Source organism: Homalodisca vitripennis, chromosome 3 (assembly GCF_021130785.1).
Source record: "Homalodisca vitripennis isolate AUS2020 chromosome 3, UT_GWSS_2.1, whole genome shotgun sequence".
NCBI lineage: Eukaryota > Metazoa > Arthropoda > Insecta > Hemiptera > Cicadellidae > Homalodisca > Homalodisca vitripennis.
Genome location: NC_060209.1, coordinates 32909214 through 32981302, shown reverse-complemented (window position 1 = coordinate 32981302; position 72089 = coordinate 32909214). Strand labels below are relative to the sequence as shown.

The following is a 72089-nucleotide window of genomic DNA, read 5'->3' as shown; positions in this document are numbered from 1 at the left end:
TATATAGTTTTTAGTTAAGTCTATAAATACATACGCAGCAGCAACGTTGATAATAATAATATCATAAGATCAACTTGAGCTGGCCACACCTATTCTATTCGGAACCTTAAGAATCATATTGCAGGCGGGGATAATGAGAGAGAATAGAATTTATTTGAGCTGACCTGCTTCATGGTATAGAGTCCGGAAATAGATAAACTATCCTGGAGTTATTTTTTTGGAGTCATGAGTACATACATTTTAATTTTAATAATAATAATTTATAATCAGTTAAAATATTACACTATTATATTCTTTCTAACTTGTAACCGCACGTTAAAATAATCCCATAAATATTGTACTGTGATACTCAACCGTGCAGTATTTATTTTAGTAAACTTACGTCCATATAAGCTGTAGAACAAGGTCCAAGGTCCAACTCATAGTAGGATGGTAGACGTCACATCGTGTCGATCTCGCCTAGAAATCGGTAGAAGGCAAAATATATCACATCTGTAGAGCGGGTTGCCACCTGTCATTTGCAGGAGTTAGTGAGCGGGCAAAGTTATTGGTTGAGTGAATTTTCTCATCTCTCTATCCGTAAGATGTCTTGAAAACAAATTGACCTATAGATTTTCAATTCTGTATGAGACTTCTACATAGGCAAGATCGACTTTGATGATTGTGCATATTCTTATTATTGACATTTCTCAATAGGTCTTGGCTTAACACTAGAGAAGCTTCTCTCAGCAAGGTACCTCGAAAACGGAGCTGAAGATTGAAATGTTCACTCGATAGGATGTGCCTCAACTGGCCAGAATTCTGTCAAAGAAACGTTCATGGCCTTCTTGTACAGCGTTCAGTTCAGGTAAACAGTATTATTCGTCTTTTCGGGCAATATCATGAACCAATCCCACCAGGATGCTGTTGAAAAAGCTACCATGGACTCGAAAGTATGAGAAGCCTTAAAACGCGACAGGTGGTTTGCTGTACTTCAACCTTGCGTATGTTTAACTTCACTCTTGTGCAGTTGGTGTTCATAGATTAAACATAATACCGGAGTATTAGTTTAACAATATTCAATACAGTTCAGTACAATATTTAATACTAACACACAGTTGGTATTGTGGAATGCAATGTTAGATTAATTTGGAAACCACCAATATGGATGGCTTTTGGAAAGCACCTACATGTATTTACATTACGAGAAAGGACTTACACTGCACAATAATTATCCATTTCCCCAGTGACCTTGAGTAACAGTGGAACAACTGGTACTAACCAGATCAATAATATCAGTTCACGCGTACTAGCCATATCAAATACATCGCTATAAGACTGATCAATAAGATCGCGCTACTCGTTTCTTTTTTCACTCATTCAACGTTTTGTTACAATTACGTTACGTCTCGACGGGACCAAGCCGGTAATCTGGAAGTCCGAGTAAGTATGGATCGGATAACTGGAGTCCACTGTATATTAATTCCTAATAGCCCTTATTATTTTTACCTAAATAAAATGAGATTCTTTGGTTCCCTACCACCAGATTAATGTAAACTTCCGTTGCAGTATACAATGACTTATGATTATTCCAAATTTCTAGGCGACTGAACTTCTTCGCTCCTAAAAAACCATCTCCATAACACTAAACTTGTACTTGGTGGCCCGAGATTTACTCTACTTTTAGGGCAACACATGTGTAGCTTCAAAAGCCCACCCAAAACTTCGAAGCCTTTACTCCCAGGACAATTTGGGTATGATATTATCAACTGTCTAATCAATGTCTAAAAACTGATAATCTCTCCTCTGAGAAGACTGGCCAGCAATACTTTGTAGCTTTATAGACGTTTGAAAGGGACATTTACGAGGACTCAAGCTCATAACAAAACAAATTAATATTAACTTCTAGAATAAACTCCGATGAGATTATATATGTGTGTGTATATATACATTGAGCAGAATAGATCAAAAGATAGCATATCTGAAAAAAATTAGAGCCTGGACTCTCTAAATACTCAAAAGAGCTATACACGTAAGATATTGGGCAAAGAGTGATAGAATTTTGATTGATCAGGGTATAGATATTCTTATAGAACACTTCAAAAAATACAATCGCAGCAGCAACAACTATCTGTTGCTGTGATTGTTCTATAAGAATATCTATACCCTGATCAATCAAAATTTTATCACTCTTTTCCAAATACCTTACGTGTATAGCCATTGTGAGTATTCAGAGAGTCCAGGCTCTATTTTTTCAGATAAGCAAACTTTTGAGATATTCTGCTCAGACAGATTTTGATATATAGGATTGTCAATTACACTGGCTCCTGGAATCTCCAGAATATTAAAACTTCTAACCCTTACATACATTTTACAAGGACAACTATCACTTCTGGGAATCCGCAGTCCCTAAAGAAATCTAAGCTCTTGATCCCTTGGTATCTTCAAGCTATTTATTTATAAAACATCAATTCTATGTTTGGATTGTTTTATGATGGAAGGATTGTGAAGGAAACATTATTTTTTCTTGACACTTGCCATCGTCCATCGATACAAAAATCATGTAACAATGCTTTTTGAGATCTGCAATCTGTTCTCTTTCTCAGATTAGTGACTAACCTAACACATAAATAAAATCTAGGTTAAACTAAGCAAATCATGTCAGAGCGTTTTTACACGTAAATTAAGGAATTACAACCCCCAATTTGTGTCAAATCCAATAACTCTAAAACATACACTTAATAAATACAAAACACAATACTAATTATCAATATAGAACACAGTTATATATGACCTAGATTGTAGTTATCTTGAGATTAGTTACTCACTTGAGGAGGAATCGAATTGTAGATCTCGAAACGTATCCCTAAAAGGTGAAAAAATATCTGGAAATATGATGTTTCCTTCTCAAGACATCCATAGTAGCTCTGATTGAAACCGCGTATGCCCTAAAGCTCTACCCCATTATATTAAAGAAATTTGTTCACTTTCACTGAGTTAACACAATTATTGTGCATAATATTTATGTTCATTCTGATTGATCCAAACCTTACGATAAGATTAACACAGCAATTGTTGCATATAAAATGTTTTTAGGCTTGAAGATTCGTTTTTTGCTGTAGCTTATTGAATACCTATATTTTTTATGTTCAACCTGTGTCATCCCATTAGTGCAACAGGCTCGTACAATGAACTATTCATTTTTATTTACTTGTACAGCTATTTCGTAAATATCAGTTGTGAATTTCTGCACGGTTGAGATATATTAATATGTATATAAATATTTGTTTATCAAATTTCGTATGTTTACTAAAACTAAGGTTTTTTTATTTTACTGACACCACGTACATAAAACATACGTGATAGCTGGAGCGTAACAGTAACAAGGAATCCAAGTGAAAAAATTGTAACTGCATATATTGTAACAGAGATATTATGTGACCGAGTATTTGTTTGGCGTGGAAACATTTCCGTTGTCAATAGCTGGACGTGGACCTCATGCATCAGTTTCCTGCAAACTCGTTGTGGTGACAAACCACGAACAGTACAACCCCATGTTTACATATATTTGCATGTGGCTGGCATAACTGAGCTGGGAAACGTCACCACGCTCACCTCAGTGAAACATTTCTCTGAGATTTGTGTTTCTTGTTTACACCTTCACATTTTAAATTGAGACTTTATAGTACTTGAGTACCGTCAAGGATTACACAAGTTGTCTCTATTGTGTTATCTGTATTTGTACTATCTTTCTTACCCATAAATTTAGTTTATGTAAACATTTCCAGCATGTTCATAATGCACATTTAATTAATAATCCAAAATCTTTGTCATATTTTACTTAGAAATTATATGTTTGGATTTTTGTTGTTTAATACTGTACGGAGAGTTCACTGCACGTCCTCCTTTTTCCCCAAATTTTCAATTTTTAGTGTATTGAAATCCAATAAATTGTACAAATTCAACTTTTTGATTTAATAATTACTCCGGATGGTGAATTGCAATATAACATGTATCGCTGTAGTTATAGCATACCTTCTCAAAATCTTTTGAGGTGTAAATACAATTAAGAACTATGTTTTTGTGAATGACATGAATTTGCATTCTTATCATGAAGATTTTCGAGTCTATGATTTATGAACGTGTAAATGCAACACATGACCAGGAAACTCTACGATATAGATTGGTATTCTATGAAACCTAGGTTTGTTTCACATTAATATATATAAAAACGTACAAAACGTACGTTGGTATATATATAAAAACATACAAAAACAAATTGTTTTGTTTGTCAAACGCGTTAACCTCCTAGAGTATTTTACTATGTTAAGTATAACGAAGAGTATGTGCTATAGTCAGTAGGGTTCTACTTGGGTTGGAAATCCGCTGTATCAATCAGTCGACGGCTACCATTAAACATGTCCGTGGCTTTAGCGGTTGCTCTCCTTCATGGTATACAGCAGGGGTTGTTTACAAACCCGGTAAAATCCTTTATCATTTTACTACATTCTGATTTGTTTACCACTAATACTTTTAATAATATTAAATCCTCACTTGTCCTTATTTATATTTAGATACATATCAAACTTCATTTCCTCTATCGATTTCGAGAAGCAATAGGCGTTTGTGCTTATGGAATTCAAATTGGCTCTCTCGACGCCAACGCGCCTTGGTAAACGAGGTCTTGAATTAGTAAAATAATAAATGGAACGAGAATAAATGTTGTGAGTGACAAGCTCAGGGCCCTGATTTTGAATCTTTTGAAAACAACGACGTAATTGATGTGGTTGATTATACTAATGCATATTCTGTTTTCAGTTACGGTTCTTATTATTCGATATAAAAGTCCAGAAACAAATAAAACCTTCTACTGTATTTGTAGACTTTACAGCTGTGTATGACACCGTATGGAATCTAAGTTAACAAAATGCAAAAGTTATTCTGTGCTCAAAAATGTTACAATAAATCTTGAAATCATGAGTAATAAGTCTATTCAGGTGTGCCTTGGAGTAAGGAAGAGCGGTACAAGTGTACCGTTAATTATTTAACTATATTTCATATAATGTAAATTTCACAACCTAGTCAGCCAGTATAATTTAATATTATTTTTATCCAATGTTCTGGAACTAATTATTGGGCGGAGTAACTACCTAATTGGCACGCGCGTATGAATATTTTCTTCTAACCCTTTGTAGCAGCCCAACTACGTGACCGATCAGACCTCGTGCGCTTTGTCCGTAAGTAAAATTTATCTTTTCGTATTATTAAATTAGCCCTTTGATGCCAAACATATAAAAATGAATGTAACGTAAAGTAAAGTTGTAAATAGTAATGTAACTTACCCTTGAAGATCTTTTATTTGCTTGATTGAAATAGATACAAGTTGTGGCGTCGTTCTTCGGGCGAACACGTTGTTGTAATGGAATTTTGTATCATTAAATGGCTAATACCGTCGCGAATTTGTTTTAGGCGAGTTCACGTAGCTCGCGTAGCTGATGTATCTCACGTGTTGTTTGAGTAGATGGCTACCAGTTTCCTAACTTCTACTCCTCTTCTAGAAATAACCGTTCTTAGACTACAGCTTCAATATCTCGTGCCAAGACGCCGACACCCGGGTTGTGAGTCTACATATTGCGAAGGGAAGTGAAATCTTATTGTTTTACGAAGTAAAACATCGTAGGCATATTTCCAGAGAACATTGGATATTTTAGGCCCACCTATAAGATATACGTTTTTAGTTCTTGTATTCTAAATGGCAACAACGTGGCATTACATACATTTCCTTTACCATCTAAAAGTGGTGCTTGCAAGTTTTCATAATTTCATTGAACTTATAAGTAAACTTTGCAATTCGAGTATTTATTACTACGACCTCAGAAGTCACCACCCCCATGTGTTATCGTCATACGGCACATGAGAAGGCTGAGAAAAGGCGTACTGCAGGGCTCATCCTCGCAGCCACACTGTTAAATTTCTACAATACGGACCTGCTTGGGACGGTTTTACAGAAATTCATCTACGCAGACAAAAACGTCCTGGACGTTGCATAGATGCCTCCAGACAACGGAGGAAGTTTCGACGTCTGACCTCCGGACCTTTGAATCGTGCTTTATGGACTGGGACCTCCAGCCAAGAATTAAAAAGACACTGACAACCCCTTCCATTTGAACACGAGAACGGCTAGGACAATGATCACAACTAAATATCGTGACCAATAAATTCGGTTTAATTCAACACCTACGTATCACCTTGGATAGAACACTCTCATTCAAAAATCACCTGAATATGTGCGCTTTTAAAGTTCAATCTCGAACACCATTCATAAGCTGGCAGGCACAAGTTAGGGAGCGTGTACGTAGGTTTTAAAAACCTAACCATTTGTCTTTGTTTACTCGAGAGCTGGAGATGGCTCTCCGGTGTGGCTCAACAGCTACCATACTGAAGTCTCAGGTGTGAAACTGAAAAGATCAATTTTTCAACCATCAACCATTTATCCCGTAAAAATAAAGGTTTGTTAAGGAAATAACGTTTATTTTTGGTTTATGGAAAATAATTATTTGATACACATACATTTATTCTAATGATGTTTATATATTCATGATATACAATAAATTATTGACTAAAGAAATCATTAATTTATGTTAAAAACGAAGTTAGCCTAAACAATGTAAAAATTATTTAACGTGCTTCTAAATTATCTCCGCTCTTTTTACAATTACTTGTTGAAAATGGGATTTCGATTCAAAGAATTTCTTTCATCCCTTTGATTAATTTTTTGCATCCTCAACTGTGCCAATAAAAAATAATAATACCAACTATGAAAAGATTCTTCACAAAGATGACTAACGCCGAGTTGGAATTATACGTATTCCTGTACACCTAGTCACATATTCGCTGGTAGAGATTAAATCCAGGTCACCCACACCCTGATTAACTGTCTCAATAACAGCACACATGAAGATAATAGCAGCACTTAGTATAATGCAGAAATAGCTGACTGGATAGGACTTTATATCTTCAAAGTTGGCACAAATTTTTTAGCAATTGATTGAGTATCAGAGCCCGTTTTAGGGTTGGGCGCCCCTCTTTGATGGTTGGTAAACTCTGAAGCAGGTAAAGGTATTATCCCAGAACAAAGCAGCAGTGTCTCGTTCAGGATAGTTAGGGAGGTCAAAGTCATCGATTTTGGCAAAGTTTTGACCATGTTCACTTTGACCATTGATCTATGTACGGTTCCATGATGTGACGAAGCAGTGACGGGATTAGTTTCTCCTACACAAGTTGAGCTCGCCACAGTAATACTATCCTGAACTATATAATGTTACTACCAACCTGAACTCTATGACGCTACTAAACCAGAGATAATAATAGGGAGAAACTTCCTTAAACTCACTTGCTCCGTTGCGCAATGTTGGGGTAGAACAACATTACGTACCCGTAAGATAATATTATATTAAAGTCGTTAATTAAAGTTGTAGGAGAGTTTGTTTAAACACGGCATTATGAACTTTTTTACAAATTGATAATGTAAATTCCTTTTAAAGTGTAATAAAACACACATATGTTGAGTGTCAATTTTAGAATTACAAAGTGCGGAATGATTGGGTTACTTACAAAATGTCTTATTTACTCATCTCCCTTGCGAAACTCATGTTTGTAAATTAAAGCAGCTTAGCCTCCACAACATGAAAATACGGAGTAATTTTTTCGTTGTCTTTTTATAGAATTAAATATATGTAAATTTACAATAATAGAACATGTTTTTGTTAAAATAAGCCTTTCTATCACACATTTGTCAAACATTTTGTACAGTCCCAGTTCAAAATGCAACCATGTTTTCTGTAAAATAAAAATCAAGATAAAATTACGAGAATAATTTAACTCATAAAAGTTTTATTGGGATAATAACAGTAGCTGTGACCTTAGGAGCATTGTATTATAACTTAAATAATTTTGAATATTTGTTGTATGATTTAATGACTGACTAGTATTTAACAGAATTTCCAGTCATTGAGATGGCCTGGTAGAAAAAAATCGTCTACCCACAACCTTTCTTGCCGCTGGACTGTGTAAGGATTTTCTTTTAATATAAGGAGGATAGTCGATGCCGTACAAAGGAGATGGTGCTGATGAAAAGTGTTATGGTCACAGACAGAGGATGTGCACCTGCGCTATCTCTAACTCAGATCCATAGTCCAATGTTTCAGGCCATGCGTTTACCAGCTCTCTCGTGCATTTATCTTCGTCGTGCATGAATTTGGTTCAAAAAATGCCGATAGTTTTTCTATACCTGTTTATTGAGTCGCCTTGGGTTTAAAGAAGGAGATTATGGTGGAAAATCTGCTAAAAGTAACACATGAAATATAATACTTGATAAATTACCAGTGGTGCCCCAGGAATTTTACTCGAACAATGGATTCCTACTGTACATACTGTACTGCTCGATATTCATCGCTTCCACAGTCAAAGCGAATATCTGCATGGCTTTAACATTTACATAACTAAATAACCGCAATTGGTTCACTAAAAAGATCACATTTTATCGGTTACTTCGCTTAAGGTTCTCTATTCAACATCTTTTGTTTGTGAACTTTAAACATCTGTATTATATGTATTCCCTTCATTCCATAATCTTTAAAATTATTAACTTTTAATTTTTTCAATGTTTCTTTTGAATTTTTATCGTACAATATCATCCTGAAAATATAAATATGTGATAAAAGGGAAGTAAATATTTTGTTATATTGTTCCTAAATAATTAAGACTAAATTGTTTACAATAATATTTTTTCATACCAAACCTCTTCGAACATACCTACTACACTTTGTTTTAATCAAATTATAACTTTATATAGAATTTACTTTAAAGAAGTGATCAAAAAGGGTAGTCATGCATTGATATTTTACATTTTTTTATTATGATAACATAAACAACGCGTAGTGTCTATTTCGAAAAACAAGATAAAACATAGGGAATTTTTAATATATTTATTTCTTGTGCAAGCCTTCCTCAGTACTATTGAACTAGGCATTACTTAGGTGGATGGTCGATTATGTTGTGTAATGACAAGAGACGATAGAGCAATCCTACTACATAATACGACTGTCAGTAATGCTAAATTTGGTGGTAGTCAAAATTGTAATTATCGAAAAGGCAATATCAGATCATACTACCATTCTGCACTTATGAACGATTGTGCTTCATTTTATAATCCAATGCCTGAAAATAACCATTTTCTGTACGTTTTGTATGCTCTCAAAATTAACACTGGGTGTGCTGACGTTTTGGAGAGTAATTGGCACCTGATAAAACAAAGTAGAAGGAATTTTTAGAAGGGTGCACCTCAATAAAGTCTACAACAATTAGAAAACGAGGTACTCTTAATTATTTAATTACATAGTTCCTTGGACAATTCCCCAAAAAGATAAAAAAAACCATTAAAATTCAGTACATTGAACAAGAAAAGTTATTTAGTAATAAAATATCAGAATTTACAAAAAACCACTGGAATTTGTTTTTAAAAATTTATGATCACGAAAACATAAATAGATAAATGTTAAAATTAATATAAAATATTTGAAAAACTAATGATGAGTTAAAAATAGAACTGTAATTTGAAGTCTCAGTTCAGTTACAAACTGGGAGTATTAAACTAAACAATAGGAATAAAAATTTTCAAATTAAAAGAGTTGCTGCAAAAAACGAGAATAGATGGCAGATATTGCAAATGTGATTTCCGGAGTAATTTATGAGCCTCTTGTGTTTGGTTCAGATATCCAAGTCATGCACAGAGTTCCTAGCAAGTGATCTGGTGTTCTAAAGCCGATTATAATCCAATTTACAAACAGAAAAAACGTGATGCTTTTCTTTAACGAAATCCAACATCGAATCCCCAAATTTCTTAGCATCCGCTCCCAAAGAAAGAGTATTTATTGATGAGCATCTCACACTCTTCAACAAAACTTTTCTTTTTCATGCAAAGAAACTGAGGATTTTGCTTATAAATTTAGCCGGTGCTGTAAGTCTGAAGAAGAAAATAAAGTGCAGATATTAACTGCAATTGGTGTGAAAAAGTATATGTAAAAAATCCGATTACAATTTCTCTTCATTATTTCATTGTAATTGCATTGAACTTTAATTGACGATATGATGGTGATTGGGATGGTTTTTTTTTACATTTTTGCATTAATATAAGAACCATGAGGATAGATTTTGATGAACTTGTTATGCAATTTCATAGCTTAAACGTAGTTTAAAAAGTTATCTTACAGAGATATTGATGACTATCAGCTGTCTGGTTACAATATGATCGTACAGGACAGGTAGGACAACCAAGCTGGAGAAGTGGTTATCTACTTGGACTCTGATCTCCGATACTTGTATAACCTGATGCGTTTGTGCGAATGTAGTTTAGATATTATCTATAGCGTTTTAAATCCAATCATGTCTAATATTGGAATTAATCGTCTCGCTAAATGTCCATATAATTTCTTTAACAATTATTTAAAAAGTATTTTAAAAATAACTAATGGTCCTACTGTAATTATAGAATATGAATATACGTTAGTACAAAATAATAGTATCAAGATTGATTATATTAATTACATTGCTTCAAACGAAGAAGTAAGAAATTCCACAAATATCATTTATCAATGTGATATGGATGTATAAGATATACCGATCAATATGCTCTAAACATCGTTGTATCTGACGTTCTTCGTGGCTAAAATATACTGAAATTTATAAAAGTAACAGATAATAAGTTTTTCTCGAAAGAGTGAATGCCTTTGACCTTTGGTCGCCAAAACATAATGGAGTTCGTAAATCGAACAGAGTTACCGGTCAAAACGACTAATACCCTGATAAATGTAACACTACGTGAGCAAGGACAACCTTATCATTACAAAATATTTCGTACCCTATTAAATATTTTTAGCCTGTTATTACACAAATTTAAAACCATTTATAGTACTAATCGAAAAATATGTTTTAACCATTTTTAAACTTATATCTCAATATTTTAATATTATATTGAAAATGAATAAAAAATTGCTAGAAATAAAAACTATGAAGAAAGTTTAAAAGTACGGAAACTTCAAGAAGTTCAAAATAATTGAAAGAATTAATAGACACTAGTTGTGCTGTGTCTTAGTCTTATTTAAACCTCGGTATTCATTTTAAAAATCTCCTCAGAATATGAAAAGGTCTTTCATACTTTCCTTGTTAGTTTAATAGGCTAAATATAAGCATTCACTCTAAGGATTTCCAAATGATTTAATTATGTGTCTTTACCCAGTTACTTATCATACTAAGTAATAATACGCCGCACCTAATCCAATAATATATTCATCCGTAATTGCTGTCATTTCAAAAAGATTATTACTTCCAAAACATTAAACAGGAAATAATTTTCTTTCCTCTCTTGTGTCATTCCATTGGCTGTAAATTAACACGTTTAAAAATTTCAGAACGCACCCAACGTAAACTGCCGAGTTTATTAGTTATTTTTATATTCAAATCTTTTAGTTCCATTAATTCAAATCAATTTACAGAATTTATAACGATGTTTGGAAATGTATTTTAGTTTGATTTAATTAAATCAAAATAAGCTACACTATTCCTCTAACACTCTATTTCACTTTGTTTAGAATACTTCAGTACATCCGTTATCAATTAAATATTACAACTCGATATAATATAATATATAATAATATGACAAGCGCGCGTGGTCCCTTCACACACTGCTGTATGACACAGGGTTCTCACGCAATGTAAAGTTCTTTCAAAGAAAAATTTATGTACGGTTACAAGATGTAAAAGGAATTAATAAAAAGCAAAAATACAATTTGTTTCATATATTAAATAGTTATAGACAGTAAACAACATTATACATGGTTCCATAACACTAATACAAAATAATTCTGTTGCTTAGCAGTTAATCACAAAATACATATTTCACGTGGAAAATGGCCTCATCTTTGCGAATTTACAGTACTTAAATGTTTACACTACATGATACTAGTGGAACAACGAAGAGTAAGACAAGACAATATATGGAAACAGATGGAAAAACACCAAGATAAGATATTTTAGTAGTATTTTTAGGAACATATAGAAGGTATTTAATTAATAGTCATAATTGACAAGTAAGACGTACAACATACTCATTAGAGTGTGTCAAAAACATCAAATGTATAATAATCAGGTCATTAACATCATAAGGGTTCCTTTTAATTATTTGAGTATTACGTTAGTTTAAAACAACGTTAACAGTAAAAAATGTGCTCCTAATAATGTGAGAAAAATTTATAGAAAGTGTTTATTAAAAAAAGTAATTAAATATCACATTTTGAATCTTAATCACAAATCGCTTCTGGCAAAAGTTTCATTAACAGATTGTCTTATTATTTATACTTGACGTATAATATGTACAATGTATCCATGTATGTGCCTTATATAACAATACCTTAAAACTGTCAGGCAGATGAATTACTTTTAATTAAGATGTAAAATGGCATTACCTTATTTTACTTGTTTTATTCTCAAAAATACAGGTTTGACTATCAATTTCATTCTTTGATAATGTCTCCAAATTAGCATTTTAACTATTTTGAAACATAAACATCGAGTAAAGTTAAGAATCTTAAATAATAGTTGGAAGATAGATCAATAATTTTTAACTTCATTTACTGTTGTTGCAAAAAAATAAATATAGGCTATGGTAAAATAATAATTTTTACTGTAAAAATAAATATATGTATAAAAATCTTTTGGGTAATTTACATTTACATGTTATTATAATTTTGAAAGAAGATATTATATTTATCAGTTTCATTATATTTATCACACAATATATTTGTTAGTTAGGTAACTATAAATGTCATTATAATGTTTTAATTAAGAATGTTATATTATTTCGCGCCTTAATTTCAAAGTCCACCTTACAAGAATTGAATAACACTCAAGGTTGCCGAAGAATGCTTTATAATAGCTTCGTTTAAATTTCGTTTTACAAGAAATTCTCTTTATTTTTACTATTTAATTTTTAACATATCGCGTCTTATGAAATAGCTAATTAAGGAATCAATTTGAGTTTAACTGAGTTTTTACACTGTCGTTAAAATTACTAATCCAAGATTGAACGGTAAAGATACTCCAAAAACACTTTTTGATCAAATATAATTAAAAAGCAAATGAATCGTTGTTGACTGTCGTTTGTTTTCAAATAAAATGCATTCAATGCTTTATCTTGACCAAGTCGAGTTTGATTAGTGTGAAAGATAAAATATCTGTTATGTATTAAATAAAAAATATGTGGTGAACTTATACTTTTATAACTTTACTATATAGATATAAACATGCATTAGCTAACAAAAATACGTTGGTTTTGAGAGACTTATTATCTTGAAAATACTGCAATATTAAAATATTTTCAATGCAGAAATAAAATAATAGTTAACATTATACATGTTTTTGAAAACAAGAACATTAGTTCTTTTCTCTTATTTTAATGATGAAGAACTTGTACTTTTTAAAATTATTTTTAGAGTTCTCATTTATACAGGAAATAAAACTAGTAAAATATAACTTCCAATATATTGATAATTACAATGTTACAACAGTACCATTTTAAGAACATCTATTTTAATGTGTACAGTACAAGTCGTATTAAATTTAAGTCAGCGCACAAATATTTTTATAAATCAAATAACTTAAGTAATAAAATAGCTTCGAGAGGTATACATGAAAAAATATGAGGTTTATGAGGGTTGTAGAGTGATGTCAGCCATTTTCCCTGAGAGTTACAGTGTGGGTGACATGTCATCCTCAGTCTTCGTCACCTGACACCTCAGCCAGGAGGGTGCCCTTGTCTCGTTCCACATCTCTCTGTAACATTGTCAGTTGAGTTATACACCTACATTACTGTAAAGTGTTCCAATAGATCTGAGGTTGGAGGGTTGTAGGATAGAAGGTTCCAAAACTAGAATTCCTTTGTTTGGGATTCATTAAAACACAATATTTCCTCGGCTTTTACATAAATAAATAATCAACATTAAGTAATAACAAGGCCCATTAAGTAATAATTCACTCATACACCCAACCTTTCAATTGCATTCTGATAGTTTTATTCAAAGTTTTAGTTCTAGAAATTCAAGCAGCAAGGCTTGGAGCCTTTTTAAAATTCGTTGTCAAACTGTAGCCTTTCCGAAACATCAGTTATGAAAATAATCTATTTAGTTTTATGTATATAAAGAAGTTCTTCACTGCCACTATGGCGTTATATAACCTTATATTTGCTTGTCACTATAATGATTCCTAACGACAGTCTGTATAACAACTGATAACTTTTTATATTTTTTTATGTTTATCTCATCTACTATTACAACCTATAATTATAATCATTTATTTACAACTTATTATATACTTCTATATTCATGAACATTTTAACATATTATAAAATACACCGAAATACAAATTCTATGGCTATTGGTACACACTTGATCATCTATTTCACAATGGTCCACAAGACTATCTTGGCTCCCAGTGCTGAGCAATATAGCACCGCCTGAGATTAGACGCAAAGAGGCTCTTCTGAGAGAGTTCAATAAGATCGTGTCCAATCCCGAATTGCCCGTTACGCGCGACCTTCCTCAGCAAGATAGCCGGCTCAAATCACGCAAGCCATCACTACGAACAGCATCCCAGTTGATAGAGGAGAACTTTACGCCTAATGCTAACTGGGCGTCATCCTGGGAATCATTCGATGGACGGAACAAGTTCTTGATATCCGATCCTACGAAAAGCAGCGGGTGGCTTGGAAATTCCTCGAAAGGAATGGGTTTTATTGATTCATTTTTGAACTGGGGGTTGGGAGAAGCAATCACTGGAAATTTAAGTGGGGTATTACTGACGACCAGACGTGTGATTGTGGCGCAAACTCTCAGACAATGGAGCACATTGTAAACGACTGCCCTTTGCGATTGTTTTCTGGTGGTCTGGCTGGTCTAAGTGGTTTAGAGGATGGGTCTCTAAACTGGCTCAGTAATTTGGATTTAGCTTTGTGACGGGAGATCTTAATATTATTTTTAATTTATGACTCAAGAACTTTGTTCTTACGTACTTTTTTAATAATTGTAATTTTTAATTTATTTATTTATGGATAGCTGCCTTTGTCCCCCATACGATATATATATATACAAGACTATCAACATTAAAAGTAATTAATTATTCGTTTGCTCGTTAATTATTTGAAAGTTAAATACTTTTGCGCGTTTTATAGTTAACCACCTAATACATAGTGCTTTCTAAAGTAAAAGTTTTTAAATTAAATAAATCTAGAATAGCAATATACCACTTCAGATAGTAGCAAACAAGCTTTAGTTGAAACTACGAGTATTTTACGTAAACAGCTTAGTTTAGGTTCAATTGTGGAAGTTACTGATAGAAATAAAACTGGTGTCAAGTTGATGCAAATTACTGATAGAGTTGACCTGAATCCAGCTCAATCTGGGAACACTCCGGCTGGGCATGAATTTCTGTTGATATATTTCATTTAAGTTACGTTCTATTGATCAGCACTTCTGATAGAATTGTATTACCTCTGTCATTTTAACTTGGCTTCCTAGTGCCTTACATGCACTTATTAACATACGGTTATCCTTATCCCAATAAATCCGATTGATATATGCTATATATATACAGTATATATATATATATATATTTATATATATATATATATATATATATATCTCGCTGTTCATTTACCCTATTTGCGTGTACGAGAGTTAATATATACGAGACTCCGTAGGAGTTTTATGGAACACTAGGGTTTTAATTACATTTTAATCGCTTGGATTTTAGAAATCAAATTTGTGGTAATATTTATGTTTCTACACATATCGTATAAGATTAATAACTCCAAAACTATTTCATATCTTTATTTGCATTTGCTGGTATTTATATAAATTATAATTTTCAAAGGTTTTGGAATATAGAAATTTCGTGATAGTGTTTCCAGAAACAACATTTTTTGCAATTTTTATTTCGAGTATGTTTTTAGGTCTTAATTTTGCTCTTTTTACTCGTAACTAAAACTTATGAACCATTTTTGGAAACAAGTTACAATATCATGTAAATATGAACAAGTAATAAAAACTTTCACGTCATAAAAAAGTTTATTACGTACCCCGATTATGGTTGAATACCAAAAAACATAGGTGAAAAAGTTTTAAAAATGGTTTTAGTTGACCTTTTATTCTACTAGTATAATAAAAACATGTTTATATATATTTTTGAAAAAGTAATGGAAAATATTAGTCCGACGAGGAAATCCAAGAAAATACAGCTATATGAGAGAATTCATTACATATTATGATACAAGAACTCAAAGAAATAAATTCAATATATATAAAATGTTTTATTACTAAGGATCGTTATCTGAAAATACATTATAGCCAAATATTACTATTTCAAACTGTTAACAGTATTAATAAAATAATAATAGCTCAATTGGTTATTGTTAATTTATTCTATTTCTTATATCACATGGCAACTGACTAGGTTAACAACAAAGCTAGTGTGGTATCACACCATCTTGAAAGTGATGAGTAATCAAAGTGCATGAACGAAGCGGTTGTACCTATTTACCGTTTGACACTCATAAAACAGGCATGCCTGGGAAAGAAGGCATTACATTCTTTACATCGACCTAAATAAAACTGTCAGCCATATTTGGTATCAAACGAAGCATTATTCGGCTTGAAAATGCTGTATCAGACATGGTTGTCTACGAATACTGAGTTATAGTTAACAAAAAGAAAAATATTCCTTAAAGATCTAAACTGATAACCAAACATGGTTGTATACGAAACATTAATTTTGCTGCTAAGTGACTAAGATGAGCAGGATATTCTCAGTTTTCTAGTAAAATAGGGTATATAATATTTAAATATAAGTGAAACAGATGCAAAAAATTAGTTTTTTACATAGTGTACGGTATGTAAAAACGGTGAGTACAAAAATAGTTACTGATACGTACCCTTGTGTTGAACGCCCGTCGCCGGAGGTAAAGGCACAACCCTAAAGTAGCGGTAGCTAGCAGCATTACCAGAGCCACCCCCAAACTTAACATCAGGGCGCCGCCCTTGTGTTCCTGGAACATTGGAACACATTTGAACATATTACAGTTCAAAAAGTACTCCCTTACATTTTCCTTGAACTTTATGCTCATTGCGTCACCAATTAATTCTAAGAGATGGTGCAATAATATTGTAAGAGTTTTATCTTTGGTATTTTGGAAAGTATTTTTTTTAGACAAAACTTAGAACAATAATTAAAACTAAGACGAAAATTTTTACTCATTTCATTTTCCTGAAGTTTGTACGTGATGAACTTGAACAGTTTATTTTTAAGTACAGCATCATTTAAACACGTCTGAAATTTTAATTCTTGAAAATACTATAGTACTCTTATATTCAATCATTTATAATATTTTAACTACATTGAACATTTTGTTTTCTCTAAAAGGTTCTAAATCTGTAAAACATTTACCTTCGAAATACACACTTGTCATCATGTATCGTATCTTTGCACTAGTTTATTTTTTAACACAAAAACCGTTTTATTTTTATGTTCCTATAAGAGGAACAGAGGAACTGAAATGGAAATTTTTTATCAGTTATGGATGTACACTCTTTATACGTGCAATTTACCAAACGGAAACCTTTAATGTCTCCAGATAAGTGAGATAATGACACAACGAATTCAGAGAATTAATAATTTCAATTAAGAAACAACCAATTTAGTTCCATCCGAAATAACATCCAACTATGGTCAACTAAGAGCTGAGATTGTTAAGAGTTTTGCCTTTAGTCTATAATATAGGACTCAGCAAAGTATGAACTGCAATGGAAGCTATTTTGCTGAGAATAAATTTGAATAGACTACTAGGAGAGAAGACGGATGCAGCACAAATGGATCCTAATGAGATTCCGGTTCCAGGTGAATCCACGCCTCCTTCGATATCACAAAAATGTCTTATATGCTCTGAGAGAAAAGCATTCTTGATTGAAAATGAAACCTTATTTTATTATATAAAATACAAACAATATAATTGTATAGTAGAATATAATAACGGTAAAAACATTTTGTTTTGTTTTAATACAAGCTTATCTCATGCAAATTTGATGTGAATTAATGCGTTAATGTCAGAGCCTCATTTTCCATCGCAATAGGTGTAATAAGGAACTGTAAGGGATTCCAATTTATTCTACTCTTTAAGTAACATATAGGTAATAATAATGTGTAAACAAAGGTAAATAATCCCATAAACTTATACATATACAGTAAACCTTATCGATCAAAGCAGATTTAGAAAATATTAGTGTATATCAAGAATAAACACTGTTTTAGTCTTGGTGAGAAGAGGCAATTGCATTGCATAAGAATCTAATTTTTAGTCACTCATAAGAGTATTAATAGTTGGAATCAAAATGACCCCCGAAATTCCTTTTCTAATACCAAATTAACCTAAATAGCAATTTTATTATCTTATTATATTATTATTATTTTATTATTCAACAAGATAAGAATACTATTGGGAAAGTTTATTTTCCTGTATAAATAACAAAATATCATAACTAATTATAACAACAAGTAAATATTTTAACCTAACATTTTATCATATATTTTGTGAATGTGTATTTGTTTGGAAAATAACTGAAAGCAAAAAATAGAACTCATCACAAACAAGTGCATCCTCGGCTGTGGTAAAAACAGGAGTTGTAAAATGTAAAACGTGAAAGTGCTTCTGTGCTGGAAACTGTGAGTGCTTTCTAGTGGTCTGGTGGCCTGCCAGCGCATTAATTGTTCCTCATTATTTACATGTCGACAGCTAAACTACGTCCTTCAATCCAGACAATGTACGTTTCAAAGGGACTGATGTTTTTAGAATTTTCGGCCATTGTGAATGACGATGTCAAAAAACGCAGTCTTGTTACTTTTGAATTTGATATTGCAAACACAAGCAGCAGAATGAGTCAAGTTTGTTTTTTGCAACGTACGTATCTTTAAATCATTTAATTTAATTTAATTAAAATGAAAAGCTATTAATTTTTAATATTAATTAGGGAGTTACCAAACTGCAGTTCGATAGGCTTAGTGACTTACATTATTTTCAAAGAAGAGGTTATGCCTACATCTTCATTAGAAGCATGTGGATGACTTTGACGCATAATTTCAAAACATTCAATAACACTAAAAACTATTTTGAAAACCTTACCAACAATATTAAATATTGTACTCCTAAAAATTCTAAATTTACTATCATATGTTGTATAAGATTACGCATCCACGATCTACATTAAACTGTCCCAAATTGATCCAATAAATATTAATACAGAACATTTATTAGAATCTTCAACTTCAATACCAACAATGTTATACAATATATATGATAATACTTACAAATTTTATTTTTATACATACAGTCTCTGAGACAAACATTACATATGTCAATTTTTTTCTATCATAATGTTCTTTATAATTCTGAAACTTCTGTCTCATCATCATCGTGATTAATTGTTAATACATCCAATGGAGAAAGTTTGTCTAATAATGACAAATACAACACGCTGAGTAGTAACCAACAACCTCTTTTTTAACAGTGCAAAACAACAATAGATTATCTTAGACCTCTTAGCAGTTTGGATGTATATACAACTCCGCTGTACTTTTCTCGCAGTGATTGACGTTTATATACTAATTGAGATAGGGGATCCATAGTATCATACCCCTTTCACAGCTTCAACCGATATTCATAATATCATTAGATAAGATATTTCTCTCTTAATCCTTCTTCCTAAGCCTACACGGTATTTTTATTTGCTGCGTAACTTACAAATATGCATTTTCATTCGTAAAATAATTCGTTGGAAAATAAAATACTGAAAACGAGCCATGGACTTCTACTACGAATTCTCATTCATTACAGATCCAAATAGATCACCATAATCCTAGACCATGTAAAAAGCAATTGAACAGTAAGTATGAGATTACAACATTTTTAAAAAGTTAAGGATTTTTATACAAAAGAGTGTCAAAGCCTGGTCAATTTTGAGAAAACTGCCTATTTTTCTGTCCTTTAAACTCTCCTATTCTGGTGCTTCTGGTATAGATCAATTAAAGCTCTTAAAAACCTGTTAGGCTTTCAAAACTCAGCAATATGACAAGTCTAATCATCCAGGTCTAATCTAAATATTGCCAACAGATTCCATTGGAAAATTTCAAACAATTCTTTGTGCGGAGATTGTCCTACCAGGTAGTTTCCAAGAGCATTACCTACCATATGAATTGTTTAAGAAGTTGTATTTCCTCCTTTTACTTTCCTTTAAACATTTTACTTCAGCACATTTAAATAAACACAAAAGATTTTCTATATTCTAAATGAGAAAACTTACCACCCAAGGCATGTAGGGATTTGGCATCCACCGTGGTCGATGCAGCTCCCCTCTTGATGTCAAAATGGTGCTATCGTGTGGTCTGTGAGGGTCGTTGTTCTCCGTCCTCACCCCTCGCAGACCACTCTCTTTCGTGTCTTTTATCCTGAACACCTCCGTCGTTAGAGGACTTGCAGTCGTCATGGTCGTAGTCGGCTTGGGTGTCGTGGTCGTAGTCGTGGTCGTGGTTGTCGTGGTCAGGATGGAAGGTTTGATTTGATATGCGTTAAAGTGACCGAGGGGGTCCTTGACCGGCAGCAAGGCGATGTACTGGGCGCCTTGCAGAGTGTACTTGCCGTGGGCTTTCATGTTGACGCTAGAAGCGGCTACGGCGAATGTCTGGAACCTCGCGGGGAGAGTCACCACATTAGAGGCCATCAGCACGGGGATCAGCACAGCCGCGGCGACGATGGCACATCCCAGGATCAGCGTGATCACCAGGATGAACGCGGTCCGGTGGCGTGTGGAGCGCCTGCGCTTCATCACGTGGCCAGAACCGACGTCATCCTGCGGAAGGATGTGGTACTGGAGGGAGTTCTCGCCTTGACGCACTGTCTTGTACATCCCGCACTAACTGAGGTGGCCACTCACTAACACTACGCTCCACTCACTCATTGTCTGTCTCTTGTGTTGTAGGAGTACCTTCGTCAAGCACTGCTGTTGGCTTTCTTCAGTCTGTACTCAGGGTATTCTGAAAATATACATTACTGTTTAGTTTCAGAAAAACACAAAACAATAAATGATTTAGTATATGTTAAGATTTAAAAACTAATTATTATCATTGTCATTACTATAAATACATAATACAAACTTTACAAATATTCCACAGCAATATCAGTATGTATTCTTCAAATCTGAGTAAATAAAACAAACGTTTTCCCTTAACATACAAAATAAATTTGATTTATTCTTTCTCTTCTATATGGAATACTTTCATACATTTTGATCAGTTTCATCAAAATTGTAATTTTTATTAACTTTGTTTCGTAATTTCACAACAAGGCACTATTTTTCAAAAAATAATTTCATTCCTATTTAGTAAGTTTGCTTTTGCATATATTTAAACAGTAGTTTATTGTATTAGTAATAAAAAATGAAGTTAAAGTTAAAAACACAACAGAAAATAATCACAGACTTAATTACTTGAGTCTTAAAAAAATCTCGATTCATTCATTTGACTTTTACTTTGATTATTTTAGAATTATTATTATATTATTTACGGTACGTGATTCCTTATAATTTTTTGACATGACGTAAAAATATTATTATAAACTATTCAATCATAAGTTCAAACTTTACATAATATTAACATGCAATATTCTCATCAATTGTGTCTTTAGAAATAATTAAATGCTGAGAAAATGATATTACGGTTAAAATTGCTTTATTTAAATACTGATAATAGTCAAAACGTTTCTCGTATGTATTTTTGGGAATACCATGAAAATTTATTTAAACACAAACAATTCCTAAAAAAACCCTTATAAATTTACTTTTTTATCTTAAGGGAATATTTGTTGCAGAGCGTTTACCAGACAAATCAAAGACCACATAACCTGACGAATTATTGCAAAATGTGTAACAGTATATTTGTTTATAATAAGCTTCCCCATTTTCCAAAAGTATGGCTCATTCCCTCACACTGCACTCTCCCTCACCCCACCCTCACTCAACATTTGAAGGGAACAGATCCCCAGTGGCCATCTATCCTGCACCTTGACAGAGTTTCTCTCAACTGCTGTAGTCTGAAGACTGGATACGATCCAACTGCCATTCTCGCTTGAAACTTCTTTACAGTTTGATAAATGTTACTTTTAATGCCATAGACTTTTTAAATTCTTGTCAAAATTCTGTTAAAAATACTTCATGTCCAATAAACTTTATGTCTATGTAATAGTGAGTGACATGCTTTCTAATAAGGTTTTTCTTAAGCATTTTCTATTAAAAAAACGCCCCCTCTCTTAAGTCAACTTTTATGAACACACTGTAAAAGTTCATATCGTTTTCTTCAATTTTTTTACCTCATTATGAGTTACAAAGGTCCTAGATTCTGCTTGCAAGGGCAGTGACCAACATTTTGTTTAATCATACAATATTCTCTTATACATTTATATAATTATTTCAAATCTCAGAGATAACATTGAGGCGCACTATGATTAAAAGTAGACTTACATAAGCACAAAATGTGGCGCTGCTTAAAACTTAAACCGAGCGCCTATTGAAATGACTTGACGACTTCAAATAATAATCATATCTACTCGTAAAGTAGGTCTCGCTTAATCGAAGTATTCTTGCAGGTAAAAGAATATTGAGTTAAATGCCTTGCTGCTGTACACTCTTATACGTTACCAGAAAGTGTATTGTACTTTGAATCTGAGACAACATATTTGAGTTTATTGAGAAATTGAAATTTGCGTTGTATTTGAGTAATCTGCTTCGTTTATTTTCGTTTTTTAATAGAAGTGGGTGGTGGAAAGTCGCGGGTGATTTTTAGTAATTAAAAAACATGTTTTGATCATTAATATTATATGATTCGTTTCTAAAAAAAGTTATTATAAAAAGCTTAGAGACATGATGTATTTAGGTACAAGTGTATAACATAAATTTTTAACACATTAACTAGGTACAGTTCTGCATAATATTCAAACCATTTTCGTTTAAACAATAATATTATATGTTTTGAAATTTTAAATACTGTTACCTTATAGTAACAGAAAAGGATTCATTTTTCTATTTCAAGTGGATAATATTTGCGAATAAACTTTAATACTACAGCAACGTCGGAATGCAGTCTGAAGTATGCATTGGTCGGGTCAGTACCGGTAGTCGACTCGCCTACAACATACTTGCACACATTCTTACAACATTCTTATAACAGAATTCTAGGCGAAATAATGTTGCTCACGGTTTCAATACTTTGTTGAACATTCTGTATATTGTGGGATTGTTCTTCCACATCACAGAGGAATTTTCAACCAGTCATACACCTAACTAATGATTGAGTAAACTCCGTAACTGTCGCATTAGTTTAGTGCAATTGTATTATGATAATCCCTTGCTAAAACCTTTTTGTATTAACTTGTTAAATCATTTCATGAACTTCATTTTACATTTTCTTATAGTCTCACATATTTATTTTTTCTACATATTATAAGTATGACACTCATTTAGTCTGTGTTCATTTCATGACAAAATAAACCGATACAAATCGAAGAGCCCCATAGACCCTAATGAAAACTACCGAACTGACTGTAATACTTTGCCGGTTATTACAAGCGCCTTCTACCCAGTGCCCGCAAACACCACCTGACAGTTTTAATGCGTGTAATGCATACAAACCAGGCTTATAGCCCTGTGATCTTTTTTAGTACAAACTTTGCTCTACTTCGACCTTTTGACCCCAAAAACCAATAAAGTTATTCCTAATATCAATAGGAATGTAACGCATGTACCAAGTGTTTTCCTTTTCCATCAGAGTTATTGCAATAGGCGAACAATTAATAATAAGAATTAAATTAATAATAATAATTAAGGTAATTAATTCAAACACCTCTTTCATATTGTGAAATGGAAAAGTTGCTCACAGAAAGTAAATAATTATCCTTTATGACATTATCGATTAAGACACTATATTATTAATCACAGTTTTACATACTTGTTTCATATAATCTTAACCCGAGTAATTCTCAATTTAGTCCATGTATAACGTGGGTACCTATTGTGTAAAACATAATGTATCCTTAAATAGAGAAAAATATTCAAATTTCCGCATATTTTTTAAATTTTTTTTTTCTAATTATTTAAATAATATGCAGTTTCTTTTTGCATCATATTGGTTTGATTGGTTGTTTTTTCTAGCTACCTATTTTTAATTGTTTTATTAGGTAAAAAATACAAAAATGTTAAATGTTGTATCTACTATTTTTATTTCAAAATTTTGTTTTTGGTCTGCATAAAAATAGTATAGGTGGTAAACCTGAAAGTATATCTAAAGGTTTACAATATATTATTTACTAAAAATCAGTCTAATTTCGTCTCAGTGAACGCTACGCTAAACTTATTTTTTTCAACTTGTGAAATTGTTGTAAAACAATACAAGAAACTGTGCAGATGTCCACAGAGGTTCTCACTGCCCAGATGAAGCGAGGCAACGGTCAAAGAGCCCGGTCTGCCGCTTACTTTTTTTTTTTATTTGGTCTGTACTTGCCCACTTACAGAAACGTTTCTTGCTCTTATTGCGGTAGTTATGAAAAGTGTGTCTATATCTTTGAAGTCGACTCGCAACTGGATGATGACTATTAAATACATAATGACTGTTCTAGCCTTTTCTCAAAGTACTGAATGGTGTCGTACATAGCTGTTAAAGTGTTACTGGCGCTTAAGCTATAAGTAATAAAGAACATGGGTATTGAGATGACTACATCATGAACATACATGTAAAAATACTTGTGTTCCCACGCTCCCACGTTCAATCACGTAATCATACTATAACAACTGTCTCATTTTCCATTTGTTCTTCTCTTCCTCTTTACTTCTTCAGGATAATAATCTTACATCTTACCAAAAAAAAAACACAAAAACAAAGAGGTGATTAAATGAGGCTACACAACGAATATATTATAAAATGTTTCAATCCGTATCCGTAGAGTGGTAAAGAAGAGGGCTTAATACTAAGGTTAAAAAAAGAATTCAAATAGTCTTAATAGACAGTCTTATCAGACATTAAGTAAAAACACACAAATAGTGTCACTCCTCGTGGTAAGTGAAAACAAACAAATGGAGATTGCAGATAGTCCAAATATGTTTAAAGTTAAATTCGCAGCTAAGAGAATTAATTCATCATATAACTATTAAAGTATCTTATATTATCTTGGTTCATAGCATAATTAACATGCATGTCTGAGCATCTTGTATCTTGTTGATGAAAGCGAGGGGGCGGGATATCGAATAAAAAAACTAAGAAAACCTGACAAGGAAACTTTTATAGAAAAGTGAATGTGAATTAATTAAAATCTGAAAGTGAAATCCGACAGCTTGATCGGAATTCGATTCGCTTTCAGACTTAATGTTTTTGATTGGATCTTAAGAGTTCTTAATCTTAAGTTAGGGTTAAAAACCTATTTTAGTTTACATAACGGTACCATCAGGAAAATTCAAGTTTCCAACACATGTCTAAATAAAAATTAAAACACTTAAAACTAAAATGAAAACCTATTAAAACTAAGCAAGACACCCAGTACTTTCAAAACAATTTATTAGTACATATTTTTCTGCTAAAGGCATTTTAACAATGGATTTCTTTAGTTATCACAAGGTAAAAAAAATATTAAGTTCTACCTATTAGAAAAATATTGTAACTCAGTAGTTGCGGACTATACTGTAGTAAAGTGTTAATGCTTCGTGAACGTTTTACAATTGTTCTTATATGTACGTTCTAACATATTATTTAATATATTAAATGAGATTCAGGTAAAGTTTTTATATATTATTATTTTTATATATATATCAAATTAAAGGAGCTTATAAAATTTAAAACCTTTCTTCTTTATTAACTATTTGTTTTAATACAAGGTAGAATTACGTCATTCACGTATCGTAACAGGTTTTACTGAAATTTCATAGACAATTTCAAGTCTACATCTCATGTTATTCTTTATATCTCCTGGGGACAGGTACAAAGGCAGACAGTCATACCAAAAAGTATTTGACACAACAATTACTATCGTAGAACTCATTATAGTAGGAATGAAGTCTCATGCAAAAATTTAAAGTCCACATATGAAATCTTTCTCGGCATATCTTGCCACGTGTACATTCAGATTTGTCTCATTAAATTGGGTTTCGTATCAGTGTTTAAAATAATAAAATCTTCACACCAAGTCACTATAAAATATTCTCTTATATGTTGGGATAGGAAAGCTACAAGTGTTAATAATCGTATGTCACATATTTTAATCTCTTATGGGTGTATTGACTTTGTTTAAAAATGTGGTCACTACACAGTTTTCTCGTTGCCGTCAAGATTACCATAAGACCAATGCAAAAATATTCACTAACACTGGAGTGACATGCGCCATAGTTGAACTTACTGTCCCTCATATCGAAATTTTATGAATGTCAGCTCCACGTACAAATTCAAGTGTATAAGCTAGATATTTTTCGAGATATCCTGTGGACAGACATACAGATAGATAGAATGACTGATAGACAGAAATAAAATTTTTCAGCCCTTCAGACAATGATAGGGTATGCTATAGGTCACCCAACTAGCATTGATTCTCTAAATACATTTCATTTATGTATTATTTAACACTTTACAGTATATTAGTCTGCTGTATGTGTTTTCATTAATGTCGATACAATATATATATATATATATATATTCACAACCCAATCAGTTCATTAACCCTACTAATTATTAATAACCGACTGTTGAATGTGTATTTGTCATCACGGCTACTTTTTTTCCTTACATAAGGCAACATATAGCAGTTAGGTATAAAATGAAAATTATAAGAAAATACTTTAAAACCATTTATGTTTTAATTGGAATGTTAAAATATTATCTCAAAATGATAATAAAATTTAAGTAAATATATTTAACATCTGTGTCTATAAGGTTAATTAAAAGAGTACAAGGAAAGCCCACCCAAAAATAAATGATAAAATCTACGTCTTTATGTCATGTTACTAAACAATAAAGTGCAAACGGATCTGAAAGTTATTTACTCTTTAATTTAAAGTTATTTAATTTAGTTATTCTCTTTTCACGTAATGAAAATCAATTGTACTTCTAATTACATAGAGGGACAAAGGGCCACTTTAAATGTGTATAGAGGATTTTAAAATATAACGATATACAAAAGAATTATCATGTTTAAACTAATAAGATCACTAATAACTATATATTTCTTTTTTAGAATTTTACGCATAATCAGTTAAAATAAAATATTTAATATTTAGATATATTCTAACATATTTGGTATTACTTTTATAAATCACCATACTAGAAAGCATATTAGGCTATATCAAAATTGTAAGATTACTAAAAATATTGGAATCATGTACAAATGTCCCTATATTTTTAATTTGAGTAAGGCCACAATATCCACAATGAAATAAGTAAACACAATAATTGCCGTAATTTTTAACTGATTGAAACAACATTTAGAGCGGTTGGGTTTAATTTGTTCTGGACAAGTTCGTAAACCAGCTCCACCCAATTAAAAGCCGAGGGCGTTGTTTAACTTACGGAAAACCATGTTTTCTTTAAACTCAGTGCGGGATCATATTTCACTTGCTAATGGATATTTGCATACAATCTTTTTATTATATATTTATTATATGTGAACTAAAATCCTATTATGCATAACATTTTCGTTTCCAGATACTTTTAACCACCATTGTTAAAGGCATAAAAATGTGTTCCTCTGCCGAGGTTTTTCAGGTGTAAATCAGTCCGTTTAAACTGTTATGTACCGTATGAAAGCTCCCAAAACAAAGTCATGTTTTGAAATATTTAGAATATATCGTCTTTGAAAGAAAAAAAAATTTAATTTTATGTCTTGGGGTGATTCAGAAAAAGAAACGTTTTGAAAGAATATTTATTCCGCTTGGCAATAAGAGAAGTTTATGGGTACTCAGGGACGTCAGATAGCCTATTAAAGTGGCTGTCATCCGACAAGCTATGGATTAGTTCTTCTTCCTTCTTCCTTTTTCTCATTTCAACGCATTATTTTAAACTAGATAGCATTTCTTAATGTTTCTTGTGTCGGCGTTTCCCTCTTTTAAAGTATATTTCTTCGTGTTGATGAAATAATAATGATAAGATATTAGGTCGAACTACAAAATGATAACTATGTAAAGCAAATTACTTTGTCAAAGTTAATTCTTTCCAAAAATATATGTTAATAGTACTGCCTTTGATTATTCTAGTTGCACCAACATATAAATATAACAATAACATATATTCATAACATAATAACATAGCAGTTAATAGAAATATTTTAATTCAATATTTTAAACTAGATTTTTCTTGTTCTTCTTGTTTCTTATGTCAATTACTGCCTCTTTTTAGATATTTTTCTTGTGGATAAAATAATAATTATAAGGATATAAAGTTATTATTATTAAATTAAAAAATATTAATATTAATATATGATGAACAATAACTCGTATGCTATTGTTAGTATTATCTTTGATTATCCTAGTTACACTAACAATAACACATATTCATAACGAAATTACATATTAGTTAATAGCGATATGAATTACAATACAATTACAATTACAATTGTAGTACGTGTTTCTTCTTCCTTTTTATAATTTCAACGCAATATTTCGCCTCAATAAAGAAGTGTTTCTTTCTCTTTTTATTTTTTTTTCTTTATATTTTAAACTGGATAACATTTCATACTGTTTTGTGTGACGGTGTATCCCATTTAAAAATATTGTTACTGTGGATATATTAATAATAATTTATTATTACATGATAAGTAATATATATGTAATATGTAATAAGTTATTAAATGTTATTATTAATAATAATATTAATAATAACATAATAATAAGTTGTTAGTTCCAACTATGTAAATATAACTATATAAAGGAAATTGTTTTGTTAAAGATAATTTTTTTTCATAATATATGTTATTGTTAGCCATATCTTTGATTATACTAATTTCACTAACAATAACCTATATTGATAGCATAATAACATAGTAGTTATTACTTTATCTAATATAATCCAAGGTAGTATGGATTTTCTCTCAAAACTGCATGTATAACACATCATAAATCAGGAAACAGTGATTCAAAACACATAGGTGGCAAAAAATATTATTCAACGAAAATGCATTTATAGGTATGAAACATTTCTCACAAATTAAAGGTATGGTGGACGCATTTTTCAAGAAATTCATTTAGAATGTTATTATTCAAAAAAATGTAATTCGAAAAGAAAATTTCCACCCACTTTTGCTTTTTATAAACTCAATTGACTCCTGTATGAATCCTGCCAGAGTATAAATGGACTTTTTAGAGATTTTTAAACAAGGTTTAACAATAATAAGGCGTCTGATTTTCCCTCAACAAAGCTTATACAGAAGAATATTTTATAAATTAGAAATCAGGATATTTACTATGGTAGGAAAGTTTCCCAGTAAGGGCTGTCCTACTCGATATTCACAGCTCCTATCGCCAGGGTTCACGGCTTTCCCATTTACATAACCAAATAAGCGCGATTGCTTGTCAAAAAAGATCTTTAAATTTATTACTTTGACTATTCTTAATCTAATTTTGTATTCTGTTTTGGTGCAGCATAATATTACATTTAGCCAAGCTTTCTTGTTTTATTAAATGTTTATTATTTATCAACAAAATTATTACTAAACGCTAAAAACCCTATACAATTTTATTTTCTAATTAAATAAAAATGTCATTACATAAGATTGAATTGAAATTTTTGAATCAGACTACATTCGTTACATTATATGCCTAAGCCAGTGTAAATATATTGATATGCATGTAAATCAAGATATAATATCCTATATTTATTTATATAAGACAATTATATGATTTTAAAACCATAATTTGACACAATAAATAATTTCATCAAGCAGTTTTATGTTTACAAAAAGGATCATGATTGCTATAGACTTGAAATATAATTTACAAATAATATTTAAGATCAACATATCGTATGTAATATCACATCACACATTTAATTCACGACTTTAATATAATTATCTTATGCTTACGGGAGCAAGCGAGTTTAAGGAAGTTTCTCCTTATGATTATATCTGCCTTGGTAGCATCAGAGAGTTCAGGATAGCATTACTGTGGCCAGCTAACTTGTGTGCAGGAGACACTAATCCTGATACTGTCTCATCGCACCATGGAACCGTTCATAGATCAATGATTAAAGTGGACGTGATCAAAGTGATCACATTTCGGTCAAAATCGATGACTTTGACCTCCCTAACTACCCTGAACGAGACACTGCTGCTTTGTTCTGGGATAATACCTTTACCTCTTTTGGAGTTTACCAACCATCAAAGAGGGGCGGCCAACCCTAAAACGGGCTCTGATACTCAATCAATTGCTCAAACATTAAAAATAAGGTTCGTTATAATTAATGATGATCATAATGATCAAACAATCCCAACTTATCCGAAAATATTATTCAATCAAGGTAATCCCCTCTCACATAGGGAAAAAGTAGAAAGAAGAAAATAATCGAACATTGATAAGTACTTATGCAGATCCAAAAGAGACAACACAGAATAAGGAAGAGATTAGATAAAGAACTAGCTCGATGGTATTGATTAAAATTGCTAAAGTCACTGAGGATTTGAACCTGCGCTAACTCTGACTAAGATCCAAAGTCCAATGCTTTAGGCCATGCGTTCATCAGCTCATTCGTGCATCTATCTTCGTCGTGCATGAATTTAGTTCAAAATATTACCGGTAATTGTTCTATACTTTATTATTATGTGCAATACTGAGTTTTTCTGGGTTTAATGAAGAAGATGATTGTGTACGATCTGCTAAAATTAACACATGAAATATGATATTTAATAAATTACCATTGGTGCCTCAGGAATGCAATTTTACCCGAACAATGGATTCCTACTGTACAGGCTGCACTGCTCGATATTCATCGCTTCCACAGTCAAAGCGAATATCTGCATGGCTTTAACATTTACATAACCAAATAAACGTAATTGGTTTACTGAAAAGATCACTTTTTATCGATTACTTTGTTTAAGGTTCTCTATTCATCATCTTATGTTTGTGGACTTTAAACATCTGTATTATATGAACTTCATTTTCTTTTCTTTTAGATTATTTTATTTTAATTTTTACAGTGCTCCCGATTTTTAATTTATCTCGTACAGCATTATCCTGAGACTATAAATATCTGTCATAAAAGGGATGAAAAATATTTTGTTACTTTTGTTCCTAAATAATTAATACTAAATTGTATACAACAATATATTTTTCATACAAAACCTATTCGAAAATATCTACTACACTTTGTTTTCGTCAAATTAAAACTTTATTTACAATTTAATTTAAAGTAGTGATCAAAAGAACAGCTCTATTACTACGTTGATATTTTACTTTTTTTATTATTAGAACATTAACAATGCAGTGTTCTTTTTTCAACAAACAAAATAAAACAGCTCATTTAGAGTTTATTTATTTATTGTGCAAATACTGTTCATTATTTTTAAACTAAGCATTACTTAGGCAAAATGTCGATTATGTTCGGTAATGATGAGAGACACTGTAATGAAGAGATGACATAGCTTTGATACGACGGTCTAGCTTTGTCACCTGAAGCTGGATTTGACAACTGTAAATGTTCCGTACAATGGAAATTTAATCATTATGATTTCTAGACAAGTGAAAACATTAATATACACTATAATAGTTATTTTTTACAGTGTATATTTTACAGTATATATTTTTACAGTGCGTTTTTCTCTTGCTTTCTCTTTGAGTCAATGCATGAGATGGAGACGTAAGATCAAAGAAGACTTAAACTATCGCAACCCTGTCTGAGACATTCGTATAATAGGGGATCGCCAACTATTTTAGTAGTTTAAAGTAAGATATTAATCTGTAGGCTAGGCCCTACTTAATTTTAAATAATATGTGGAAATAAATCCGACTATCAAACTTGCATTGACAGTAAACAGCCACTCGTCCTAAGCCAAAATAGTGAATGACCGTCCGGTCTAGACAATTTGCTTTGTCTATACGCATTAGAATGTACTTGTTTCTTCTAAAGTTTGAATCTTTATTTTCATATGCTACGTTAGTAATTACAATCACATCCATTGCACTGGTGTTTGACACATTTTTTAAAAGAAAAAGAAAATATGGAACTATATAAATCTCATCATTACTATAATTTTAAAGTCATAGTGTTATTTTGTTTTCAGCTGCAAAAAGAAAAATATCCAGAAATGACGCAGTGTGCGAGCAAGTCCAAACCAAAGTAATAAAGGGCAGGTCCTTTGATCTCACGTCTCCAACTGATGCAGGGACTCAAAGGGAGAACGGCAAACCTCAAACCTATATGAAACCTCAAACAAAATACTCCATATAATTTTACTTTAAAATTTTACAACTAAAAGTATAATTTTGTATTGAAATATACGAATTTTTGGCTTGTGAATGAAATCTACACAGTAATCGGGTATGTTAGTAGCTTTGATACTACAATAGGATATCTGTTTATATCATGTATATACAGTACATGGAAGAAACTTTGATATGTTTAAGAATTAGACGTTTTATTTTATGTATGGTGGTTTTAATAAGGAATATGTAGCCGTTTACCAATTAATGTTGATATGTATGCCATGCTTGACTCGAGCATTAATTCGTGAGTGTCCTTCTTCCTAATTACAGCTTACTGTCGGTCATTGGTCAGGTTAGCTTTGTCACAGGTTTACGCTTCAAATGTAAAATAATTAAACATTTGCAAGTCTAAAAGTGTTTTTGAATTGAAAAGAATATTAAAATTCTTAATTTTCTAAATACATTTACGGTAACAATTTGAACCAGACTCATTCGAGAGAAAGTTACGAGGTAGCGAACGTCAGAAGTTATTAAATTGTTAGGGGAGACTGGTAAACAAGCCAGTAACTATGTACAACAACAACTTTCCTCCGCTGCATCGGGTAAAGACAGGAAATAGTTCTTACGAGGTATGCCAAAAATTGTGTTCTACTTGTCTTTCAGTAACTTCTCTCGCATATTCGCCCTGTTTTTGCCCTTCTCTCATTCATATCCTTCCACGGTTAGCCCATTTTGGGTGCGCCCATCTCTGATACTTGCACCGAACCTTTTGAGGTCAGGTATTCTTAAAGCTGGCTTTGAGTTCGTATTATCATATTACCTACATTCTTGTCGCGGTCGGTTAATTTGGCTTTACTGCTTAACACCAGTGTTTGAACCCAGAAATGTAGATTCTGAGGCGAGTATGGGTTGTACGGCGACTTAGAACGATAGAGCACAAGTATTGTTTGTATGGATCAGTCGATCAACTCAAACAATAAGTACTCTGTAACAAATTGATGCTTGTATCATGTAAAACAATGTAATATAAAGCCGTGCCATTTTCAGTTTTATATCTAATTGATTCAGAATGATACTTCTATACTTACAAGTCTGATACATTCTTTTAGGTGTGACAAGCTAAATTTACGTTTTTGTTAAAAAAATCAACGATTTATTACCAATAAATCCTGTATTATACAGTTGTCATTTTCAACAAGATTTCATAAAGATCTTTATTAACGTTTTGGATCATAGAAACACCATTATAGGCTAGGCAAACCAATGACGTATCATCTACGCATGAGAAAATAGTGAAATTTAGTCGGATACCTAAATAATTGTGAATAAATATTAAAAAATCATAATTGGACAGAGAACACCTCCTTGAGCTTCTTTCTTTACTCCATAGTAGAGTTCCAAAACAGCACTCGTTATGCCATAGATTTTTACTACTTGTTTTCTATTCCTGGCAAAAGATTTGAATAGTAATAAAGCTTTGCCACCTATTCCATACCGCTTAAAGAGAGAAGAACGAAGCTGTGGAATAATATTAGTCAAATACTTATTAAATTCCTTAAAAACAGCTATTTCATTTCCAGAAACCAGAATCACTGGCTCATTTATCATAATTTTATTTATTCCTCTCTTCTTCCCGTATTCTTAGCTATTTGATTAATTACTTCCAATACTTCTTAGAATCACCTAAAAATATTTCAACTAAGTTCGAATAATAATGAATGTTTTCATGTTTAATGCTACAAAGAGCACCTTCTTCAATATATACCTATATTCAATCTCCCCAAATTAGATTAATGTAATTACGATAATCAATCTTAGGACTCTTATTTTGTTCTAACATATACTCACTTATATATCCTCAAATTACAGTTCAATCATTAGTTGCTTTTAAAATACTTTTTTAAATAATTGTTAAAGAATTTATATGGATATTTACACAGACGATAAATTCCAATAATAAACATGATTGGATTTAAAACGTTATAGATAATATCCCAACTACATTCGTTACTTCAGCAGAGGACAAAAAGCATCAGGTGATAAGAGTATCGAAGATCAGAGTCCAAGTAGATAACCATCCTCTACAGTCCTCCACCTTGGTTGTCCAACCTTTCCTGTACGATTATATTGAAACCGGGCAGCTGATAGTTATCTTCTTTCAATCGGTCTCAATCCATATCTCTGTAAGATTATTATAACTTTGTAATTACATTTAAGCTATAAGTTTATAAACAATTAATCAAAATCTTTTCTCAAGGTTCTTATATTAATGCAAAAAAAGTCTAAACTCCCATTCACAATCATACCGTCAATTAAAGTTTAATGCACTTACATTAAAAAGAATGAAGAGAAGTTTTAATCTGATATATTTTTACCTATAATCTTTTCACATTAATGACAGTTAATATCCGCACTTTATTTTCTTCTTCAGACTTTTACCACCGGATGAATTTATAACAAAAATTCTTCAGTTTCTTTGCATGAAAAAGAAAAGTTTTGTTGAAGAGTGTCAGATGCTCATTAATAAATACACTTTCTTTGGGAGCGGATGTTAAGAAATTTGGGGATTCGATGTTGGATTTCGTTCAAGAAAAGCATCACGTTTTTTCTTTTTGTAAATTGGATTATAATCGGCTTTAGAAAACCAGATCACTAGCTAGGAACTCTGTGCATGACTTGGATATCCGAACTAAACACAACTGGCTCATCAATTACTTCAAAAATCACATTTTCAATATCTGCCATTTGTTCTTGTTTTTCAGCAACTCAATTAGCAAATCTTGATTCCTGTTGTATTGTTCAATACTCTCAGTTTCTGGCTGAACTGAGGCTTCAAATTACAGTTCTCTCTTTCCAACTCATTATTAGTTTTTCAAATATTAAAACAAATTTCTTTTATTATAAAATTTATAATAATCATAATTAATCATAATTTTCCTTTGCAAAAAAATTTCATTGATTTTTAAATTTCTGATATTTTATTATTAATTATTTTTTCTTGTTTAGTAAATTTAATTTGAATTTTTCTTTCATCTTTTAGGAGGAATTCTCCAAGGAACTACTCTCAGTTTGTGACTGAACTGAGGCTTCAAATTACAGTTCTCTCTTTCTGTAATATAAAGCATAAATTTTGTTTTTTGATTTTTTTATGTACGGTTGTAGAAGTTTTGTTGACTTATTCCCACATACACATTAATAACTAAACATTTATTTAAAAGATGATGAGATAAAATCAATTAAAGAATTGAATTTGTATTTAGTTACCTCTGTTTTTTTATTTTGTCCATAAGTAAAGATTTTGGGAAATTTATGTACATGGAATGGACTAAGTAGTAAAATCATCTCTTCGTAAATAATACTATTTTTGTAAGTGTTTCGTGGTTCGCGATTGTCTATTTTTACAATGTACCTCATTACATATGATCAAATTTTACAAAATAATATGCTACACAAACTTTAAGTAAATTTACAGCTAATGTAATTGACATAATATATGTTTGCCCTCATAGGGGAATCTTGTTCTAATTTTTACTCTTCATCACAATAATAGTTTAGTAATAATAAATGTATTATTAATAAATCTAAATTAATATTTGTAATTCATTAATAGGTGCCAGAACTATTACCATTATAACAAGGAACATAAACATCTATCGTTGTATGTTGCTAAATGTATAACACCAGGTCTAGAGGATTGAAATCTATCCTATTTATCAGTAAGGATTGTAATCCTCGAAACGTAGTTTTTAACTTTTTTAAATGTGCCAATGGCAAATTTCGAAACTATACTATCCTTTTAAACCTTCTGTCGTCAATAACAAACTTCAAGCAAAGCAAACTCTACTTTGTTGGATTTTTTTAATGTACTTAAGATTTAAATGAAACAGTAATTGTAAGTTTATTAGTTTATAAAATTATGTCACGTTGGAAAATCGATTGTAAAAAATATTAGACCAATATTCGAAAGGAATCTAAGTGAATTTCTTAATTTTAGTACATGTCTATATAGTTTTTAGTTAATTCTATAAATACATACGCAGCAGCAACGTTGATAATAATAATATCATAAGATCAACTTGAGCTGGCCACACCTATTCTATTCGGAACCTTAAGAATCATATTGCAGGCGGGGATAATGAGAGAGAATAGAATTTATTTGAGCTGACCTGCTTCATGGTATAGAGTCCGGAAATAGATAAACTATCCTGGAGATATTTTTCTGGAGTCATGAGTACATACATTTAATTTTAATAATAATAATTTATAATAAGTTAAAATATTACACTATTATATTCCTCCTAACTTGTAACCGCACGTTGAAATAATCCCATAAATATTGTACTGTGATACTCAACTGTGCAGTATTTATTTTAGTAAACTTACGTCCATATAAGCTGTAGAACAAGGTCCAAGGTCCAACTCATAGTAGGATGGTAGACGTCACATCGTGTCGATCTCGCCTAGAAATCGGTAGAAGGCAAAATATATCACATCTGTAGAGCGGGTTGCCACCTGTCATTTGCAGGAGTTACAGCGGGCAAAGTTATTGGTTGAGTGAATTTTCTCATCTCTCTATCCGTAAGATGTCTTGAGAGCAAATTGACCTATAGATTTTCAATTCTGTATGAGACTTCTACATAGGCAAGATCGACTTTGATGAATGGGCATATTCTTATTATTGACATTTCTCAATAGGTCTTGGCTTAACACTAGCTAAGCTTCTCTCAGCAAGGTACTTCGAAAACGGAGCTGAAGATTGAAATGTTCACTCAATAGGAATAAATGTGCCTCAACTGGCCAGAATTCTGTCAAAGAAACGTTCATGACCTTCTTGTACAGCGTTCAATTCAGGTGAACAGTATTCTTTGTCTTTTCGGGCAATATCATGAACCATATCCCACCAGGCTGACTGTTGAAAAAGTTACCATGGACTCGAAAGTATGAGAAGCCTTAAACGCGACAGGTGGTTTGCTGTACTTCTACCTTGCGTATGTTTTACTTCACTCTTGTGCAGTTGGTGTCCATAGATTAAACATAATACCGGAGTATTAGTTTAACAATATACAATACAGTTCAGTACAATATTTAATATTAACACACAGTTGGTATTGTGGAATGCAATGTTAGATTAATTTGGAAACCACCAATATGGATGGCTTTTGGAAAGCACCTACATGTATTTACATTACGAGAAAGGACTTACACTGCACAATAATTATTATCCATTTCCCCAGTGACCTTGAGTAACAGTGGAACAACTGGTACTAACCAGATCAATAATATCAGTTCACGCGTACTAGCCATATCAAATACATCGCAATAAGACTGATCAATAACATCGCGCTACTCGTTCCTTTTTTCACTCATTCAACGTTTTATTACAATTACGTTACGTCTCGACGGGACCAAGCCGGATAATCTGGAAGTCCGAGTAACTATGGATCGGATAACTGGAGGTCTACTGCATATTAATTCCAAATAGCCCTTATTATTTTTACCTAAATAAAATGAGATTCTTTGGTTCCCTACCACCAAATTAATGTACATTTCCGTTGCAGTGTAATAGATTGATGATTCCAAATTCCAAAGTTCTAGGCGACTGAACTTCTTCGCTCCTGAAAAACCATCTCCATAACACTAAACTTGTCCTTGGTGACCCGAGATTTACTCTACTTTTAGGGCAACACATGTGTAGCTTCACGCAAAACTTCGAAGCCTTTACTCCCAGGACAATTTGGGTATGAGATTATCAACTGATGTCTAAGAACTGATAATCTCTCCTCTGAAAAGACTGGCCAGAAATACATTGTAGCCTCATAGACGTTTTAAAGGAGACATTTACGAGGACTCAAGTTCACAACAAAACAAATTAGTATTAACTTCTAAAATAAACTCCGAAGAGATTATATATATATATATATATATATATATATATATATATATATATATATTCCGAAGCACAGCGAACAGTTCCGGATATATGTTTAATGAATCACTTCAGAACATTTCAAAAATACAATCGCAGTAGCAAAAACTATCTGTTGCTGTGATTGTTCTATAAGAATATTTATACCCTGATCAATCAAAATTCTAGCACTCTTTGCCAAATACCTTACGTGTATAGCCATTGTGAGTATTCAGAGAGTCCAGGCTCTATTTTTTCAGATATGCAAACTTTTGAGATATTCTGCTCAGACAGATTTTGACATATAGGATTGTCAATTACACCGTCACCTGGAATTTTCAGAATATTAAAACTTCTAACCCTTACATACATTCTACAAGCGCGACTATCACTTCTGGGAATCCACAGCCCCTAAGAGATCTGAGCTCTTGATTGCAAGCTGTTTATTTATAAGACATCAATTCTATGTTTGGATTGTGTTACGATGGAAGGATTGTGAAGGAAAGAGGATTTTTCCTGAAATTTGCTATCTTCCAGTGATAAAAAAAATCAGTAACAATGCTTTTTGAGATCTACAATCTGTTCTCTTCCTCAGATTAGTAACTAACCTAACACATAATTACAATCTAGGTTAAACTAAACAAATCATGTCAGAGCGTTGTTACACGTAAAGTAAGGAATTACAACCCTCAATTTGTGTTAAATCCAATAACTCTAAAACATACACTTAATAACAACAAAACACAACACTAATTTTTAAAATAGAACATCTTTTTATTTGATCTAAATTGTAGTTATCTTGAGGTTAGTTACTCACTTGAGGAGGAATCGAATTGTAGATCTCGAAACGTATCCCTAAAAGCTAAAAAATATCTGGAAATATGATGTTTCCTTCTCAAGACACCCATAGTAGCTCTAATTGAAACCGCGTATGCCCTAAAGCTCTACCCCATTATATTAAAGAAATTTGTTCACTTTCACTGAGTTAACACAATTATTGTGCATAATATTTACGTTCATTCTGATTGATCCAAACCTTACGATAAGATTAACACAGCAATTGTTGCATATAAAATGTTTTTAGGCTTGAAGATTCGTTTTTTGCTGTAGCTTATTGAATACCTATATTTTGTATGTTCAACCTGTGTCATCCCATTAGTGCAACAGGCTCGTACAATGAACTATTCATTTTTATTTACTTGTACAGCTATTTCGTAAATATCAGTTGTGAATTTCTGCATGGTTGAGATATATGAATATGTATATAAATATTTGTTTATCAAATTTCGTATGTTTACTAAAACTAAGGTTTTTTTATTTTACTGACACCACGTACATAAAACATATGATAGCTGGAGCGTAACAGTAACAAGGAATCCAAGTGAAAAAATTGTAACTGCATATATTGTAACAGAGATATTATGTGACCGAGTATTTGTTTGGCGTGGAAACATTTCCGCTGTCAATAGCTGGACGTGGACCTCATGCATCAGTTTCCTGCAAACTCGTTGTGGTGACAAACCACGAACAGTACAACCCCATGTTTACATATATTTGCATGTGGCTGGCATAACTGAGCTGGGAAACGTCACCACGCTCACCTCAGTGAAACATTTCTCTGAGATTTGTGTTTCTTGTTTACACCTTCACATTTTAAATTGAGACTATATAGTACTTCAGTACCGTCAAGGATTACACAAGTTGTCTCTATTGTGTTATCTGTATTTGTACTATCTTTTCTTACCCATAAATTTAGTTTATGTAAACATTTCCAGCATGTTCATAATGCACATTTAATTAATAATCCAAAATGTTTGTCATATTTTACTTAGAAATTATATGTTTGGATTTTTGTTGTTTAATACTGTACGGAGAGTTCACTGCACGTCGTCCTTTTTCCCCAAATTTTCAATTTTTAGTGTATTGAAATCCAATAAATTGTACAAATTCAACTTTTTGATTTAATAATTACTCCGGATGGTGAATTGCAATATAACATGTATCGCTGTAGTTATAGCATACCTTCTCAAAATCTTTTGAGGTGTAAATACAATTAAGAACTATGTTTTTGTGAATAACATGAATTTGCATTCTTATCATGAAGATTTTCGAGTCTATGATTTATGAACGTGTAAATGCAACACATGACCAGGAAACTCTACGATATAGATTGGTATTCTATGAAACCTAGGTTTGTTTCACATTAATATATATAAAAACATACAAAAAATACGTTGGTATTTATAAAATAAAGACATCACAAATTGTTTTGTTTGTCAAACGCGTTAACCTCCTAGAGTATTTTACTATGTTAAGTATAACGAAGAGTATGTGCTATAGTAAGTAGGGTTCTAGGTGGGTTGGAAATCCGCTGTATCAATCAGTCGACGGCTACCATTAAACATGTCCGTGGCTTTAGCGGTTGCTCTCCTTCATGGTATACAGCGGGGTTGTTTATAAACCCGGTAAAATCCTTTATCATGTTACTGCATTCTGATTTGTTTACCACTAACACTTTTAATAGTCTAATATTAAATCCTCACTTGTCCTTATTTATATTTAGATACATATTAAACTTCATTTCCTCTATCGATTTCGAGAAGCAATAGGCGTTTGTGCTTATGGAATTCAAATTGGCTCTCTCGACGCCTACGCGCCTTGGTAAACGAGGTCTTGAATTAGTAAAATAATAAATGGAACGAGAATAAATGTTGTGAGTGACAAGCTCAGGGCCCTGATTTTGAATCTTTTGAAAACAACGACGTAATTGATGTGGTTGATTATACTAATAAATATTCTGTTTTCAGTTACGGTTCTTATTAATCAATATGAAAGTCCAGAAACAAATAAAACCTTCTACTATATTTGTAGACTTTACAACTGCGTATGACACCGTATCAAACCATTGTTACACAAAATAATAAAAAGTTATTCTGTGCTCGAAATGTTACAATAAATCTTGAAATGATGAGCGATAAGTCTATTCAGGTGTGCCTTGGAGTAAGGAAGAGCGGTTTGAGAAGGATGAGAAAAGGCGTCCCGCAGGGCTCCGTCCTCGCGCCCACACTGTTCAATCACTGTAATACGGACCTGCCTGGAACGGTTTCACAGAAATTCATCTACACAGATGAAAACTCTCTGGGCGTTGCATAGATCCCTCCAGACAAGGGAGGAAGTTTCGACGTCTGACCTCCGGACCTTAGAATCGTGCTTTATGGACTGGGACCTCCAGCCAAGCATTAAAAAGACACTGACAACCCCTTCCATTTGAACACGAGAACGGCTAGGACAATGAGCACAGTTAAATATCGTGACCAATATCTTCAGTTTTATTCAACACCTACGTATCTGGGTATCACCTTAGATAGAACACTCTCATTCAAAAATCACCTGAATATGTGCGCTTTTAAAGTTCAATCTCGAACACCATTCATAAGCTGGCAGGCACAAGTTAGGGAGCGTGTAAGTAGGCTTTAAAAACCTAACCATTTGTCTTTGTTTACTCGAGAGCTGGAGATGGCTCTCCGGTGTGGCTCAACAGCTACCATACTGAAGTCTCAGGTGTAAAACTGAAAAGATCAATTTTTCAACCATCAACCATTTATCCCGTAAAAATAAAGGTTTGTTAAGGAAATAACGTTTATTTTTGGTTTATGGAAAATAATTATTTGATACACATACATTTATTCTAATGATGTTTATATATTCATGATATACAATAAATTATTGACTAAAGAAATCTTTAATTTATGTTAAAAATGAAGTTAGCCTAAACAATGTAAAATTTTTTTAACGTGCTTCTAAATTATCTCCGCTCTTTTTACAGGTACTTGTTGAAAATGGGATTTCGATTCAAAGAATTTCTTTCATCCCTTTGATTAATTTTTTGCATCCTTAACTGTGCCAATAAAAAATAATAATACCAACTATGAAAAGATTCTTCACAAAGATGACTAACGCCGAGTATGAATTATACGTATTCCTGTCACACCTAGGAATACACTAGGAATACACTATCTCTACACCTAGTCACATATTCGCTGGTAGAGATTAAATCCAGGTCACCCACACCCTGATTAACTGTCTCTCAATAACAGCACACATGAAGATAATAGCAGCACTTAGTCTAATGCAGAAATAGCTGACTGGATAGGACTTTATATCTTCAAAGTTGGCACAAAACGCATGGATGTCGCATTAAGTGCCAAATTGTTGCGCAGCATGTTCCCGGTTTCTTCGATATTGATTGGCTATCCTCAAACTGGTTCAATGCTGCCAACTGGCACAGTGAGGCTGGTTAATCTGAAAGACAAAGCACGGTTTGTACGTTTCCTGTGTCATGTAAAGTGTCAACATTAAGGTCAATAGGATTGTCTCCCCGCTCTGCATAATCCCATCCGTGCAAGCTTTTACCGACTCTGAGCAGCAATTGTGCCATCTGCTGATCCGATCAATCACGACAAAAATTTACAGAAAGAGCTAGAAATCCGGTGTATTTCTACTAAACTTGGTCTGTCTTGTTTTAGTTTTCCCTCTTTTTTTCTAGCGTTGTATTGTTAAGTTGTTACTGTTTGTTGGTTAATATCTATATATATAAAAATGAATGTTTATATGTTTGTCCTTTATGGAATCGTGAACTATTGGACCGATCATGATGAAAATTTGTACGTATATGTATTTTTCCACGGAGAAGGTTTATAAGCTATGCCCATCCCTTTCCCGATTCAGGATTCCGCCCCACTGGTTACAGAAATACCCATAAGAAATGCATTGCAGCAAACATATGTTAACGTCTTTTCAAATTTTTAATCAGCTGTTCTTTGTAAACATATATTACACTTATAGTTTTAAAGCATAGAGTAAGCTTAAGAGAAACGACAAAATTTGTTTAAACTGTTTTTGCAATCACTGTTAAACATAGACTTTACTATCCAGATAATACAATTCAAATTTGACGTAAAAATTCACCTTTAACTGCAATATTTATTTAATATAAACCATGCTCATGCTTGATCAGAAGAGTAATGCAGATATCATAATTACTATCTTACGTTGGCTACAAATATAAAGAATGTTATAAAATCAACCTTAGTTGTTTTTTTTGACAGAAGTATGGTTCTCAAAACTCCGTGTGTACATATTCTCTCGATCGAGACAACAAAGCAAGCTCAATCGTGGCATCGGAGATATAACTAATTTAATCTAAAATTTATTATAGTAAAACAAAAAATTTACTAAGTAATATAAGGACTTCGGTTCTTAAGATTTGCGTGCGAAGCCGTGGGTAACAGCTAGATAGAGGCAGGAATATGGTACATACCTTCATAATACGCCCAAGAGGCTCACGATGGAACGACTATCAATTATCTCAGCAATGTTTAGAATGTGATAGAAAAAGAATAAGTGAATATAGTGTACTGTTTTCAACGGGAAATTGCGTGCGAAGCCGCGGGCAACTTTTGCAAAAAATTATTGAAATGCGCAGCAAAGCGCGCCGGGCCCTTTTCAACGGGAAATTGCGTGCGAAGCCGCGGGCAACTTTTGCAAAAAATTATTGAAATGCGCAGCAAAGCGCGCCGGGCCCGCTAGTAGTAAATAAATATGAATTGTTCCCACCAATTTAACCATAGTATATAATAATATAAATTAATTTTTATAGAGTAAGAATTCTATTGGTCGGTAGGAAATACTGCTTTTAAAAGTAACTCATTTTGAACATATAAATCTCCAGATTGTGATTATTTAATATTGGAAATAAAAAATAATTACACGTGCTCTATACAGGGTGTTCAGTAAAGGTTTTTCAATACTTTGGGATTTTGTTATACACATAACATTGAACAAAAGGAATGTCAACAAACCTATATTATATGTATATAACAAAAATTGTGAAGGTATGTCCTATAACCTTTAGTTTTCCGTCTATCTGTCTGTATGTGTTTTTTTTTATTATATTTTTTGAATGAGTTAAGAGAAAGTTATGAAACTTGAGAATTACAATAACCTTTGGTAGACCTTTTTGAAAATAAAATATCAATAAAATCCTTTAACCAGTTTAAAAATGGAGGACGTTTAAAATATTCTATCAAAACAACTCAAAATCGACTAACGTCCGCCATTTTGAAACAGGTTAAAGGGTTTTGTAAATATTTTTTTCAAAACTGTCTACCAAAGGTTAATACAATTTTCCGCTTTCATAGCTTCAGCTTAACTAGTACATAATATATACTTTTTTCGATAAAAAAACACATACAGACAGATAGATAAAAAACCAAAGGTTTTAGGACATACCTTTATGTGAACGTTTTTCTTCATTGTTATGTGTAAAACAAAATCCCAAAGTGTTGGAACACTTTTATTTAACACCCTGTACAGATCATCTCTAAAAGATTAGATGAATTTTTAGTGAAACCTATTAATTATTACTTGAGGCTATTGAAATTTAGTTTAAGTATAATCCTTTTTCTTTTATTTTTTGTATTTTATTGATTAATATACCGCCTAACTACTATTAAACTATACAAAATAGTCCAATTTCATGTTATGGATGTCTGTTCAATATTTAGTATCAATATATTTATGTTTAAAATTTCGAGGCTATTTTAATATATTATATTTTAATTGTCAGTGCTTTAATGCGTACATAACCAAAATCCCGGGAAGACACCCCACATACTGTAGCTTACTCAATAATTACGCTGAAGTTAACTGTAATTGATGTAAACCTTAACACCCATTTATTTTTGACAGGGTGACTAAAACGTGGACATTGTTAATATGCTACCCATTTTCAATGACCTTAAGATCTAGTTAGCATAAGTTTCTTTCAATATTTTTAGGAAATGGAAAAAATTTTCCTGATAAAATTTTAGACCTTACGAAAATTTACAGAAAAAACTTTATCTCCATCTGTTTCTTACAGTTTGTTATTACAGTTATAGGCTGTATGAACGTCCTGTATAACGATATTATACAAATCAACTTGAAGGTGAGGAGAATGAATTTCTAATAATAAATTCCTTTCACTTAACAGGTAGAATGGACTATAGAGTGGATCGAAAGAGGTAAGTATGATTAAGAGCTTATATCTGATAAAAACATGTTATTAAAGTTACAACCAATTGTCAACCCTATCTACTGTTACTTCGATAAATCTGTCTAAATATAACCCAACCAGAGATGCTTCCCAGATCCAGTCTGTAAATATCATCATCGCTGTCTGTCATCATTGCTAGAAGACTAGCGAGATCACTGTAAGGTAAGTTTCTTTTTAGAATACTACTTTTAAATGCCTGACATGTTACAGAAACTTTAATTTTTGTGGTTAAGCTTATTTATTTACGAATAAATTTTATCGTATTGACATTAAATACGAATTATAGTGTAATACGTATAAAATGCATTACGCTGCACATTATAGTGCATTAGCATAAAATTATTAACTGTAATCAAGTGTTTCAAATATTTTTCATTACAAATTGAAATAAAAATAAAATATATATATAAAAATATAACGATACCAATTATTTTCGGTAAAAAACAAACACTCATTATTTATAATATCCCCTTAAACTAAGTTGGCTTTATGCATATAATCTTGTAGGGCAAAGCTCATTCAAACAACTCTGAGTTGTTAAAACGTTTTACAAGATTAACTTTTTTAAACCTTTTCGGAGTTGAAATATTATTAAGTATTTTTATCCTAGATAGTTTCCTTAATCAAAATTAGATGGCAAAAATTGTTTTGTTTTGGAAGCTAATGAAACATTTTTTAGTCCAGCTTTATCACAAATCTTTTGGTATAAAAGATTATGAAATCTCTTTTCGGTTAAATAAAAATCTTGTATGAAAATCTGTTAAAACAAAGACAGCAATTAACATCTTTTGAACTACAAAAAGTTTAAAACGGATTATAACTCTTTGGAGTTAAATAACTTATTTAAAACCAGTGTAACAATCCTTAATTTTTAGTAGTCTTAATTAAAATACTAAAACAAATATTCAAAACTAGGGTTTTAAGTTTTTTGTCAAACAAGAATGGTTTTAAAATGTTAAATATTTCATTATTTTTCCTCTATTAGTAGTTTCTTAAAGAAAGTATACAAAATTACTGTGGGTATTAACGGTTAAATTACTTATTAAGTAACACATGTTTTCTTATCTTCATGATCTAAAAAAACATTTCTTAGTTATATTCATATTAAATATCAATGTAACATATTCTATTGTGATCAGGAACTTGAATAATTTGGGATTTAGACTATAAGACTAAAATTTTTAAATCTAAAAACCTACAATTATATGAGTCTTTTTTTAAATTTATTTTTTAGTTTTTAATTATATGTTTTTTATTCTGTAAGTTTCCTATTTCCTGCATCTATTATGAAAACATTATTTTTTTAATTAAACATAATATACATGAATTACGAGTAAGAAATTCCAAATAATTTTTTTAATTATTTTATTTTCATAAAAAATATATAAAAATTACTCAATTATTCCATTTCTCTAGTAAACATAGAGAAAATCAAATCAGTTTTAAAAGTTTAAATTATAAATGTATAATCTAACACATGAATCGAAATATTTATAAAGACTTAAATACATTGTTAAATTATCAAACAGTTCAATTTAATTTTATCACGGTATGAGGATTTCATACACTAAAATTGTTGCTACTGACTCACCCTTATTTTCAAGGAACCAAGATGAGGATATTTTTCAATTTGACAGGGTCTGAAAGTATTTTATGTACATTTTACTTAGGAAAACATTGCATAATATATTATAGTGCTCTTGCCACTCTGACATCCATCCAGACATCCATTTATAACAAGGTACAGTGCAAGGTCCAGCGCTCATTCGAGTTTAACTAGATTTACAAGATCAATATAGTGTCTGCTCTTCTCTTGTATCGCACTCTGTTTTTTACCCAAAGCTAACTTGTACACTGAATTACAGTTGCTCATCGCAATAATCTGTGATGCCTATTTGGTAATTTCCAGTACTCACTTTAATAATAGTAGATTATACTAAAATATTTTCATCATCATTATAGACGTTTATAACTCTAATAATGGAGTATTATATATGACGGAAGTATTATATGATGCAATAATACTTTTACTCAATGTATTAATATAGATTTTTAGTAAAATTGAAATTTCTCTTCCATAAATATTGTTTCTATCTTTCTAATTCAACGCTTTAAGTACATTGTTCCACTCATTATTCATTACAAAAGGAAAACTCCACAGATTATTACTCATATTTCTACAGTGAATTCACAGAATAGCGTTGATTGGTGTGCTAACACAGCTAAATCAACACAAGTCTTAAAATATGAAATTCCTCTTCATGAGTGTTATGATTAGAGTTATTTATCTTGTCTTATAAATGAAAATGAATCGCAAAATGTGTTGTAAAGCGCTAATTACGAAAAGGGAAAACAAATTCTGCTAATTCTTTTTGTAATTATACATTAAAATCTGAGGAACTTTTTTAAAAGGTGAAATATAAGAAAAGTTGCCTGGAATATTTTGGAATTCTGAAAAAAATGGTAGTAATTATGTTTCATAGTCGAAATATAACTGACACTAAATAGATGTTGCAGTCTCAGCTAAAGTTCGACAAATACGGCAAACAAATAAATTTTAATTTATAAAGCACTAGCTGTTTCCCGCCGCTTTGCACGCTTTTCGTAAGCTTTGCTCGTGTATGTGAACTTCTGGTTTAATTGAATTATATTTACAACGCCGATGTAGAGTTTGCCTTGTTGCCACGATCAAGAAAATCTGTTTATGTTTATAGCCATTGTGCACGTACATGTACTTTATTATAAAGTGGGCTAACACTCAAACTTCCAAAGAGCCTATATTTCAAAAGTACATTTTCTAAGACCAGTGTATGTATATAGTTTTTTACAGGGCAGTAAATTGCTCAACTGTGTGTATTTTAAGGACGGAAATAGACACCTTTTAAGCGAAGTAAGCTTCTCAGATCTGTCAATGTACATTTTTTTGTTGGGACAACAAGGTAACCTGTACTATGCCACTGGAAATATCTTAGACCGGAAGTACATGCTAAAGATTGAAGTAAACGCTTTTAGTAGTAGTAGGTTTCCGAAGCCTATGGTTTGTATTTTGGATCGGGGCAACAAGGCAAAACTCAGCTGTGGCGTTGGAAATATAATTAATTCATAACAGGAATGCGCCTATAAGTGCAAAACATATTGAAAGTCAGGTAAAACTGCAATACTCTTAAGCTTGAACACGTAAATAATATGTACCTTTTGTATGCCTACCTACGTTTAAAATATTTAATTGAATTCTATGATATTATATAATAAGTGCTTTTTCAAAGTACTATAGGGACTTCGATTTTGAAAATTGAGTGTGAAACCACGGGTAACAGCTAGTAATATAAATCCATACTTTCTTGGTTAAAAGAATATTTAATATTATCAATTACCAATATAGTTCAATTACCAATATAGTTCAATTACCAATACTAAGCATCATTCGTGATTAGTAAAGTGTTTTAGGTGTCAACACATTGTAAGTTATTTCTTTCCTTTCTAATAAATAATATAAATATATATATATATATATATATATATATATATATATATATATATATATATATATATATATATATAATACTTTAACTTAAATTATTAAATTGAGCTTTCACAATTAAATAACCATGTAAATCTAAAGTAATTTAAAATCAATATAAGTGATTAGGAAACGGCATTAGATCAGAAATAATTTTTAACAGGCTGCATGTGTTTTGGAAAAGTTAATGATAACATTATTGTAATTAAGAAGGCTGATGTCGTGTGTATCAATATTTTTACAAAGTACAAATTAATGCGATGTTTGCTTAAAACGTAACTATCTTATAAGTTCATGAAAGGTGTCAAATTTATTATTGTGAATAATGTTTCACCAAAACACCAATTTATTGAATATTAAACTTCGGTAATAACTAAACAATATATTATCTTCAATGAAATTATTTTGTTTTATAAAATGATGATAATTGACAATTGACGAAGGGAATTATTATCTGTGTGCTGAAGCATTCGAACTAAACGAAGCTCAGTTAAGGGAACGTCCCGACTGCCAGTTCAGAAACCAGCTACAAGCGATACCAACATCGTCTTAATTAAAAGTTTCCTTTGTTAAGGACATTCTGTAATCTAAGTTATATCGAAGAGCGGACTTCATTCTGCCTTTTAAAGAGTTCCCTGTTGTTATAATATTTCTTCTAATGGCATATTTCAAACTGACTTGACGTCATTTCCAGGGAAATGAGATGATTATAGTTTTCAATTTAACAGGGGCTGAAAGTAATTTAAAAGCACAACTTTTAATATGATTTTAGGCAAATTTACTAAAGCGATAAGGTCCTATTTCGATATTAAAACATCCACTGCGCCACTCCATAAGTAAATTAGTGTTAATTTAATTAAACATTTATTTTATCAATCATCTATTCGCTTTCCGAGTAACTTATTTACACCGTTTTGTTAATAATAAGAGTTTCTACAAGTTTTATTAAACAATTTTGTCTCTTCATGGTGAAATAACAAAATTATTGTTGCCCAAAGATGAAAAATGTGTTTTTTTTTTTAATAACTTCAGAAATACTATACTATAATTTCAGAAATAACTCTTTTTATATAGTGAGCTGAAATCCTGGCGAAAGCTTTCGCTGGCCGCAACTCGCTAACAAAACATTTCCGTGACCCATGTGTATATAAATTATTTTTACATGGAAAAACGGGCTGCCACAGTTTCTTCACATCTTCGTGAATCACCCTGTATAGCCTCATTAAAATGTACTTATGTAAAGTATATTACAGTTTTAATGGCTTATTAACTTTATAACACAATGAATATGAATATGTGCAATTGAGGTAGAAAAAAATTTAATCTACAAGGAAAAACTACCATCAAGGTTTTTACGGTTCAAAAAGTGTCGATAAATTACCAACTCAATTCAAATTTATAAATATTTTAGCTTTATTATTGACAACTATTTCCAAATCCTCAGCTTTGGTCCAGCATTTTTTGTTGCCTCTTCATAGAGGGGTTGAAATATTTTAATATTTTAATTGTGTTATAATAACATAACATTTAGAAAAAAATATTATTTCTTGTTAACAAAAATTCGGCTCATAGATTTCAATAGGTTAGAGGAAAATTAATGAAAATAAGTGTGTTAATTTTCTTTATATTAACAAAATGGAGTCTGTTGAAAATATTTAAGTTTAGATAAAAAAAACAGTATAGTTATACAAAATTTAATAGACATCAACTATTTTAAAAATTAATTAATTAAATATCATTAATATTCCAACAGTACTTTTTCAAAGAAATCCGTCAATACATAAGCGAGTCAGGACTACTTAAAGGTACGCTTGCACAAGCCAGGAACGCCAAACATGTCATATTTGAGAAGTAACAGTTTCTTGCTCCCGGCTTGTGCAAGCGTACCTTTAAAATAGACCTACTCGCTTATGTATTTTTTTTTTTTTTAATGTTGTCTTATGTATCCAAACTTATCTGCTAAATTTGGTTTAATTGTTTTAGCTTAAATGGTTTTAGAGATAATAATTTGTTTATTGAAAACACAAGATGGCGGGCTAGCGGCTAAACGAGACATTTCTTGACCTTTGTATGTATGACATTTTTGTTTAAAATTATAAATAATATAACCCATAGGAGTTTGTGACACCCTTTTGTGAACTCTAATGCATTCTTTTGTCTGGATTCTGAGGTTTCCATCCAGAGGAACCACTAGAGCTCCTGAGATTGCATATTCACTGAATGTTTCGAACCTTTGTTCATACGAGTTCTGAGGAAGATCTTTTTCTATTCAACTTTATAAAACACATGGTCAATTTAATCAATTCCGAACTTTATAAACTACTTGGTCTCTCAGGAACTCCGATCCTCAGGCAGGGCCTGGGTCAAGACTACTGAAATAGGGAACCTATGTTTTCCGGTATTTTGAATTTTACAATCGGACAACCACTCATTTTCGGTTATAAATAGTTTTCAGTTAGTATGTTTTTAGGTTTTAAACAAAAGTTCGCCAAAGCACTTTACAACATCTTTCATAAACGCACGAAAATGGAAACTTATTTTCATTAATTTTCCTCTTACCTATTCAAATCTATGAGCCAAATTTTTGTTTCTTTAGCTTAACAAGAAATAATATTTTTTTCTAAATGTTTTGTTGTTAAACACACACACACACACACACACACACACACACACACACACGTATATATACAATTTAAATAAACATTGAATGACAAAACGTACTTGTTCTGCCGGGACTCAAACCCGGATCTCTCACTTGCCGGGTGAATGTGCTACCATTACACCACAGAGCCCTTACTTTTTACGATTCTATTATATTGTATTTGACCGTATCTGTCACATATGCGTTAAAATAACAAAAACTAACACATATGTTAGTCCGATCATAATCGGAAGACCAAATACCTGTCAAATGACTTTTGTTTACATTTATTAAATTTGTATAAGTGGCAACTTAGCTTTTACTGCCTCTGTGTTTTTGGATCAGATGCAAGAGATCCAGTATTTTATACTTGGACTGAGGAACTAGCTGGACGAGGGGCAACCGAGGTATCCTCAGCTATTTTGCATTTTCTGATTTCAGAGGCAAAAAGTTTGTCTGAAAATGTCCCACACAATAAGACTGTTTTGTGATGGGTGTCCAGGACAAAACAAAAAATAACCCCCTTGATCCACACTTTGATGTATTTTCTAGGCACGGAAAGTCATAACTTAAAAGAGATTAGCATTATATTTCCTGTTAGAGGGCATAGTTTTTATGCCCGCTGACCGAGTTTTTTGGCAGAGTAGAGAAGTTATTGAGGAAGCAGCCTACCATGAGCACCAAAGAAGATTACTACACTGTCCTACCAATCTGTAGGAGAAGTGCGGAAACTGGGAGATGAGTGGTCCTTGGTAAACACAAAATGTTTATCTTCAAGATTTAGGAACGTTGATCACATTTCTGAAAAGAAGAGAATTTTCTTAAAGAAGGGAAAGGCGGTAGTGGAAAAAACAACTGGCCGTCGTGAAGTTTCCACTGTTAAAGTGAAAATCAACTGATCATTTCAGATTTCAAAGTGATACTGAACAGTTCATTTCCCTGCAGAAGAAGGGTTGGTCATCTACCAAGTGTTTTTTCAACCCCTTTAGAGCCTGTTTCCACTTGGACATGCTATAAAAGCATCTAAGAAGAAGGACGTTGAATCGTTGCTGAAGTTAATGTACGGTGACGAATGGAAAAACAATACTAACTTGTCTTGGTACAAGATAATTCTTGAGGAGACACCGGAATGTCATGAAATTGAAGGTGACGAAGAAGAATGTAAGTGTGACTGCTTGGAGCCTGATGTGGGACTGCATATTTGAAAATTTAATTATAGCCTAGTTTCTAAAATAGTAATTCAACATAATATGTAATAAATATTGTATACCATAAATAAAACTAGTATTATTACTATACATTTTATTGTTTACTGAATTTTTTAAACCCTAGCAAAAGAAAAAATGTTCAATCTAGGTTTATGCAAAAGCAAACATGTCCCTTGTGATCAGTGAAATAAGAACATGTCCATATTTTTATTGCTAATAACGAGCACATTAAGTGAAATATATTTGAAATGTGCACGTATTTTGACTCAAAAAGTTTTACAACAATCATAGCAAATATATCAATTTATTGTAATATTGCATAATGTTATAATACTAGTTTTTTCCAAATTCCCCAAAGTTCCATTTGGGTGTCATGTTTGCTTTTGCTTAGAAACCTCCTCATTTATATATATATATATGTAAACCTTATATAAATAATATATAACGTAAACCTGATTGAAGAGTTCGGTTGTATCACGATACACAGCATAAAGCATTGATCCATCGAGTATTGTAAATAAACTGCGTATTACTGGATAAGTGCAAAGTTTTGTTCCTATTGTCCCGGCGGCAATATTATGAATACTTGCCTGCGAAGTATAGTTACAGTTTCCATGTCCACCTCGGAAGCAGGTGCATTTATTCTTCAAATGTTTGCTGCTGTGTAATGGCAATATTATTAATACTTGGCAGACTAGTTACAGATTCCATGTCCACCTTGGAAGAAGGTGCATTTACTCCTCAAATGTTTGCAGCTGTGTAATGTCAATATTTTTATGTCGACTCGAATGAATGTTGAATTGGAATTTGTGTCTTGATCATAGTTGTTTACGAAGTAACATTGGACAATTTGTTATCACTTGATCGCTACACACTTAGCCTTCTTTGATTCGATGATGAAAGCTGCATTTTCCTTATCATTCGAATAAGCGTCTCTTATTTGTTCGTCATACACGGTTGTTGCAGCGGATTTCATATCTAAATTGTTTCAAAAGATTAGGATTTAAATCACTTTACTTAGGACAATGGAGGATAACTGCATAGCGTTTAAGTGCTTGAGAAGGATGTAATGGCCAAGAAAACTTTACAATGTGAGCCCGGATTTGACTCAGGTAACGTCGGTAATCCAATGCCTCACTCACATATTGTCCAGTCCCACATGTCAGTAACAACCGTTCAGTTAATATGGAGCTTTGATGGTAAGGTTAATTAATATGTTTCCTCTTTACATTAACTACTCTGCCCACGATCAATCGAGGCTACTTACATGAGACACCTTGTTCGAAAAACATATTGGTGCAATAATGAAGTGTACTGTATATTTGAAACTATCATTAGGTTTCGACTATAATATACAGTTTAAAGCATACCACATGCATGTTCTTAATTTAATAAAAATATAATTTCACTTTTTTAAATTCTATTTTTTAACAAATAACATTACCTACATAATTTTAAATTATACTCTGATAATCTTAGTGAAAACTTGTAACGTATGATTTTGTGGTTGGGAAAACATTCTTTATGGAATACGGTAAGTCCAATCTGTTGTAATTTTTCTATATATAAAAGTAATTCAGTTAAGTATCAATAGTTAGCACAAAGAAATAATAATATTCTAGTGAGGGACATTAATTTGGATATTCAACACAAAGTGAACATTATTTACTGCAATCATACAAATTAACAATACGTGGTACAACAACTGCGTCAAAATCTGTAGAAGACAATCAAACTCACATTCTTAAAAGTAAGACTTTCCATTTCAATAAGCGAGGTCTCCGAGAAGATGAACACATTACACTGATCGAGACCTAAAAAGGCAAATTTGGACGCTTATCCGTAAATCCCTCCCATGTCGGGTGGATTACCGAGAATCAGTATTGTGAAGACCAATGGCCATTCCTTTCATATTCCATCCTTTTTCCATTCTTATTTTTCTGATAGAGCATTAGTTGTTCAAAGTAAATATTATATCAATTCAATACGATACACTGTAGAACACTAAAAAGCCAGACCAGCGTATAAAAACTGATGCCTTTTACTTGTATCAGTATTATTGAAAGAAAATAGACACAGCAGTGTTCGAACGACCCGACAGAGTGTAAAAAAAGCCTTGCCAACCAATTACAACCAAGTAACTTTATCATATGAGTCACTATGCCATATTATAAAATGTCATGTTATTGTAATCAGTTTGTTTACCAATTTGTTTATTGAACAAATGAGCCCTTTCCATCATAGTTAGTATTTTATTTTACCTTCATTTTTTACGATGTTACTCCAAAATCAATAGAGTGCTTACTTGAACCAAAATGAACCTAACATACGGAACATACTACAGCTCCAACTACAATATTACCCCTTAACTGGTATGGTGAAAAAAGTAACACTCCTGGTATAGTGGGGTCACCACTGACCCCAATTTAAATAAATTAAAATAAAAAGACAGTTGCAATATATTGTGTTTATTATTACATCATTCGATCTTTAACACAATAAATTTCATGTTACAAACGTCAACTTTTATAAATTTTACTTTAAAGTAGCACATAAAATTAAAATATTGAATATACATGAAAATGTTTACGTAAAAAACACATTTAATTAAATCTCAATTATTTTACAATAAAAATAGTAAAGTTGTTTTCTACAAGTCCAAACTTCAAGGATGTAGGTTTGAACTGCCCATAAATCTGGAAAAACACATCCTTGAGTTAGATATATAAAAACTAACAGGTGCTAACTTTTATAAAAATATTATAAGACATTTTGTTAAAACTTACATTTAGTTGTCTCTGCAGTTGTGGCACACGATGTGAACAATGCTGTGGGCCTTGCAGACAGCTCGTAAGCATTTTGTGTATTCAGTTGGGTGTTTCTGGTCTCTATGTCTCGGACAAATGCTACATCGGCGCCTCTTTGATTGTGGTTCATTCTGTGCGGGAGATCTTGGGCGTTCTTGTTGCTGAAGCGTAGCAGGTCTGGGCCGTTCTCCTTGGGCAATTCGTGCTTCAGCTAGTCTCTGGACTGTCATTTGTAATTCACGTGGTAATGTCTTAAGCTGAGACCTCAGTTGAAGATGTGGCTGAACAAGGTCAAGTCCTAGAATCTTTAAAAAGTTTCTGCGATCCATGGTAATTTGTAAGTCGACTGAGTTTAGAATGACATGTGCATTTACCCCACCTATATCCAAGAGACCAAACCATAGTACTTGGGGCCAGCACCGACTTCTTCTTCCTACAGAATAAATAGCACATTTCTGATCCAAGCAGTCGACCCCTCCTTTTGTTAAGTTTTAAAACTCGATGATTTCTGGCTTGTTTTAATTTTCTATGTTGATTTTCTTATCATGATGCATAGTTGACAGCAGTGTAACGCTTCTGTTTTTTCGGTACATAGGAAACCAAAGTCTTGTCCCTAGTAAAGCCAAACACAGATGACTGGACGGGTCGGTCTTTGTCAGGTTTAAAAGCAACCGGTATATCCCTTTTATTTGGTCGAATCCTTCCAACGTATGTTAGTTGTCTTTCCCTTAACTTATCAACAAGTTCAATGGAAGTAAAATAATTGTCAGTAGTCACGTTCCTTTTTTAATTAGTAACTGGTTCCACAAGGCTCAATACAGTAGCAGTAGGAATGAGCAATCTTTCTGGATTCTCAACACTGTTTTCCCCTACATATACGCAAGCATTCAAAAGATAATGCGTTCTTGGATCACACAAACAAAAAACTTTCAAGCCATACTTGGAGGGCTTGCTTTTCATGTACACTTTGAAGTGACATTTTCCACGAAAAGGAATGAGCATCTCATCCACGGTGAGATATTCACCACATGAGTAGTTAATTTTGCAGTTTTGTATAATACTATTGAAAACATGCCAGCCTGTCATTTGTTTGTCTTACATTTCTGGTGTTCCTATCATCAAAGCGAACAGCTAAAAGCAAAAAAAGGAATCTTTTCAATGACATGACACATTGAAAAATATCACGCCCTGTTCCATCTGTTGCAAATAAGGGCTCAACATCTTCATGATTTGACTTGAAAACTCCACTAAGGTACAGAAGACGAATGCCTCAAATTCTGTTTTTTCCGTATGTTGGGTAAATTGGCAATTCAATGCATTATCTCCATACTTTGTTGATATATTTGTAATTCTCTCGTTTGTATGACTAATTATACTATCAGTAATGTTATCATCAAAGCGTAATTTCCAAGCAGCTAGAGGAGCTTTAGGTTTAGTAATCTTAGCATTGCCTTTTAGTCCCGGTAATTTTGTAATAATGTTGTCAGAACGCGTTCTACTTTGAGCTGGTGGTGTTTTTGCCCATTTCATTCTGTTTTTTTCCATAGAAGTAATTAGTATTGTCGGTAGGCTGCATAATGTTTACATCAGGTCTACGTCCACGTCCTCGACCTCGCTCAATCCTGACACAACGTACCCTTTCACTAGCAACTTCCGAATCAGTTGATTCCACTTCATCATCGTATCTTTGAGAAGATCTAGGGTCATAATCAGGATCTAGGTCTGAATCGTCCTTAAAATCAATATTTACAAAATCTGGATGTTTCTCACCTTCAGTAAATTCCAATTCATCTGGCCGTAATTCATTTTCAGCAATGTCTTCTACACTATCACTTTTATGGTCGTCAGGAATAGTCGGAGCATTGGAATAAACAGAAATATTGTCATCGCTATCATCTAGCAGTCTGTTAATTTCTGTACTGTCATTTAACAAGTTTTCATCTTCCATAATGATATATATTAGTCACAGACACTAAGAAGTCACAAATAATTCACTTCACCACCTGAATTATAAAGTTATTATAAGTACTATTATAAAACTTCATTCACAGATTAAGAAAGTTACACAATTGGTATGGTGGGGTGAGCCTTGACCCCAGACGCTCACAGGAGGGATGTGTAAAGACCGGTCTGCGAACAATACTGCCTTTGCGTAGGAGGGGGTAGGGTAGGAGAATACACAAAGTTACGAGTCATTCAGGTTGCGCTTCCGCGTTTTAAAAATAGAACTAAAACTGCCTGGGGTCACTGTAGACCCCACCATACCAGTTGAGGGTTACAATTACGAATTTACGCATAAAGAGACAGAGGGACGAAACTATTTTAAGAAAGCCATGTCGTGTCCTTAAAAAAAATTTTTAATATTTGATTTAGTTGAAGACCTATTATAAGGTTATAATTAACATAATGTAATGTATATGTAATTAAGAAATTCTGTAAGCCTTGTTAGCCTGCCATCTTTTCATGCTCTTCATTACACTAAAACCATTAATTTGGGTTCAATTGCCTTGTCAAAGCAAACCGCTAACTCCCGTCAACTCAATATTTTGTTTAATTCCTGTAAATGTTTTATTTCATAAAAGAAGTATCGTATTGCTTGACAATAGGAGATTTTAAATTTATTTCATTATGTAAATATTTTGTACTGTCCTTCCGTCATGATCTGTTCGTATCAACTATAAGATATTTTAAATGTCAATTTAAAATAAATATTAAAACAAATGATTTTTGCTAAACATTTTTTTTTAATTCTTAAAGGCCTTTTTTATTATTGCAAGGCGCACTCCTAAGTTCAGATCAGTGTAGCATTCTAAAAACCTTGCTTTTATAATTTTCTTTCGTGTTTTATTTGTTTTCAAAAACTGTATGGACAATATGAAGCATTGCATTTAAAACCTCAATCCTATTGCCATAATTCCCTCATGACATTCTCTTTTCTACGTCTCTTCTATGCATATAACATTCATTACAATTCTCCAACGTTTCCAGCAATACAGATAGAATTAAAAATCTATGTTTTTGTAGAAAATCTACTACCCACATTCATTATTGATTGGTTACTAGTATATGTCAATCATTTAATTTATTCTCATATGCGTTTAGTCTTGGTACATATCCTAACGCTTTAAGCAGAAAACATAGATGTATAGATTAACTTGAATACGATTTGTGCAATTAAAAGAACCGATGGCTTTCGAATCGAAATGTAAGCATTCTACAGATTTTCTCAGAAAACTCAAGGGATCAGGGTATTATTAATTCTAGGAGTACAGAAAAGGAAAGCTTTCCAGGTAGACTCACGCTACGTCGCGTTGGTTGTTTAATTTTCCCTTTGAGAATTCAAACTTCAATATTAATTATAAAAAACGTAAATCATTACAGTAACACTGGCCGGAATTACATACCTGTAATTTATTTCTCATATTCTATTGTTGACGATGACTCTCAGAAGTGTTTGTTTCAGATAATTATTTTTTTTAAATCAAATAACAAACATTTACTCACAATAAAAGTACAGTACAATTTATTCCTTAGGTTTATGAGTCCCTCCATTCATGGAATATATAGAAATAAGACATTTTATTGTTTTACGTAAGGTAAACAGATTTTTGTAAATCTGGACATTTTATACATTCCACATTCAAAGTTATACTCTACAAAAGGCTCTAATCTAAATAAGAAGAACTCGACTTATAAATATTGTAAAATGTAGAAATTCATTTAAATTTTTAATAACAATTTCCCGTTGCGCCAAGACAGTGGGTCAATTATAGTTCATGTTGAATTTTGAGTTTAGCTCCAGTTCACCTTCCTTTTATTGCAGCGTCTGTTATCTGATGCAGTCTCAGACTTGACTCATAGTATCTAGAGATATGTACGTCTGAAGAGATCCAAAGAAAGTTAAAGACGAAGAATACCAAATCGAAATATTTACGTCGTTTCGACATCAAAGATAACTATAAGTAGGTAAAGCAGTAGTCTCATTGTCTCATCAGGTAAACAATTGAGTGCCTTACGATCTCAGACTTCGTGTCTATCACATTTTAGTGCACCCTATTGTGTACTTGATGACCCAATCACACTAATACTTCACCTATTTATACGTAGGTGTCTGATGTCGAAACTATACAAATGTTTCGTTTCGAACTTCTTCGTCGTCGACATTATTTGGAACTCTTCAGACGAGCATGACTCCAATTTCCAGGAGTCAAGTCTGGGACAGCTTCAGGTACCAGTCGCTGCAATAAAAGGGAGGTGAGCTGGAGTTAAACTCAAAATTCAATTGATTCAACCCTTCCTACCATAGTTGCTTTATGTATAGTTCATGTTGTTAGGTGCTGAACTCCGATCTATTTGTCGTGGTTGATTGTGGTTCAGTTCTTTGTTCGGGTGTACACACATCTTTTGTTCCTTATAATTTTAATGACGTACTCACTTATTAGAGATTCCCTCAAAAAGTTTGTAATTTTTTAAACGTGAGAGGGCTCAAGAAGGTTGCAAACATTTCCGTTTCACTCAGTGATGGCAACTGTGGTTTATATTTATATTTTGATTTGGAGTAGGGTATAAAATTTATTGATAGAACATTGGTAGTGTGACGTCATTGCTTCTTCCACTTTAGTTCTAAAGAAAATTGCGGGAGAGGACTTAAGGGATGGTTTTTTTCGTTTGATTAGTTTGCTATCAATTAAATGAGTCAGTTTGGGATATGGAATTGAGATTTAATGGAAAGTTACATGATTACCATATTTTATAATTATTTAATGTTATTTAGCGCAATATTTTTTTATCTGAGGCACATAATAACAGATAATTAAAAAGCATGATATGTGGTATGTACGAATATAAAGTGTGGTAAAGATGTCTAAAGTATGTTGAGTTGTCTACAAGCTGAGTTCTCATGCTTTATATTAGTTTGTATTTCTGTAAAATATAAAAAAAACAAGGATTCATACTTTTATTAGCTTATCGATTATTTTATTCCGTAAAGAGTTTTCTTCTCAGCAAATCCATAGATATATAATTGCTCTCAGGTTTTTTCTCAGAGAACGTAATTTTACAGGATTATATTTCTCTTAAAATTATCTTACTAATTACATCTCTATGTATTTAAAGTCAAAAGGCGGATAACTCTTTCAGTCATCTCTGACGCTAACAACTTTGCAGTAAAGTAAATAAGAGGGTTTTAACGTGCTCATTTAAAAGGCATCTTTTGTCCTCAAACTTTACTCCTGTAACACATACCTTAACTGACGTATGTACAGATATTAAAATTATTATGAAACACGTAGTTCAATGTAACTTTTATAAGTAATAAAAAAGGCCAAAAATATTTGTCATTTTGAGCTTAACCCAAATTTAAAAAATAAAAAAATAAGTCATCTCCACAGAGCAGAAGTGTTGAAATTATTGCAGCGAACCCAAACACAGAGTCTTCAAGTTTGAAAATCAGTGTTAATTATTTGGAGAATCGTTTATTTTAGAAACACGTTAACGCTAAATAAGCGTTCATTTCGTTTGAACAAAATATTATTTCCTGAAATTGCTATGTTTGTAAACTATGTTTCACAAACTAATTTCCGTCTAATCTGATTTGGCTTATTATCGAAATTATATAAGATACCATTTACTAAAAATTCTTACGCGTAGTTCAAAAAATTACTCTAATATTTTCCTCCTTAAATGCACAATATTTTACCCTCCCAAGATTGTTATTACAACAAGGGTGACCACAATTAGCCTATTGTCTTTACAGCTATTAATCAAGGGATAAAAAGAGTCTAGTGTAACTTTCATCTTGAATTGTACATATTTAATTAAATACTTAATATACTGTATATTTTACATGAAACTCGTATATTATACTACATTGTTCTTACTACATATTTTACCTCTTGTAGCAATAGAAAACCGTTCACTTAAAATGTACATATTATTTTCCAACTCTAAGAGAGTAGCTTTCCCGTAAGGCAGTAAGGTTTAGATTTTATTAAATTATTCTTACACAATTCTTTTGTTACACATTAAGAAGTAATCTTACTTCTAATTAACAGACATAATACTCCGAAACAGGTGTAAAATAACATTTCTTTTAGAGCAATGGTTAAATAAAAGTGCACGTTGCAATTCTAATATTAATTAGTAACGCGTATAATTAAATTAAAATATAGTGTTATGAATGTTATAATAAGAAATTTCAAATTATTATTGAAAATTATTAATAATACAAATAGTATTACGGAGTTAAAGTAATATATGTGTATTTTAGGAGAATATATCATAAAATTGATTAAATATGGGCAGTATTTTCCACTTAGTTCTTAAAACAATAGTAGAATGTATACTTGAGATTGATTGAGCAATTAAATATTAATCCATATCACAGTTTTTTACAGATTTGCAAATAGTTATATTCCTGAGGCTTGACACTAATATATTTTTAGCTTCTTTTTAAATACTAATTGTTACTAAATTCATCCTAATAACATTATTTATGTGAAAAAGACTGTAAACTATTCAACTGACTACTGAAATTTAACATGGATATTCTTAGGGCCTCTGGTTTGAATATCGGCCTATTTTTATTTAAAAATCCGTCCAAGAAAAACCCAACTTGTCTATACAGTTGTGGAAAATAACATAGTGGTCTCTAAAATTGAGAAATATTAATGGAACGAGCCTGTTCAGTGTAACCAAACTGTTCTGTGTAACCATTTTTCATGACTTTATAACCATATGTTTTCATTAATTTACCCACCGTTTTAAATTTTATTCATTTATAATATGAAAGCATAGAGTAAGCTTTATAGAAACAACACTTCTTATTTCAAAATTTTCATCAATCGCTGCTGAGCACATAGAAAGAAAATATCCAAATAACAAAACTTACAATTTTTATAAACTTATGCTTTTAACTGTACTTTTTAGCAAATATTGAGTATGCAGTGCTTAGTAAGTACTTGTACTAATGATATAAAAGACTAAGTTACTATCTAACCTTCATTATAAATTTAAGTACTGTTATAAAACCCATCTTAGTTACCTTTTGATCTAAGTAGTCTTCTCAGAACTGTGTATGTACGTATATACCGGGTGTTCCAAAAGTCCCACCCTCCCCCTTCTTACTTTTTGAACGGAATTAAACAAACCAATATCCTTTGGGGGGTACTATTTTTTCTTAACTAATCTGTTCAGACTTATTATTAATACTAAGTAGTGCTAAATTAAACTTAAAATAATTAAACTTACCTTAAATATAAACTTAAATTAAACTTAAATAGTGTTTTTTAGCGTAACTTTTCAATAAAACTTTGACAAGCCGTTGTTTTGTACTGGATTGAGATAGAGACCTCTAGTCTGTGGCATTGTTCTTCTTTTATAAATACCTCTAAAATTAATGATGGGGTTTGCATTTAAAAATTTTGACTTGACCCCCCAACCCCCCATTTTGGATTGAGGGGCTAAGTTCTCATGTAGCGCAAAAATCACCATTTTTCATTATATAACTACCCCCCCCCCCCCCAAAGGATATTGGTTTGTTTAATTCCGTTCAAAAGTTAAAAGGGGGTGGGACTTTTGGGACATCCGGTATATTATATAGTTTGGAAAACAAGTCAAAATCGCTATGGAACAAAAACATATTAATATCGTAATAGATTAAAATATAATGCCATAAATATACAGTTTTTGGCAGATTTTCTTAATCGTGCCAACAAGGCAAATTCAACATTGGCATTGGAAATATAATTCACTCGAACTAGAAGTGCTCATACTCGTTCAAAGCCTTTGAAATTGCATGCGAAGCCGTAGGTAAGTAGGTAAGGCCAGTGGAATTACAAAGTAATACGCCAGACACTAAATTTAATATTTGAATGACATACTACAGTTGAAGAAAATTGCATCTCTTTTTCGATTCATCGTATTATGTCACAAATACTTTCACTAAGAACTTCGACTTTGGGGTTTCTTGACATTGGTTTCTTAATTGGTACGTTGTTACTGAAATCGTTGGAACTACTCTATCAAATAAATGAACTTGCATCAAATTAATGTTAGATGCTATGCAATGCACAGGAATTGCTGGTGAAGCCGCAGGGTAAATGCTATTTATTATAAAATCTCACTAGAATAAAATTAGGAACGGTTTCAAAGATATAGAAATGCATGGGCAATGGGTTAAGACCTTGACTGGATCCTATCACATGAATTCTTTATGTATTTATGTATGTAATTTGGAATGGAAATGTAAAAAAAGAAGTTTATAGTTTTCAAACAAATATGACAGGTCATCAGGATCAATACTTTTACGTTTTAGGAATTAAACTTAGGATTAAAACAGGTCTTTGTAACCTGGAAGTTTTACAACCGTAATTTATCAATACCTTATATATTCCTGGGACATTTCAAAATAAAATCAACTTGTTTGGCAATACAATTTAATTTTGTAAAACTAATTTTAAGAATGACGTCCTTCCACAAAATGTATATCCCAAAACATTTTTCTTAAAAAGCTGTTAAGTTAAAAATTAAAAAGCTAAAAAGCTGTTAAATTTTGGCTCTAAAGTTTTCTTACGTGTGCAACAGAGAACCATCTGTTCTGAATGTGACGTATCTAATGTTCTAACTCTACAACAGTTGCTTTATTTCAAAATATACCTAGTTGCCAGAAGTGTTTAGAAATTTGGACAGCAGTTATTTTTACAGAGTAAAATTTAATTTCCTGTTTTTTTCAATGCTTTTGCAGAAATACTTCCATAAATAAATTTTTTGTGTACGTAAAAACGCTACGATATTACTTCCCTTGGTTACGTTAAATAAAAGAATCGAGTCAAATGTATTTATAGAAGTTTGTGGCAAATGTCGTTTAAACTTGAGTTCAAAACCTTAACTCACAGTAAACGGCAATGACAGGTGAGTTAATATTATGTGTGTTAATATTAGTTAATTATATGTGTGTATTATTAGTTAAATTGTGTGTTCTTGTGGTCGGATTTGGGGAAAATGCTTAATGAACAGATCATGAAGCTGATAAGGATAGGATAACTCAATTAGTAACCAATTGTATTAAAGATATTCTTGTTATCGTTTATTATATATACTAAATTTTTATTTTGGATCTCCTATGTAGTTTATTATTGAACTTAGTTTTAGTTCTACATGTCAGTTTCAGTACTCTAATATGAACGATTAGATTTTATTTCTTGATTTGTGTGAAGGTAAAGAGGAAGAGAGGACTTATACTTATACTAAATAAAGACATTTTTCATTCAATCTCACAGTCATACTCTCGTGTATGTATCGGGTTTACTATGACCGTTAATTCAAAACCTCTATTCCTTTCATTTTCTAAATAAATCAATTTTGTATCTTCACTTTATAACGGCGATAATCGTTGATTAGCGCCTACAAAAAGTTGTTAGGCATTTATAGTGTATAAACGTCTGGAAAAAGCTAGTGGATCTGTAAGGCGCGCAATACTATCGTGCTTTGTAAAGGTATTGTTGTAATATTTAATACTATTTTTCCAACTACCTGATTTATTATCTTTACAACCATTTCATGTGTTATAAAACCATGATTATACAAAACACGATGCGTGTTTAACACAAACAGAATATGTGATGTTCACTAAATTACTCGCTGTGTAAACAAAGCTATCCCATTATTTATGCATTAGTTGTGTGGAGTAATCCTCTTGAATTTGGACTGCAGGATTCTCAACAGTAAATCCAGAAATACTGGAATTATATTACGGAAATTCGTGCTTCAATACCGCAAAAAGGCTTTAGAGACTGGTTTGCTCATAAGTTGTAGTGTAAAATATTACTCAGTTTTGTAAAGCACATATTTAACCTTTGATCACACCTTTTTTACACTCCAAATTTCTAATACGAAAAATCTATTTAGACCTTTTGACCATCTTTGGGCTGCATTTTAAAACTTAATTAAAACTGCCTTACAAGGAAAAAGCATAAATTTTTACGAACACGAAGATAGATTTACAGTTTAGTAAATACCTCGCTGGCATTACCAAAAATGCACAATTTATATTTCAATGCTTCTAATGTGCTTTTTATTAGAGTATTATAAGTGTGTTTAATGCACATATTTACCAATGTACTTACGAAATATAACAGTCTAATACAGTCTGGAGTTCTTCCAAGTGTTTAAATCAAGCAAGTATGACAAATTATAATTAATAAAGTATCCCTTTCAACGGGAAGCAGAATAGGTATCACATGTGTCTGTGTCACATCGAAGAGTCATACTTAAAGACACATTATTAGTTTAAACGGCTAATTTGATCAACACTATTGACTATAATTGTTAGCCTCTCTTTATACTCGTATTCATGTCAAATATTTCAAAACTTATTAGTCCTGAAGATTTTTTATTTATAATAATAAATATCCTATCCTGGGCTGAAATATACTTCAGCTTTATTTTCTGATAGGATGTCTAGTTAAAGAAATAATTTTTTAATTACTTACCAGTTAATGTCACATGTTGTACATTTTAAAACCACAAAGGGAAACCACTCATAATAAATGTATTTGATAATCGAAAAAATAAATTTATAAATGTTTCAGTAACTGTTTTAATTTATCAAAAACGATAGCTAGGAAAGAATCTGTGGTAGAAAATTTAGTTTCTCCAGTATATGTCGTATATCGTCACATGATTGTAATTACAATTACGAGCTCGTATCTCTTCTAATTAACGATAACATCAACGTAGGTTCAAAGCAAGACAACCATGGTAGTCTCAGAACAGGATATTCTTTCTGATGAATTAGTGAATCCTCTCTGAAAGTAACTACAAAAATTTTCGATCTAAGGTGTGTATTGGCACATCATTTAATTTCCATTTGGCTTTTAATTTTTAACGGCATTAAAATTATTTTCCACAACTTATATTAATATTCGCCACTAAAATTCATACTTCCCCTACATTAAAGTACTCAATTTAAATGTCGACTACATTTTATCGTTACGTTTCAACTTAGATGTTAAAACATTTATTAAATTTAAATATTACTCTCTATCGTTTACAAGACTCGCAAACACCTGTGGGATTCTGAACAGTGGAGTATAATCTACAAAATTCCAATTGAATACAAGTAATGAGTGAATATGAGTATCTAGACGGAAGAAACTTTGAGCACACCTGCTCCCTCGATGCACGGTTTGTTGAAAGTTTGAGGAGTTTCTATCAGACCTTGTGAGCAACATGGGCCTTGTGCCTTGTATAGCGAGGACACCGCGCCTGAGCTGATGTATTGAAGCTAGGTACATTCTGTCTAGGACCAGTCCACTATAGGCTCTTTTATCTCTACGTCTTGACCAAACGTTTGGTCATTAATCTCATTAAGATTCCTTACTACTGTGTCCAAAATAAAAATTATTTTTTTAAATGATACCTATAATTATTTTTTCTGCTCTTCCATGTGTAAATGCTAACCTTGTTCAAAACAAGTGTACAGTTGTGCAATAAACAAGTCGTAATCTTTCTCTATGCCGAAGGGCGCTTAAAAAGTAGTACAGGAAATCTTATCGTATTTACATAGTGTACTAACACTGATCGTAGACTCGTTTACTGCACGCCGTCTACCTCACCTAGCTGTCGGTATCCCAAAGCGAGGTCTCGCCACCAGAGCACGGACAAGCATGCTACCGGCGAGGTTGAATTCGCGGCACAGACTGAGCCACCCTCCGACCGACCGCGTACCCTCCCGCCCCGCACCCCACCGACCCTCGCAAGTCGATATTTAAATATTCAATCACAGCGACACCTCGGATTCCCCAAGAATATCCTTGAAGTGAACGCATGATATTGGGTATGACAAGTATTGGATGCCGCCAGTACAGTATATTGAGACAAGCTCATGTTTATTTATAGAATGACGCTAGCCTCAGGAATACCGTAAGATGGATCTTCCTGTCACGTATCTCAGGTAATATCGACCGCTCTATTGTGAGTTATGAATAAATTGTATTGGATAGGAATGAATAAAAAATACGCCAATATTCCAGTCATCGTGTTTTCCCGTGTGCTCTTTCAATAAAACGACCACTCCATCAATCTTTCAGCCTTTGAGCCTCGATGCGATAAAGGAACGTCAATATTCGTACAATCGTGAGGGAATTTGTAAGTTATTTCTGAATAACACAGGTATTTTATCTGGTTATTTACAGATTGAACTTGAGTTCAAAGTGCATCAATTCACTAATGAACTTCCAATTTATTTATTTTTCCACAGTTGGTTATTTTATTGGAAATGACTATTTTGAGTCGTCTACCAGAAAAATAAACAACAAATTACAATGAATTTGAAAATTAGAAAACTTAGTCTCTGCTTGTTGTTAACTAAACCCATGCACGTAGCAATACAATAATAATATCAAGGCAATACATTGTGTATGTCTCTGTGCCAGTGCTTCTTTATCTTTACAAGTCATGAATAATATACTAACGACACGAATAATAACAGAAGAAGAAGACTTATAAATAGGTTATGCCTTATTAATTAAAGCATGAACTGAGCTTTTAATAAACTTCTAAGCATATTTACATACATAAAGTAAAAGTTTCAAGGTAAAACATATCCTCTGGGTCTTATACATATACAATGTTTAACAATACTACACACATTTTAAGAATTTGTTCCATGGACCAAAACCTAAATGCAACCAATGGTCTATCTCTTTTTGTTTACCACGGTGTCTGCGTGTATGTATTTTAGTTTTCAGTTTTGTATTTAAAATCCCAATAAAGATAAAAACTCAAATTTGTTATTAATGTTTCTTCCAGTTTCATATCAAGAGAAAAAATTATATTATATTATCATATCACATTTCAAGATGCGGATAGTATAAATTTTCAAAGATTGATACCATAAACATTCATAAGATTATCATACTGTTGAAAGTTATAACATTGACTAAATCTCATTAGAGACGTTTTTAGAACTAAAACATACAACTTGATCTATACATAATGGAAAAATAAGCTTTCAAGTGTTGTAGTTTAAGGTTGGTGTTATCAATGACATGTATACCGTTCATTACAACGGTAAAACGCACATACATTATTTCTTAGCCGACTTTTATACCAAAGTGTAAATATATGATTTTAATTACATATCGAAACTGTTATTATTTCTTTTAGTTTTATAATCTTGTTACTTTTATGACATTAAGTTTTCAAAACTTCAACCACCCGCCATCTTGAAACTTGACATGATAATATAATATAAATAGTTCTCTTAGTGTGAGAGTAAAGCAATTGTATAAAAATTTAGATATCATCTCTAAAACATATAGAGACAGTCAGACTTTAAACAATTAACATGTTCACTCACATGGGATTTTACCTTGGTTAGGTGCAGTTCGGAGTACAACTTTTAGCTTTGCTTTTTTTGTCAAAATAACAAAGTGTTTCTTCACAAGTGCATCTCTTTCATAAATATGTTAAGGCAAGGAGTAATTTTTGGGGTTTATATTGCATTTACAACTATTTAAATAAGAATTCAGCTACTCAAATTCTTTTTTAATGGTGGTGGGAGTAAAATGTCATATTCCGACCTACGCGATTTTATTTGCCACACACGTTAACGAAGTAAAAATCTATTCCTGTGCTAGTTTGAAAAAGCCACTTATTCCAGTGAAAAAAATAAATTTGAAATTAACATGATATTTTCTCATTAATAATTTATTTGTTTTGCATTTATTTTTAACAGAAGATTGCATTGTTTTGGTAAATAAAAAAGTCTCGACTTAAATATACCATTACTATTATCAAGAGATAGTTATCAATAGTGATCACGACAAGAACTTTTCCCTCCTCTGGCAACAGAATGGGTGTAGCACAAGACCGGACTAGTCCAGACTGTGGTCAAGGTCCGCGGGTGTAACAGGTGGTACAGGAAAGAGCAGGCAGCGACCTGGGGCACCCTGGCTGTCAAGGTCACTGGCCAACGCTCCTGCTCCTGCGGGTCACTGGGTGTCCTCGGTTAACCTACATTTATATTCTGGTAAGCAATGTCGTTTCTGGAGGATCGTAACTCGCTCGTTGAGATCTCGCCGGCCATCGTCACAACAAACGAGTTTTTTCTGTACTTTGGCGAGTCATAAAACCGAGTTCCAAGATGGCTCCCACAAAAATTTACGAAATGTTTATTTCAACCGAGACCGACGGACAATAAAAAGGTTCAGTAGTTATGTAATAAATAAAGTGTCTTTATAAGTATCACTGAATAAGTATAGTACTTTATACAGTAAGTATATTAAGGACGTTTTGAAACAATTAAAATTGTCACAGATAAATGAATCCATTATTATTTCTCTGTAGGTATAAGAATACTAAATTAATGTTATTATTTTAAATCTAAAATAAGTGACTTTTTTATACCCTATGTATTTATTGCTCAGTCTTTTATGTTACTTTAACGGTACAACGTAAAAGATTTTCTTTAATTGGTATTTTTAACGGTCGATTCTTCTACAATTCTGTATCGGCCTACCAAATTAAATATTAAATATTAAAAAATTATCAATATACTGACTATACAAAACATTTTATCCAAAATTACCAACATTTTATGAATATAATCATTATTAAACGTATCAAATCTGGTTTATCCACAAAAGAAATAACATAAATTAGACCAAATATCCTAATCAGTTGAAACCAAAAATCCAAATATCCATGAGAATAATAAAAGTGATTTAATAAAATAATATATAAATCCTAAGTACCACAAGAAATTAGATGCTGTCCTTGCTAAATGTAGCACGTTGATTTTATTTTTTATAGTCATTGCTACTTACATGCATTACATTTTGCTACTTTTCGAGCCTAACTAATATGATATAAATTTATTGTAACCAAATATGTTGTGGAAATCGTGTTCTTCTGATCTATAATATATGACAGATATCGATAGATTCGTTTCAATTTAAAAGCCTATTCCATTGCTTGCTGGCCCGATACGCAACTGTAGCAACTTATTTATTGGTTGAGCGTAAGCGAAGTGTGTAACTTGAGGGGCTGTAAATGTCCGTATGTCTGTGCCCACGATATCTCGAGAGTGAATTGACCAGTAATGATGGTAAAGGGAAAATCGTAAAATATTCAAATTTGTGACCAAACAGCCATTTGAAATTTTAACATGTAATATGGATAATTTCTTTGCTTGATAAGACTTTCATTAAGTTTTTTGGGTCTTTTTTGTCTGTTTTGTGGGGTTCAGAAATGGTGCATGTCCCTACATGAGATTCGGCTGAGCTTTAGCAAAAATAACTCAGGATTATATCTTGAGAATAAATTTAGCTATAAACTTGAACATTTCTTACTTTGGTTGCTAAGGAATTTTGGTAATATTCCTCTTCAAACAGTTTGTCTCTTTGTCGGTCTGCCTGTGTCTGTGTTCCGCTTGATATGTTAAGATCGAATTAAATTGTGCATATAACTAAATTTCTATTCAGTCAACCTTTGTTGAAGGCAGCCTTGTCCCTCTCCAGGATTGCTGCCTAACTATTCACAAGATATGTCGTGATCGGATTCATCAGCAGACTTTAATTTTTGCATGAAACTTAATTTCTACATAGGCAAGCATGAATTCGATGATGGTGCATGTCTATTTATAGAATTTGGCTGAGTATTATTAAAGGCTATTACTCAGTAAGGGAGCAAAATGTCTCTTCTGTGTGTTGGTTTGTCTGTACATAGAACATCTCGAAAATCAAGTAGAAAAATGTATATACAACTACAGTCACACATGCTTTTACACGACATGTGGTTTGATGTACTCCTTCCTTGCAGATGAAAGTTTGAATTTGCTATGGAATTTTGTTTGAGCACTACAGATCTTTTCCAATATAAAATAAATATTAATACTATTCCGAATAAATATTTTTTTTAGCTTGCAGTCAATATTTTTTTGAATTTTAAACATTCTATTTCATTCATGCTGGTAGAATAAACTACTAAGGTTCCATATTAAAATGGTTCAGATCTTTAATTAACTAAAAAATACCTATATGCTCTCTATTAATGTAATTATATAATGTAATGTAATAATTGTGTATGTGTGTTTATATTTATATATATATATATATATATATCGACTAGATTCAACGAAATATTTCTCACTTCACCTTGGTTCAATTAGCAATGGTGTCTATTAATTAGAATTTGATCTTGAAAAACATTTATTCCAAGCGATCGCACCAACATCACATAACGCGTATACAGATATTCCATATTTTTATATTTCAAAATGTTTTATATTACGCCTTACGAACTTAGTAGCCTTAAACGCACAAATCTTAATAATTTTACTTCC

At 32.1% G+C, this 72089-nt stretch overlaps 1 protein-coding gene across 2 annotated transcripts; it reads right to left on the bottom strand.

Moving 5' to 3' along the window:
• Window positions 1-11819: 11819 nt before the first annotated feature.
• LOC124356789 lies at window positions 11820-67438 on the bottom strand. 2 transcript variants are annotated; one of them, XM_046807997.1, is made up of 4 exons: window positions 67320-67438; window positions 20436-21165; window positions 17018-17131; window positions 11820-13866 (listed from the first exon to the last, which is right to left on the bottom strand). In XM_046807997.1, exons 2-4 carry the CDS (start codon window positions 21036-21038, stop codon window positions 13807-13809), a joined length of 777 nt encoding a protein of 258 aa, XP_046663953.1. In that variant the 5' UTR covers window positions 21039-21165; window positions 67320-67438; the 3' UTR covers window positions 11820-13806. The 2 variants fall into 2 exon arrangements, with proteins under 2 accessions (XP_046663953.1, XP_046663954.1); XM_046807998.1 differs by having other exon boundaries at window positions 67360-67436.
• Between the last annotated feature and the right edge of the window lie 4651 nt (window positions 67439-72089).

Bases quoted from the DNA above. Each gene is read 5' to 3' on its own strand.
- LOC124356789 (XM_046807997.1), bottom strand. From the start codon at position 21,038: ATGTACAAGACAGTGCGTCAAGGCGAGAACTCCCTCCAGTACCACATC. The intron at 17,132-20,435 runs GTAAGTTTTCTC...CCAATGTTCCAG, and splicing joins ATCCCTACATGCCTTGGGTG to GAACACAAGGGCGGCGCCCT. The intron at 13,867-17,017 runs GTACGTATCAGT...ACAATGTTACAG, and splicing joins GACGGGCGTTCAACACAAGG to AGAGATGTGGAACGAGACAA.